The sequence below is a fragment of the Phragmites australis genome, chromosome 5, assembly GCF_958298935.1.
Source record: "Phragmites australis chromosome 5, lpPhrAust1.1, whole genome shotgun sequence".
NCBI classification, from domain to species: Eukaryota; Viridiplantae; Streptophyta; class Magnoliopsida; order Poales; family Poaceae; genus Phragmites; species Phragmites australis.
In genome coordinates, this window is record NC_084925.1 from 30,151,170 (window position 1) to 30,205,499 (window position 54,330).

The following is a 54,330-nucleotide window of genomic DNA, read 5'->3' on the forward strand; positions in this document are numbered from 1 at the left end:
CCCTTTCTCTGAACATATATCTGCACAATAGCTTTACTAATAAAGCTGGGTAAAATGACTTGTTTTAGGAAATCAGTCACTCGCAAAACTGAAAAATAGATGTTACAAATGTACTATAGAAGCTCACATATTTGCAATCTGCATGATAAAACAATTGAAATGCTCCTTTGCACTGCATGTTGCCAGACAACATTTATGTTGCACAGTACTTTTGTGTTTGTGGAACTGGCTTTATGTACAAATTACTTCCTCTGCTTATTTGATCTTTTGCTTGTGTGGAAGAGAGGTTGGGCAGAACACATAAATGTTGCTAGCTACGAATGCCAGCATTGACGCTCTTTCTTTTTCTGCTACAACAAAGCGTCTTACAGAAGGCTACAAAAATTTGTCATTATCCGATAACTGAAGCCTGTAAGTATAGATGCTTGTTATATCCATGTGCTATTTGTTATTTTGGATCCTATATGACACTTATGTATCTATTTTTATCAAGCTGGTGAAATTCCATCTACACTGCTATGTAAAGATGAAAGTTTAGCAATTTCACTTTACTAGCGAGGAGTATTTGTGTTAATCGTTGCCACCTGATCAATTTTAGCTGCTATGTATCCATTTTTAGCTCGGATGCCCTCAAGTAGGTCACAATACGAGAAATCAAGTTGAAATGTGACTTTATTTATTTGTGATGAGGAATTGATATTGGTATTGATTTGGCTTGATGATCTTCGTTTTTTGCTTAAGATTTGATGTGTTAATTTTGGTGAGCCCGGAACTTCCAGTCTGAAACTGGAACTTCCGGTGAATATATGAACTTCTGGTGAATATATGACGTTCAGAATTTTTGTATCACTGGAGCTTTCGATGTCCAGTTTTGGTTGTATGAACCCGGAACTTCTGGCTTGGACCCAGAACTCCCGAGTTCCCAGGAAAACCAAAATCGAGAGGCCCTGTACTGATGGAACCCAGAACTTCTGGTACTGTCTGGATTAAACCCGGAACTTTCGAGTAACAGAACTTTCAGGTTTGAAATGGAGAGTACCCTGGATGAAGTCTGTTTGTCCCGTGTTCATGATTCTTCTTAGGAATATGATTTCAACTGAGAATTTTGATTTTAGACTAACTAGAGTTGGAGTTGAAAAAATGTATTTACTTATCTTATGATGTGTAGGTAATGGATGCAACTTAGCGGCCAAAGGTGGGATGATTGGGGCAAGCGGGGTGCCTGGTGTCGGACGATCAAGGAGGCCGGGCAAAGTTAAGGGTGATTCTAGTTGTACACGTGAAGTCAAGTGAAAAGGATACCGATGGAGACGACGTGTTGACAAAGTCAAGCAAAAAAGATACCGATACAAATGACAAAGTGGCCTGAGGGATCAGGAATGGGAGAGACTTGCTGACGATCAAGATCGCAAGACAGGGTACATGTGTCAATATCAGGATGCTTGCTTGAGGTCAAGCAAGTGGCAATGAGTCAAGCTTTGAGAATCGTGCAAGGGGTTTCACGGTTTGGCCTCAAAACCGTGGGAATGATGGAAGTGCACGTGGCATCATCGTAAAGCTTACATCGAGATAAAGCTAAGTCATGAAGGCGCCACGATCGTTCGATAGATTGAGGAGAAAGTAGACCAAAATACACTCGATGATAGGTAGAAGTGTATTACAAGAGAGGGTTATTTTGGAAATAAGTTAGAAAACTTAGAGGTCAAGGAACCCAGACTATAAATAGAGGGGTAGAGCTATGTGGGAGAAGAGAACCAGCTACTTGAGCCTCCTAAAGCCATTCATATGAGAGCTTTGTGCTAGGGTTTTAGATGAGAGAAGGAGAAGTGCTTAGACTATGTATTAGGTTAGAACTTTGTAAGAGAAAATCTTTGTAATCCGCTTAAAATAGAGCTGACCTCTGATACCAATGAAATTTATGTTTACTCTTATGCTTGAATTCACCTTCTTCTAGTTTCCCTCTATTGATTCCCTTGCGAGTTTGCAAGTTTTTCGTCTTTCCGTTGCGATTTTCGTTTTGTGCTTAAGCTGAAATTTCTCACCTTCTTGGAGTGATTCTTCTCATTGCTAGAGGCATAAAATTCGTGTATAAATATACACAATTAGATGTTGAATTTTCTTACCTTTTATCTATCAACTTGGATACTATCTTCACCCGGTGTTTATCCTTTTGATATTTGGGTGTCCTTCTCGAGATCCAAGCCTTGTGTGGGGATAAGTCAAGTATTGGTATGATATGGAACCTAGTGTTCGGTTCTAATTATGAGACTCACCATTGATTGGATTTTCATGTTTGGATTTTGAATTTTCGAATTGTAGTTCTAATTCAACTCGAAACTTCCAGTTCAACCTGGAACTTCCGGATTCAACTTGAAACTTTTGAGTTCTTCTATTTCTGATGTGGTTTTTGTGTCTTGCATTGTACTTTGTAGTGATCCATTCTTAAGTTGCGTTGGGTGACAAAACAGGAGAAAGTCATCTATTTTGAAAGAAATTATTGAGGCGTCTATTCACCCCCCCCCCCTCTAATCACCGTTCTCGGTCCTACACAATGAGAGCGTCAAGAGGCAATTCTGGGAAGGCCTAGATGATATGGTTAATATTGTGTCTATTAACAAGAAGCTCTTCATATCTATCACCTTCTTTAGAAAGAGGCAATCCTATTTAGAGACCTTTTATACTGGCCACCACTCTAGCTAGATTGATTTTGTCCTTGCAAGAAGAAAGGATATACATGCTTACTTGGATTGTAAGGTGATACCTGGAGAGTGTGTTGTCCCTTAACATAAGCTTGTGGTGACTAACTTATGCTTCAGCATACATATTCGACGAGATAAGCGTGCCAAAATTGCAAGAACAAAGTGGTGGAATCTCAAAGGAGGTGCAACACAAAGTTTTAAGGAGAGGGTTATTAACGAGGGATTTTGGAAGGAAGGAGAGAATGCAAACAACATGTGAATGAAGATAGTAGTTTGCATTAGGAAGATGGCTTCAGAGGTGTTTGAGGTGACCAAAGGAAGCATGTGCGAAGCTAATGACACTTGGTGGTGTAACGAGGATGTTCAGAAGGCTATAAAAGAGAAGAAAGAATATTTCAAATTCTTACACCTTTATAGGAGTGCGGGCAACATAGAGAAGTACAAAGTGGCGAAGAAGATCGCAAAGCGAGCTATGAGCAAAGCAAGGGGCCAGGCTTATGATGACCTTTATTAGTGGCTAGGCACAAGGGGAGGATAAAAGGACAACTATAAGATGGCTAAGATCCATGAAAGAAAGATGACGTCAACCCAGTCAAATGCATCAAGGATGGGACCCGTCGACTTTGGGTGAGAGATGATGAGATCAAGACTAGATAGCGAGAATACTTCAACGAACTATTCAATGGGGAGAATGAGAGCTCCACCATTGAGTTAGACAAATCTTTTGATGATACCAAAAGATGATTTGTACAAAGGATTCAGGAAGATGCGATCAAGGAAGCTTTAAAAGGATGAAAGGAGGCAAGGCGATAGGCCCTAATAATATCCCTATTTAGGTGTGGAGATGCCTTTGAGACATAGCTATTGCTTGGCTAACTAAGCTCTTCAACCTCATTTTTTAGTCAAACAAGATGTCTGAAGAATGGAGGAGAAATATATTAGTACCAATCTTCAAGAATAAAGGATATATTCAAAGTTGTACTAATTACCATAAAATTAAGTTGATAAATCGTACAATGAAGCTATGGGAGAGAGTAATTGAGCATTGCGTGAAGAATGACATGCATTACCAAAAACCAATTTGGTTTCGTGCTTGGGAGGTTGACCATGGAAGTGATTTTTTTTATAAGGTAACGTATGGAGAGATATAGGGAACAAAAAAGGATTTGCACATGGTATTTATTGACTTGGAGAAGGCTTACAATAAAAACCAAGAAATGTCATGTGGTGGGCTTTGAAGAAACATAAAGTCCCAACAAAGTATATTACCCTCATCAAGAATATGTACAATAACGTTGTGATAAGTGTTCGGACAAGTGAATATGTCATTAATGACTTTTTGCTTAAAATATGTCTGCATCAAGGGTCAGCTTTAAGCCCTTATTTATTTGCTTTGGTGATGGATGATGTCACGAGAAACATACAGGGAGATATCCCTTTGTGTATGCTCTTTCTTGACGATGTGGTGCTAGTTGACGAGAGTAGGATAGGGGCTAATAGAAAATTAGAGTTGTGGATATATATAATTTAGAATCGAATGGCTTAAAACTTAGTAGGACCAAAATCAAGTATATGAGCTGCGATTTCGTTGCTACTAGGCATGAGGAAGAAGATATTAGTCTTGGTGGAGAGGTGGTTGCCAAGAAAGAATCTTTTGATACTTGGGATTGATGCTACAACGGGATGGTGATGTCAATGAAGAGGTTAGTTATAGAATCAAAGTTGGATAAATGAAATGGCACCAAGCTTCTGTCATCGTCTGTGACAAGAGGGTGCCATAAAAGCTGAAAGGTAAGTTCTATATGACGGTGATTCGACCTATGATGTTGGATGGCACCAACTAAAAGGTGACATGCCCAGCAGTTAAGTGTAGTAGAGATGCATGTGTTGCGATCACTACTACAGAAAACGTCATCACTGTCAGTTTAAAAATGATATCACTGCCTTTTTTGAACCAGCAATGAGTAAGTGACAATGATACTCGGTATTATCACTGTTAGTTTTGGAACCGGTAGTAAAAGAATTATCACTGCTGGTTGGTGTTATGAATTGACAGTGATAATCGGTCCTAGATCTGACATTTCTGGGATCAAATTTTTTTTTGCAGTAGACGAACGAACCCTCGTGGCCCTTTGTGGCTTTTCTAACTTATGAAGACCCGTGCGTGGTTCATGTGGTCGCTCTCATCCGAACCATGCAAATTACGCGCCCGTGCATTTTCTGATATTCGAACCGGTGACCTCCCCCTCGCGTGAAGCTTCCTAACCATCTCACCTCATATTCTTACTTGATAAATATGTTGAAATTTGTTCTTTTGACCTTTCCTACTCGAATGTTTGGATGATTATTTAAGCATCAACTTTAAATAAAAAAATTATCAACTACGGAGTTATATATCTCGTTGAGTTCTACAATGTTCATATAAATTTTGTCTCCATCCGACTCTATATGAAAAAATTTGTGTCCAATCCATGCAGTGTCCAGTAAAATAGCTATAACTTTTGCATATGGAGTCTGATTTTGACGTTCGGCCTCTAATTTCAAAGCTAAAGAGGAGGCGTATCTAAAAAAATATATTAGTGTTTACACCTGTACCTTTCTTGACCTCCAAAAAGGCTCAGAAGATCCTCAACAGGACCTCTGAAGTTTTTGGTCGAAAAATTAACTTCTCTAATTTGTCTGAATTTTTTTTGAGATATAGTGCTCCATCTGAAAGTTAGTGCTGCTCAGACGTTTCACCAATCGGAGATGCCAAACTCACGATAAAAATCTTTGAAGCTATAGTTTTCAACTGTGTAGCCTTTTCAATTATTCCTACTAGTATTACACCAAATCTAACGATTTACTTTATGGTCCACTACGTTGTTTTACTTTGAAAGTCTTTAGATGATTATTTAGGCATATATATTGCTTCAAATAAAAAATTTATCAACTATAAAATTATATATCTCGTCGAGAGCTATAACTTTTAGACAAAGTTTGTTTCCATCCAAATCCGTATGAAAAAGTTATGAATTTTTGAAGATATGTTGTATTTAATAATGAACCGGCAGTGATAATACCTCCATTATCACTTCCGGTTCATGTTTAGAATCGATAGTGATAAAGTGCCGGTTTTTTTATTGAACCAGTAGTGATACTTGCTTATAACTGCTGGTTTTTGCCAAATGGGCTATTACTGCCGGTTTTTGGTAAGAACCGGCAGTGAAAAGAGGGAAATGATGATATTTTCTATGGTAGTGGATGGATTTGTGGCCATATAAGAAAAGATTGGATCCGAAATAATAATATATGTGATATGGTAGTGGTATCACCAATTGAAGAAAAACTTGTCCAATATTGATTGAGATTGTTGGATATATTCAAAGGAGGCCTCTAGAGTCATCCATACATAGCGGGATACAAGGTGCGCTGATAATGTGAAGAGAGATAGAGATCGACCAAACCTAACATGCGAGGACTCTGTAAAGAGATATTTGAAGGAATAGAATATCTCCAAAAAATTATCAATGGATAGAATCATAACTTATACATCATAACTTATACATCAGTCTTCTTGTACTATTATTCTTTCTCTTTTAGTATTACTTAGTACTTTTTATTATTGTTTTATCATCATTCTTTTAGTTGGATCTTGTGGGTTTTATTTCTAGTCTATCCAACTTGCTTAGGCATGTATTTCCTTTCCACTTAATCTTTTTTATGAGATGTTGTGGCGTACATATTTTGTTTCACTCCTTGGCAATTGAGAAAAGCTTGCCTCTACTCCCTGCAGAAGTTGAGAATGCTATAATTGATCTTTGGCACGAAAATGACAGCACCTAGTAATGCTACTATGCATTAAAATGGCAGAATATTCACAATGACATATGAATGGTTTCAATCTAGCAACAACAACTAAGCAACGGTACCATATCTTCAATCTGAATTTCAATTTCATTTTTGCCAACATTTGTGAACCTGAAACCACCTGGACAATCTCAAATTCGACATGCACAATTCATCAAACTGAAAACACTCGCCAACATTGTCAATGCACATAAAATTCTGATACTTGTATATTGTCAGAATTTTGTAGCCTGATACTAATCAGATTCTTACTTCACAAAATATACAACAAGCGGTTTTTGATTTCTATTCAGTCCTCCTGGGCTCGCCTGGGGATAGGACCTGTACTCTGGATCTTCAGGCGTTGTAGCTCCTGTGCACGACCTGGAGGCACTGGACACCCCTTTTTCCGAGGAAGAAGTTTGGGCTTCATCTGAAAATTGGGGATGCTCTTGGGTCGGATGGATTAATAGGTCGTTTTTATCGTAGGGCCCATTATTAAGGATGAACTCATGGAAGCTCTGTCAGCTTTGCACAGTGGTGATTGGAGGAAATTGGGGATGCTGAACACAACCTTCCTCACGCTTTTGCCTAAACAGCCCGATGTCATTCGAGTTTGGGACTACCGACCCATCAACCTGATCCACAGCTTTGCAAAATTGGTTGTTAAGATTTTGGCTAATTGTCTTGCACCGAGGTTGCCGTCATTAGTCTCAAGAAATCAAAGTGCCTTTGTTCGGGGTCGTTGGATACAAGATAATTTCATAGTGGTGCAACAGATAACCCATTTCCTCTATCATCAGAAGGATCCACGGATCTTATTAAAATTTGATATATCAAAGGCTTTTGACTCGGTGAGGTGATCCTTCCTTCTAGAATTCCGAACTCATTTGGGGTTTGGGTTTCATTGGCAGAATATTCTATGTGGCATGTTGTCACCGCTTCTACTCGTGCACTCTTGAATGGAGAATCGGGTGACATGATCATGCATTTGCATGGGCTGATGAAAATAGACTCCTTTTCACCGATGTTGTTTATTCTAGTGATGGATGCTCTTAATGCACTTATCAATTGTGCAAGTGATGAAGGCTTGTTACATCCTCTGTCATAGCGGCTGCTGAATCATAGGGTATCTCTCAACGTCATGATGTGGTACTGTTTTTTAGGCCAGTTGAGACGGAGCTGAATTTGATCAAGGCTGTCCTGGATTTTTTGGGTGAAGTTTTGGGTCTAAGGCCTTCTCCAACGGAGATCGGAAAATACAGCCCGCATCACTGTGCTTGTACTTTTGCCGTTCTATGCTCCCGTTTCCCACTCCAACAGAAACTTCAAAGCTGATTTGCCGCTCGCTATAGGGAAGCAGGATCCAGCTTCTAGCGGCAAAGTTGCAGTTGGATATAGGAGCCCCTATCCCTGTGCCGTACGTATGCGTGTGGGTCCGAGAGGAGGAGGAGAGTAATGAAATGTAGGAAATAGGGTGACTGTTGGAGATGAAAAATATAGGGGATGTTGTAATAGTGTTATGTGATGCTGTAATAGTATTATAGGGGATGGATTTTTAGAGTTTATGTTAGAGATGGTCTAAAGACCAACATTAGCGAATGCTCTTTCTCTCCAATCAGGTGCCAGGACAGTGAGCTAGCTGTGGTACATGACACTATGCCATGCACCATGAAGGAGTTCCCGTGGACTTATCTTGGGCTCATTTGTCTTCGAGAAAACCAACTAAAGTGTAGCTGTTACCACTCATAGACAAGTTGACAGACAAGTTACCGGGGTGAAAAGCAGCTCTCATGCACCCAACAGGTTGGTCGATTCTCGTCTGTGTTGTTTTAACTGCAAGCCCCATCTATCAACTGATAGCAATGGATATCCTTAGATGGGCAATCAAAGCGATCTACAAGATTCATCGAGCCTTCCTGTGGAAGGGCAAGGCCAACGCTAATGGTGGACATTGTGCTATAGCTTGGAGCAAGGTGTGTCGACCGATTGAGTTAGGCGGTTTGGGCATTCACAACTTGGAGGTGTTGTCTTGGTCGCTTCGTTTGCGATGGTTGTGGTTACAAAAGGCTGACCGGGACAAGACTTGGGCTTCCTTTGGACTGCAGGTTAGTGACAATGCCAAGGCAATGTTTTCGATCTCGATCATCTCTACAGTCAGGGATGGACGACACGCGTTATTTAGGTCTGATCACTGGTTGCATGGTCACGCATTGGTGGATCTCGCTCCCAATTTAGTGGCAGCAGTCAGCAAACGTGCCGTGACGAAGTGCACGGTGGCGGACGCCTTTACAGATAGAAGGTGGATCAAATACATCAAAGGGTTCTCACCATTCAGGCCATAGTTGAATATTTACATGTGTGGGATTTATTGGATCATCATGTTTTAAAAGATGGAGTGCAGGACGCCCACACCTGGGTACACACAGCTACATGACAATACTCTTCTCAATCAGCGTACAAGAAGTTCTTCCTGGGCAGCGTTGGATTTGAGTCATGGAAGAGATTGTAGAAGTCGTGGGCGTTGCTATGGTGCAAGTTCTTCATGTGGTTGGCTGCTCAAAATCATTGTTAGACGGCTTATCGTTTGGCCAAGCGGGGATTGCCGCACCCGGCAAAGTGCCTGCTTTGTGATCAGGAGGATGAGACCATCCAACACTTGCTGTTCTCCTGTGTTTTCTCCTGTCAGGTTTGGTTTTCCATCCTCAACCGGGTTGGGCTACCACATTTGACTCCTTAGCTACAGGATGCCTCATTTTGCAAGTGGTGGTGGCAGGCGGAATTGCTGGTGCAGAAGGAGCGCCGAGGAGGATTTAATTCCCTAGTATTCTTGGTGGCTTGGTTCATATGGAAATATCGGAATGGTTGTGTATTTGGGGGAGCAACTCCAAATATGCAATGGCTGGAGCGTGATGTCTGGGATCAATGAGGCGTCCCTATGGAGTGCAACGGGCGCGAAGGGCTTGTCGGCCTTGCTCATGTAGTGTGTTTGTTGTCAGTCGATTCACAGTCAAGGGTACGCTTTGTTGTAGTCTGCTTTGGACCCGATGATCCTTTATTTTTTTCTTTTTCTTTTTTTGGTTTCTTGGGGCCTCGGCTCTGTGTTGTTGACCTCTTTTTTTCTTTTTTAATATAATACCGTGCAACTCTCATACTAGTTCCAGCAAAAAATACGAACAAACAGTTATCCCGACAAAAGAAAATTCATAATTAGCAGGCTCATTAGATTTGAAGCATCATTTCCATCCATTCCACCATGTTAAGTACAAGTGCTACGTCATTCTGTACACTACAGGTTGCACACACGTTAATCGATAACTGAAATTGAGCCTAGCTTAGTTGGTGAGAGGTATTATTATACATCCTTATCATCTAGGTTTGAGTCATTTTCAACTTAAATTTGATTGTCTATTTCTTCTTAATGCAATATCACCAAACTCCTCCTAGGTTGATCGAAAAATTTTACTTGTCGTAATTGTCAACTACGAGAAAACCATCAATGATCAACACATATGCATCTCCAACGAGCACACGGATTTCACTGTTTACTAGTTAGTTCTTCACGGCCAAATGTTTCTTAAACTGAAAAATTCAACACGCATGATATACAAGGATTCGGTGACATATTGCCCTCCTGCGCTGCTGCCCATAGCTATCACTGCATTCAATTCCTTCTGCCCAAGGCCCTTGTGGCTCCAGCATCCAATATTCCTACCTTCTTTTTCTACCGTTGCATCTTTTATTGACTGGACAGCATTACTATAGAACATCATATATGTAACATTTTATTAATATCGGTTCAACACGAACCACTACTATAGGTGCATTAGTGTCGGTTTTCAAAGTCCTGCGCGTGAACAACGACTGAGAAGGTAAGAACCAGCACTGATAGTCACTATCAGTGCCTGTTCCACATACCAACCGGTACGGATAGTCACTATCAGTGTCGGTTCCACATACCGATCGGCACTGATACTGATACAGTATAAAAGCATACCTTCTTCCCCAGCTCGACCAAAAAAGAGCCACTCGAGCCCAAGCAAACAGTGCCGCCTACCATTTTTCTTGCCATCTTGTGGTTGGAGGAAAGATTTTTGCGTTGAGGATTCTAGATTTGGAGGAGTTAACTACTCTAAGGTTAGTGAGATGGTCTATATTTTATTTTTAGATATATTTATTTGGTAGATTGATCTAGGATTGATGGTTGGTATTTGTTCTATGGTTATGGATTTTGAGATCTAATTGAGATCTAATTTAGAAAAAGTTTGCAACTTTGTCATTCTTAGATGTATAGAGATCGATGATCTACATTTATTCTTAGTTGGATTTAGTTGCTAGATTACTCTAGATTTGAATTTAGGTGGTTATTCTTTAGTGTTAATTTTTAGAATAAGCAAGAGCATAATTTTATCATTGTAGATGATTTAAGGAGTAGATTAAAGTCACATGTAAATAGATGTGGGTGGGTAGATTAAAATCTAGGGACAATTCACTACTGAAAAAAGTCATTAGTGATGAGTGATAATCGGCATTAGTGATGAGCTCTGTACCCGACACTCTTATCGTGTCACGATCCGTCACTATTGAATGAACATTAGTAACAGGTTGTAATCTTGACCCGTCACTAATGACCGGTGAACATTTTTCATATTTTTTGGACAAAAAAAGTCAAAAAAAAGGTCACCCGAACCATCCCATACGCCTCACAATCCATGTTTTTTCATATTATTTCCAAGTTTGCGTTACATGAGAATCGAACCTGCGAGCTCCTCCTCGTGTGTAGCCACCTACGACCTCTATTATCACATAGTTGCGATAGAAATCGGATATTTTATCCTTTTAAACTTCTTTGCTGAAGGTTATTAGTGACGTGTAAGAACCATGACCCATCACTAATGACTAATTTTGTCAATTTTTGATGAGAGTTATAATTTGATAGGTGACCCGGAGTGCAATCGGTAAAATAAGCACAACTTTTACATACGGACTCCAATTTTGACATTTTTTTACTCTACGGACATCTAAAAAAGCTAAATCCGTTTCTCCCCTATTGTGTTGGGTTTGGAGAATTTTTCTAGGCCAAAATTGGCTTGGAAGATTGAGTTCTCATCCCAGGAAGTTTCTGCACTATTTTCGGAACATGTATTTATGTACATAGCTGTCACACCTTACATCAAATTTGAGCAGAAATGTACAATAGTTCCTATTCTAGTACTGCTGAGATGAGGAAAAAAAATAAGAGAATTATAAAATAAAAATAAAAAATATTTGTGAATACTGTCATTAGTAATTGGAGTTAGTCATTAATGACGAATTATAAGTTGATCCGTCACTAATGACTGGTATAGGACGACCCGTCACTAATGAGTGGATCATTAGTAACAGGTCAAATTGTGATCCGTCACTAATGGCTGACCTAGGACGATCTGTCACTGATGACCTTATCATTAGTGACGGATCACAACTTAACCTGTCACTAATTACTGACCTAGGACGACCCGTCACTGATGACCTTATCATTAGTGACGGGTCATAACTTGACTCGCCACTAATGGCTGACCTATGACGACCAATCACTGATGACCTAGTCATTAGTGACGGGTCACAACTTGATCCGTCACTATTATCATCACTGACGGGTCATGTTACGATACGTCACTAATGACCAGTTATTAGTGACGGGTCTATATATGGTCCCGATCAGAACGGATATTGGTAACTCGTCCTTATTAGATTCGTCACTAATAGGATATTAGTGATATATGTTGAGCAGTCGTCATTAATGTGGTGTCTCCTTTGCTGATTTTTTTTCGTAGTGATTGCAAATTTGCACTATTTGAACTGTTACTGTGATTAAAAAATTACAAAAATACCATTAGAACTGTCATTTGAGTAGTATCCTTGCAAAAAAATAAAAAAAATCTAGGAGGTATTTGCAAATGCCCTAAAATCTAGATCCAATTTTCTAGTATGTGGATTGCGTATATTTTTAAAGTCTTGAATTTAAATAATAATTCAGTGAATTTCCTCTGATCATTAATCAACCTAGTGAATTTAACACATTTGATATAATACTGTGTTGTAGGGATGACATGTCCACCAACGAGTCGCAATCGGACACGGTGGCCTTTGGAAGGTGGGTCCCCTAACTCGGCCCAAGTATCAGAAGGAGATGTGCCTCAAATAGGGACCAATCAAGATGCGAGGTAATTTAATAAATTTGTTCTAGATTTTGAAATGTTTAATGATTATAAGGTGAATTAGTTTAATTATAATGATTTGCAGATGGGCAGATCATGGATGTACAAGGATCGAGGGGGCCAAAGTTTGTTGTTGGCGTTGAGGCTTTTTTAGGGCTGCAACGTCGTACAAGAAGACAAAAAGGAAGCATGTCGAGCACTATATATGATGTCCGTGTATCGACTACAAGAACAAGAAGCAATTTTCAAACATAGAGCAAATCCATGCACACTTGATTTGCAGGGGTTTCAAGGCTGGCTATACCTATTGGACTGAGCACGGTGAACTTAAAGATATTAGGTATGAAGGGCAACCAACAGTCAAAGAAGACAGAGGTAATTATATGACAGCTAACGAAGACTTTGATATGTCAGCATTTAAAGATACTTTTATCGAGAACAATGGATGGAGCACTTTTGTTGGCAACAATGAAGATGACATAGAATAAATGTTGCGTGATGGGGAGGGGGACTCTAAAACACCAGTTTACCTAAACTGTAAAGATGAGCACAACAAGTTGCATGTGGTGCTAACATTGATGCAAATGAAGGCTGGTAATGATTGGGCTGATAAAGGTTTCAATGAATTGTTAGAATTCTTAAGGGAATTGCTTCCAGAGGTGAACATGTTTCTCGAAAACACTTACCATGCCATGCAGGTTGTTTGCCTGTTGGGATTGGAAGTAGAAAAAATACATTCAGGTAGAAACGACTACATGTTATTTCGCGGCGTGGATACAGACTTGGAAGCGTGTCGCATTTGCAATGTACCGCGGTACAAGCGCAACGTTGATGATATCGGGAGTGACGGCATGGGGGTGAAGAGAAAGAAGAAAAGACCCTCTGTTAAGGTGGTTTGGTATTTTCCTATAATCCCCATTTGAAGCGATTATTTGCTAACAGAGCGAATGTCGAGTTGATGCGATAGCACGCTAAACAGCGCAAGGAAGATGGAATGCTTGGACACCCTGCTGATGGCATGCAATGGAGGAGATTCGATTCAAAATCCAAGGAATTCAGAGATGAAGTGAGGAATATAAGGTTCGGGTTTGCGGATGGGATGAATTCTTTTTGCAACACGAGAAGTACTCATAGCACTTGGCCCTTAACTCTCTGTATCCACAACCTTCCACCTTAGATGTGCATGAAGCGGAAGTACCTTATGATGCCTCTGTTGATTAGTGGGTTGAATCAACCAGACCATGAGATCGATGTGTACCTGAAACAATTGGTTGAGGATCTTCTTGCACTATGGAAAGATGGTGTATGGGTATGGGATGAGTACAGACGTGAGAATTTCACCCTGCGCGCAATGCTGTTCATAACGATCTTAGATTAGCCTGCTCTTGGTAACCTATCAAGGCAGACTATAAAGAGGTACAATGGATATGTTCAGTGTTTGGAGGAAACAGGGGGTGGTGGCTAACAAACAATTGGAAAACGATCTTCATGGGTCACCGTAGGTTTCTCCATCTAGATCACCTATACCGTAAGAATAAAAGAGCTTTTGACGGAATAGTGGAGCATCATCAAGCTCCAAAGATTCACACTGGAGAATAAATATTTAAGATGATAAAGACACTTAGAGTTGTACTTGGAAAGGGGCCAAGCAGTAAATAAAATCCAACTGGACAACATGCTCCTATGTGAAAAAATATCAATATTTCAGTTGTTGCTTTATTGGAAGTATCTTATGATTCGACACGCAATCGACGTCATGAACGTGGAGAAGAATGTGTTTGATAGCTTGATTAATACCTTACTAGACATATCTAGCAAAACAAAAGATACATTAAATACACGGCTAGACTTGGAAGAAATGAATCTCAGGAAGGACCTGCATTACATACAATTAGACAATAGAAAAAAGAAACTTTCCACAACTTGCTACACTATGAGCAAGGAAGAGAAGATCCGCCTGTGTGGTTGCTTGCGTGATGTTAAAGTTCCGACTGATTACTTCTCCAATATCAGAAGCTTGGTAAACATGAAAGATAAGAAGTTAGTTGGCATGAAGTCTCATGATTGTCACGTGATGATGACGCAAATATTTCCAATTACAATTAAAGGTATTCTGCCGGATAAGGTCCGAGATCCAATCACAAAGCTATGTTCATTCTTCAATGTAATTTCATAGAAGATTATTGATCTGAACAAACTGGCAAACCTGCAGGAAGACATGGTTCATATTATATGTCAGTTTGAGACTATTTTCCCTCTGACATTCTTTTGATATAATGCCCCCATCTAATTGTTCATATTGTGAGTGAGATAAAGAGCCTTGACCCCGTGTTTCTGCATTAGATTTATCTTTTCAAAAGGTTCATAGGGGTCTAAAGAAGTATGTTTATAACTGAGGTCGTCTGGAAGGTTGCATTGCCCAAGTGTGGAGTATGAAGGAGGTTATTAAATTTTGCATTAACTTCATAAAATTGTACGCAATTGGTATGTCTATATCTTGCTATGAGGAGAGGCTAAAGGGGAAAGGGACGATAGGTCATACTTCAATCCATATTAAAGATCGTATTTCATCCACTCAAGCACACTTCGCAGTTCTGCAACAGTCACTTGTAGTGAGCCCGTATGTCAATATGCGCGTGAGCATGCTACGCTCCACAAATCCAATGAAGTCAGATGATTGGATCGCAAGAGAGCACAAACATAATTTTAGTAATTGGTTACATCAACACATGATGGGTAAGGATACCGATGATGCTCTATTGGAATTGCTGGCTAATGGTCCATCAATTACGATTCATATATTCCAAGCATACGAGATTAACGGCCATGATTTCCTCAACAGTTTTTAGCATCTGATGCAATTCAGCCATGCTTTTCTCTATGCTATTCATATGAAAGTTCAAAATGAATGGCTCGAAGCTCACAGGGAGCGACCGAAAAATCACATCAGTAGTCAACTCTGGGCTAAGGGGAAAACCAAGCTTTTTTAGGCTTTTAATGTAACCAATCATCTTGATTACATGAGGACTGACTGGGCTACCTTTTGCTAACCTGCACACAAATAAGGACTTTGAGGTGCTGTACCTCTCAGCCCTAGCTTGGTTCTAAAATGTGCCACAGAGTCCCACAATCATATTGTAAGCATCTATATTCTCATATTGCTTCTGAAGCTTAGAGTTCATTATGGCAAGTATAAGACAACTAACATCAAGTACATCATTGGTGTGCTTCTTATAAGCCCGCTACGGCTATGGCACCCTCTTCTGGTTCAAGAGGATAGAGAACCTCTAGAACGTATTCTTTTTTCTCTTGCTTGAGAACAATTCTCAGATTACGATACTAATCAATAAAGTTTGTTTCAGAAAGCTTTTCTTTTTTAAGAATCTATTGCAAATTAATATTGGAAGCGTTACTAGGAGTAGGTGCCATGATCTACAACAGAAAATAAACATGCAAATTCAGCACTAAATTTATGTGAATCTTCTATTAAACAATTTAACAAAATATATATTTTACAACTGTTTTCCATCTAACGACATATAGTATTCCAAGATCCATATTCATCTAAGCTCTAATGAGTTTTGGCATTACTGCTAAAAACCTAGTGATGTAGATAAGCAACAACTTGCTAATCACATCGATCCCTATATGACTCTTATTTGTTAGGTGCATTGAATGCCCCGGCGCCCAACGTCATGTCTCAAATCCCAAAACCGTTTGATATGCTTGTTAAGTAAACTAACACTATGCTACAGATGTCCGACATCCATCCCATTTAATAAGATAGTTGAAGGTACCCTACTTTGGTAGACCTACCACACAACAATCAAATTTTAATACGTATAACTATTGGAAGGACATCAATTACTCTTAATTTTTTTAGAAAAACTATTCTATTATAATAATCATATCCACCACATATAAAACATGAAAGAATAGTATGACATGAATATAAAAAGTATCACAGATAATCATATTAACTATGAAATAGTATGGTATTCCCATGGTGATTTCCATCGCCAAGCTTCTTATCCTTATAGCCATCATACTCGAAGGTTCTATGATCATATACTAAGCTACTACACCTAATATCTAGCAATGAATTACATGATAATATTAAGCATCAGATGTTAACATGCAGACCGTTATACAATAAATGATACTCTTAGACTGCAATTAACCATGACATACAGGCCATGAAATTACATACATGCATCGCATACATAATAAGATCATACCAATCACATCATTCTCTACAAAAACAAGTTGAGCATATAATCAAATTCTAATATCATGATGTAAACATGTTATTATAGCAATTCATGTCGGAAATATGACTGGTAAGATGAGGAAAAAAAAAATTTATGGATGCTGAAATTTATCTTTTTTTCTATTTCTCATTATACAAGTAATTGTTTGCATTAAAATTTTTCCGAGCACTATATTATAGCATACTCTACACCACAATTTTGTTTCAAAAATTTTCATGACACATTATATCGTGTTTTGAATTTTGGGAGCATTAGAATGATGTATATTTATTTTTTAAATAGGCAACTGGTTTAAAAATACTCTCAAAATTCAAAATACTGTCTAAATAGTCATAAAAAATAATTAAAAAACCGTTATGATGTAGAGGATGCTATAATATAGTGCTCTAAATTTTTTAACTGAAACAAATACTTGTACAATGAGAAAAAAAACAAATTTCAGCATCCCTAAACTTTGTCTCTTTTTTCTCATCTTACATGCATATTTTTGTCTGAAATTTTTTAAGAGCTAGACGATGATATCCTCTACCATAATTCTTTTTATAAATTTTCATATCTAATTCAATAGAATTTTGAATTTTGAAAGTATTGAAACATTGTATTTAGTTTTTTTATACATGTTGCCCTTTCAACGGGCAAAATGAGTATAGAGTTGAAAAATTTCAAAACGAATGTATATATTTACAATTTTCAGATTTTTAAAATATAAAAAATAGTTGGAGAGGGTTTAGAGATTCTGGATGCATATATTTGCAATTTTTGGTTCAAAATGGATGTATATATTTGCACCTTTCAAATTTAAAAAATATAAAAAATTGAGGAGGGAGTAGTAAGGAGTTTCTGGTTATTGATGATAATTGGGTATGGTGGATATGGGTAGTGCTTACCTATATCCGTACCTGTCAGTTTTTGTTTCGCTCATGGGTATACCTATAAATGTCGACGGGCGAAGAGAGGGGACAAAACCCATTGCCCACTGGTATACCCATTTACCCATTGGCGACAAGTGGACTAGGTGGCGGTGCGGTAGGGGGTGGGGAGGGGCTGGGTGGCGGTGGCGGCGCGGGGCAGGGAGAGGCAGGGCTGGGTGGTGCCGATGCTCAGACGACGGCTCATGGCCCGACGGTCGGTGGGGCTGGGTGCCTGGCGGAGCGATTTGAGGCAGGGAGGTGTGACGCCCGACGAAGCGGCTCGGGACAGGGAGATGCAGTGCCCAGCGGAGCAGCTCAGGGCAGCGAGGTGCGGTGCACGGTGGAGCAGCTTGGGGCGGGGAGGTGCAAAGCCTGATAGAGTGGGGAGGGAGCGCGGGGATCTCGAACGATGAAGGGATGACAGACGGGCGAAGGGGCGAGGTCGCTTAGGTGTAGGGTGATGAGTGTGAAATGGTGGTGGTAGGTATTAGGTGGATGGAGATTAGGATTAGGGTTGAACGATTCATGGCCCACTGTTATGTATATATACACATATACAGGTAAGCGGGTGCTACGGGTATAGATAAACCTTATCTATATCCGTACTCGTATACCCGTCGGTAGCAATTCAAGCTCACGAACATGTCCATAAGTATCAAATAAGGAACAAATCTGATCCTATTAGAATATTTACCGGTGTATAAAGAGGTGAAATTGTGATATTTAATTTTGGCCTTTTACTCTGGGTTGCGGACTTGCGGGCCCGTGGCTCATACCGAGGACCATGAAATACTACCGAGTAATACTGACATGTTGGGCCCACATGTCAGCACTAATTACCTCTTAGGCCCGCTTGCTTGTTCTCCCCATCTCTCTCCCCACCGTTGCCCGCCGCTGCCTGCTGCCGTGCTATACCCGCCGCCTTGGCATACTCGGCCGCCGCTGCGGTGGTCTGTTCACTTCCCACCGTGTGGTCCGCCTTGAAGTTGTCCAAACCGCCGCTGTGGTCTGTTCCCTTCCATCGTGTGGTCCGCCTTGGAGTCGTCCCCGTCGTTGAATCCAGATCGGCCTGATCTCAAACCCTCCCCGCCGAACTCGCCTGACGAGGCTTCGCGGGATCGTTTCTTGTTGTCCACCTTCCTCCTTCTACTGGACTGGTGTGGAGTGTAGATCCATCCAAGTTAGGTCGATTGAGCTCTTCTTTTATTGGTAAGTGAGCCCTATGTTGCTTAGATTCAACTCATTTATTTGCAGTGAGAAATCAAATCCAAATCTTTGAAGCTAATATCCATCCAGGTTTCTAGGGATTTGCTTGGAAAGTTGAAATTGCCTGCAAGGTTCTTCTGTGATTGCAGGGAGGAGAGGGTTTCTTTAACCTCGCAGCCATGTTGGAGAAGATTGGGCTGCCGCCGAGGCCGTCCATGCGAGGGGCCGCCTGGGTAGTCGATGCATCCCACTGCCAGGGTTGTTCTGTTCAATTCTCCTTGTTCACTAGGAAGGTAATCTCTTGGTTTTGCCTTGCAGCGATGGTTTTCTTTCATCGACTGGATGCCATCAGCCTGCTGCCAACTCCCAGTTTCTGTTTCATTAATGGGAACCACAAAAAACCTTTCTTGCAATTATGATATTAAGCATAATCCACTCCTTTCCACAATCTTGTAGAGTAGCATGGCTTGGGTTGAAAATCTACCGACGGCGCTTCAGTTTATTAACTCTTGTCCACCTCACATGTGTTTCATGTGCATCCCTTACTAATGCTGCTTGCTTTAAATAGCTCTCAAGTCACCTCTACCTGCGAAACACACATGGTGTTAACCAGAAAGCCAGTCTATCAAATAATTTTGTTGATCTATGCAACCATCGGCTAGCTTTTACTGACCTTGATGTTCTTGGTCTCATCACGGACAACCTTTTCACCCTAGTTGGATCATGACCTTGCCCCCACTAGTCTTTATTCTCATGCTTTATATTCATCCCTTGGCAGCTTGCCACGCATACACCGCAGTTTGACTGGAGCTCTACTGACTTCAAACTCAAGCTCTGTACTCATAATTCCAAATCCGCTTTGTCTACGAATAAGGAAGCTATAAGTAATGCAATTATGAATCTCATGGAGAGTTCGATCCTGGCTCAGGATGAACGCTGGCGGCATGCTTAACACATGCAAGTCGAACGGGAAGTGGTGTTTCTAGTGGCGAACGGGTGAGTAACACGTAAGAACCCGCCCTTGGGTCGGGAACAACAACTGAAAACGGTTGCTAATACCCCGTAGGCTGAGGAGCAAAATGAGAAATCTGCCCAAGGAGGGGCTCGCGTCTGATTAGTTAGTTGGTGAGGCAATAGCTTACCAAGGCGATGATTGCTTTGCTCCGAATTTGTTAGCCATACTGATATTTAACATCTTGGTCAGAATCTGGAGCAGAGGTCCTATTACTATAAATCATACTAATACTACTGCATGTCGATCTGTATAATCAATAGGAAAAAACAGAGTTGGAGACCATAAGCATATCGCAATCTATTTAGAAAGATTTTTCTCTGCTAAGGACATGTTTAGGCTAGTTTAAGTTTGTTCTTGTCTTATAACCTGATTATTGAGCATTTAGTATATTTAACTGTAACTAGCTAATTTATTCTGTTATTCAGATACTACTGAAAAAAAAATTGGGCATCTTACCTTATGAGCCCTGTAATTAGCTACCTTCCATTAACTTTAGCTTCTCTGAAGGAGCATAATAAAACAAGTCTTGAAGTAAGCCTGTTTTTTTTATTTTTTTTTTAAATTATGATAGTGAGTTAGGTCCAACATGCCCTTAATGTTTACCCTAAACTAGTTAGTACCACATATTTTTATCATTCTGGTCATATATTTTGTTTTTCATTATCTATTTTTTTTCTGTTACTCTATTGAGCATTATGGCTTATATTTATGGATCTGTAATTTCATTGTATGGCACATGTCTACATCATTCAAAACGAGTGTGATTTAATTTCTCAACTGATGTTGCCATATTGGAGGCATTATGGTAGTGTTTCACTCATGTTCCTGATGTTGTGTCATTTCCTGCTTGTAATCATGTCCTATCTTGAAATTTTGGAATTTGAATATATCGGATATAAAGATGTCTCACTTTTTTTGTTTCAATAAATTAAATTGTTGCATTCATCATTCCCATGGTGTTTCTAAATCTCCCATTGATGAAAATGTGAAGTTTCTTGCATTTTTATGGTCTCAGTACTTCCTCAATTGTGTTATCTTTTGTGCGTTTAATATGTAGCACCATTGCCAAAGATGTGGAGGCTTGTTCTGCAGCAGCTGCACCCAGCAGAGGATGGTTTTACGTGGACAGGGTGACTCACCAGTTCGAATTTGTGATCCTTGTAAAAAGCTTGAGGAAGCAGCACGCTTTGAGTTGAGATATGGACACAAAAATAGAGCTGGGAAAGGTTAATTTCTTTGCTTATTCTTTCAATCAATTATGTGTTTCAGTGAAGGGATTTTAAATTTGGTTACTACTTGATACTGCTGTGATATATCTAAAGTAATATGTTTATGGAAAACCATAATATATTTTAAAGTGCTCAAGGCATGGTTGATTAAAAATCTGGTTGTCAATACAGAATCCATTGAAGATGCAATTTACATTTGAATTTTGCAACCTTCCTATTATTGAACACATTTGGCACTTGTGCACAATTTTTGAGCTGCAGGGGTGTATTCTTGCAAAATACTTTTTGTGCTTTTGGTCCTTCTTGGTAGTTATTAGTAAAGAATTAAACACTTCGACTGTATTTGTTCAGTATATTGGAAATTATATTGTTCTGTAATTCAGCTTCTTGTTTGGTACAGCTTGTAATTTCAATGTGCCTACTGCCTAACCAGCTGCAGTCATTTAGCTGTGGTCTTTATTCAGAAATAGTTTTACTTTCTGCAGATTTACATATTTAAAGTAGTTACCTATTCTATAGTTTCTCTTTCATTGTGCAATGTTGTGCCTATTTGTTATATTCAATGAGCAAATTTGCAAATATCTCTGGGAGCAAATATCCATAGTGAAAGTACACAAATAAGAAAAGTGGGTTATGCATGCATAAGACTCGAATACGATGAATGGTGTGCACAATTTAATGCAAAATTTCTTGTTTGTGCTTCAAATCTGCAAACAAGGTTAACCTTTTTGTTTCCAAATATAGTATGCGGTTGTCATCCTTGATTATTCTTTTTTTGCAAGAAATACTTTACTTAAAAAAATCCTTTCTACACTGTTTTCACAGCCAATACAAAAGCAGCTTCTAAACCAGAAGATGAAATTCTAAGTGAAATCCTTGGAGATGATGGAGCACAGACCCAGTTTTCTCGCAAGGAATCTCTGGATTCTGAGCTTCCTGGGAGAACCGTGAGCACTGCCAGTGCCTCCAGTTCTAGTTCCAGAAGAACTTCTGCTACTTTCAGCATGGATGGAAATGGAGATGAAAGTCTTTCTACTGAAGCACACAATTATGAACTCAACAACGCGTCCATTTTTACCCCAGATGAGCTGCGTCAACAAGCAGTAGAGGAGAAGAAAAGGTACAAAGCCTTGAAATCAGAAGGTAAACCTGAGGAAGCACTGAGGGCATTCAAGCATGGTAAAGAACTTGAGAGGCAAGCTGCGGCACTGGAATTAGAATTGAGAAAGAGTAGGAGAATGGCTACCAAAGCTCCTAATGTAACTGCTGTGGTTAGTTCCCAGACGACAGATAGTTCCGATGAGGTTGAAATAAAAAAGGTTTTAACTGGTAAAAGAGTTAAGAAAGAAAAGAATGATCTTGCCTCTGAGCTCAGAGAACTAGGTTGGTCAGATGCAGATCTTCGTGATGAAACAAAGGCAGCCCCTATGAGTGTGGAAGGAGAGCTATCACAGCTTCTTAGAGAGGTGGCACCTAGATCAGTGGAGGTCAAGAAAACCGGTGGTATCGATAAATCTCAGGTTAATGCTCTAAAGAGACAAGCCCTATTGCTGAAACGAGAAGGTAGACTTAGCGAAGCAAAGGAAGAGCTGAAGAAGGCTAAAATTTTGGAAAAACAACTAGAAGAACAAGAGATTTTGGGCGAAGCAGAAGAGTCTGATGACGATTTAGCTGCAATTATTCAGAACATGGACGATGATAACCATGAAGATATACTGTTGGACAATCCAAGAATCCCTGCTTTAAACTTTGAACAAATTCTGGGTGCATCTGACGATCATGCCATTGATGGTAACTTTGATGTTACAGATGATGACTTGGATGACCCAGATATGGCTGCTGCCCTAAAATCATTTGGCTGGAGTGAAGAGGATGACAAACAATTGGAAAACCATGGATCTGTTTCTTCTTCGAATCAAGAAGCACTGAATGAGAAAGTGCTTGCTCTGAAAAGAGAGACTGTCGCAAACAGAAGGTCTGGTAATGTTGCAGAAGCCATGTCATTGCTTAAAAAGGCAAAGCTACTTGAGATGGATCTGGAGACTGAAGATGTCACTATTGCAGAGATGAATGCCCGACCTGTATCAGCACCGAAAAGTAAGCTAGCAATTCAGAGAGAACTATTGGCTCTGAAGAAGAAGGCGCTAGCCTTGAGAAGGGAAGGGAAGGTGCATGAGGCCGAGGAAGAGTTGAAGAAAGGCAGCGTTCTTGAGAAGCAACTTGCAGAGCTTGAGAATTCTTCGAAACCTGTAACCAAGGAAACTATGAGCATAGGTTCAACGCCCCCATACAAGGTTGAACCCCCAAGTCTCGATCTTGCTGATGAAGGATATGAAGCAGAGGTCACGGACAATGACATGCACGATCCAGCATTGTTATCTGTGCTGAAAAATATGGGGTGGGAAGATGTTGATACAGATTCTGTGAAAAGAAGTGACACAGCAATTTCACATGTTGCCCAGAAGTCATCGAAAACTAAGGGTCAAATTCAGAAGGAATTGCTTGGTATAAAAAGGAAGGCTCTTGCATTCAGACGGGAAGGGAAAAACAAGGAAGCTGAGGAGGAACTGGAGAAGGCGAGGGTCTTGGAGCAGCAACTGGCAGAAATTGAAGAATCAGGTAACTTGGTTGCTAACCAACAAGTCGTTAGTACTGCTGGACATCAGATTAGGGAAAATAAACCTAATGTCCAGCATGTCCCTAGTGTTGATACTAGTTTACTCCCATCATCAGTAATCAATACAATGAAGGGGGATGTTTTGTTGCCGGTGCATGCAGATGAACCTGGTATATCGATGGGTACACTAAGTAGTTCTCCCAGCAAACCGCAGACTGAGACAATTGTTTCTAAACAAGGTCATGCAGGAAAAAGAAGTAGTGATGGAACACCCTCAGCCTTGTCGCGGTCAGCTTTTACTGATACCTTGAGAACTGAAAAGGTATCACATTCACCTTCCGATGTACTTGATCATAAAGAAGCTCAGAAGGAACATGGAGATGATACTCTCAAAGATGAGATTTTACTTCATAAGAGAAAAGCAGTTGCCTTTAAGAGAGAAGGGAAGATGGCAGAAGCTAGAGAAGAGTTGAAACTGGCAAAACTCTTAGAAAAGCGTCTTGAAGGTGCTCAACAGAACAGTGTGGATGGTGGAGATGATTCAACTACGTCTGTTGTGCAACAGAGCAACTTGATCCAACAACCTGCTAGTGCCAACAAACAGACGGACGCCTTGACCTCTGCCCCTTCACAAACAAACAAGTCAATTCAACCTCCGAAAGTAATGTCTAGCCGAGACCGTCTCAAAATCCAACGTGAATCCCTCGCTCACAAACGCAATGCACTTAAGTTACGAAGAGAAGGAAGGACTGCAGAAGCAGATGCAGAATTTGAATTGGCCAAGGCACTGGAGAGCCAACTGGAAGATTCAGATAACCAAGGTTCAAGCTCAGGAGGCAAGTCGAGTGAACCAAATGACGCTGTCGTGGAGGATCTTTTTGATCCTCAAATCATGTCCGCCCTAAAATCCATTGGTTGGAGTGACGCTGACTTGTCCACACAATCTTCTAATGCGCAACCTCCAAAGAAAGCGGAACCAAAGCAAGCTTCCGTAGCTACAAGCAAGCCTCAGAGTGAGAAAAGTCAGCTGGAAGAACAGATCAAGGGTGAGAAACTGAAGGCGCTCAACTTGAAGCGAGAAGGGAAGCAGACAGACGCCCTAGAGGCCCTTCGCTCGGCAAAGCGACTAGAGAAGAAGTTGGCATCGCTGAGCTAATGACTGTCCCAGATTGCTTGTGTGCTTCATGTGTAAAATGTTAGTTTGGGTTCAAGTCTGTGATGCCCCAGTTAGAAGCTATTGAGAGGCTTATATCTTGTGAGCCATGAGCACACAACTTTAAGGCCCTTTTGTTTGTGTGTATAAATAAAAGCATATTATTAATGGGCGACGATTCTTTTAACGAATAATTGTCTACAATCATATAATATTCCAAAATGACTCCTGTTTCCATGTAACAAATTGTACTCTTGTGGTATTTGAATCAATTTACTTGTCATTGTTGTCTGACCTTTCTTTCTTTCTTTGGGACGAAAGTGGTCTGATCTTTCTTGGCTCTGTATAATGCTCTTTACAAATGGTCGTGCAAAATTCCAAAAATCTTGACACTCAGTGTTATGGTCGCTCATTGATTGGTGGGTACGAGAATTTCAGTGGGACGAGAAAAGGAATTTGAGAGGCTGACTCCCACTACTTTAAACCCACGGGGAGGGAGGCGGAAATTGGATGGGAATTGTATTGTTTGTGAAAGATGGATGCATCTTCATTATACATTGCGACTTTTGTTATAATTTTCCACTTTAAAACCTACACACCAAACGGTGAATAAAAATTCCCTCTTAAACTCTCTTTGTTAATTCTCATCATAAGCAAATAAGGAATTGATATTAAAAGACAACTCTGTTAATTCTCATCACAAGAATGATTTGAGACTAAAAGACAACTCCGTTGAAATCGAGATACCGCCGGTGGCCACTACATCTACCAGTTGTAGTCTGGTTTCGGTGTGTATGCTCACTCGGGGGGTTTTAATCCCTAGCTGCTTTCAGGATGAGTCTCAGGCTAGACTTAGGGTACACATATACATATATTAAGTAAGATATGTGTGCTCGCACGTTGAGGATCTACCCCTCTGATTTATCTTTAATGTAGGTTAGGATATGTATATGTATATGTGTGTAGGGTTTGAATAAGATATGTATAGGCTATATACGTCTCTGTAGTACTTTAAAAAAAATAGTTCTGTTAATTTTTTTTCTAATACTATTTACATATTTCTCATGCTTTTCTATATTTTATACATGAAGACGCACACTAATCACGTACACCAGACTCATACCACAATATATACACACATTCAAGCTCAAACACACATTAAAAGAAAATAAGAAACTCAGAGATCTCTAATACGTAAAAACATATAGAAAAGTATATATATCCTACGTAGCCTAGTCTAGGTTTGACCAAAACACGAATGATCACCTACTTCATTCGAAGCTCGAACGAGTTCTTCACTCACTGGCGACTTACCAAACTGCTACGGCTCGTTCTCCCCGTTCCAATTGGTTGCGAACTCAGCTCAGCCAGCCCATGGGCTGAGCGAGACCGTGTGCTACGGCCCACGGGCCCATTGAAACCCGCGACCCGCCTCGCCACGCGCCCGGCACGTGACTCTCTTGTTAGCCGACGCGACCGCGTCCCACCCCCTCCCACCCGCCGACCGCCGAAACCGACCGAGCCAACGCGAGGCGGCGGCGGCGGCGGCGGCGGCGATGCACGCGGCGGTCGCCTATCGCTGCGCGGCCGCGCAGCGCTGCGCCGAAGCTTGCAGCCCATGGCCTTCGCTCACGCGGGATGCGTCCCTCCTCCCCGGCCGCGTCCGCCTCTTCTCCGGTGAGCCACTATTCTAAACCCCCGAGCCCCCCAAGGTTTTATTCTACAGTTGCAGCCTCGGTTGATTCGCGTCGCCGTGTTGTGCTGGAGTAGGCGACACGGCGGCGGCGGCGGCGCCCCTCCGCGTCGGTTCCCTGTTCCAGTTCCGGACCTTCGGCGGCGGCGGTTTAGCGCACCTCGAGTCCCAGGATTGGGAGGCGCCGCGGCTGTCGCGCGCGCTCCAGCGAATCCTTTCCGATCACCAGGTGCGGTCGTTTACACTTTATTCTCCAAACAAAATCAAATAATAAAACCGTTTACGCTTTTGATTGCTGTGATGGGAGTCGGAATTGATCGCTTTTCAAATTTGGAGTGGTATACTTATTATTGGACTGACGCCCAAATGGAGCACTGCGTTTGTGAGGTGGCAAACTGACAATGCAATTGAAAACCCTTTGGATGTTCTGTGGTAACGTAGATTAGATTGATGCTCCAATTCGAGGCTTCGGTAGTTTGCATTGTTGCTCGCTGGCTTAGGTGATCCTTTTGCCTGCCACCTGTATATTAGTTCGTCGATCACAATCAATACTATTTCGTCGATCACAGTCAACACGACCGGCTTACATAGTTGCATCTGAAGTGAACATAATTTCTGCCCACTGTGAGGAACTGAGGTTTGGCACGATGTTTAATCTGGGGCACAGTGGGCACAAACTTCATGCTTTGGTGTATTGCATTTGAAAAACATAGTGGGAGCATTTCATCACTGGAGCACATTCTTTTTCTGAATGTGTGCTTTTTGCTTTACGAAACTGTTGTGTTTCTGTTTCCACTTCCATTGTTTGTGGTGCAGCTATTGACTCTGCGTTTTTTTTCTCTGATTGTGAAATTTGTCTCTGCAGAAAATGGCTTGTACGGACCTACTGAAATCTGCTGTACTTTCAACCATGCTGATACTCGCCCTGCCTCCTGAGGCATCAGCGGAGACGTGCCAACCAGCAAATTCTTTTGCCAATATGCCCATTTTTGTTGCTGTGGCTCTAATAGGAGCAGCTGTTGGCGGTAAGACTTTCAAACCTAGATGCTTGCTGCATGTAAAGTTGATGAAGAGGGATGATTTGTAGTGTGCTAATTTTCTTTTCCTCTGCGGTTTTACATGTAAAGGATTGTTAGCGCGACAAAGAAAAGAGGAATTAAAGCGGCTGAATAATCAACTTCGCCAGATTAACATGGCACTTAGAAGACAGGCACAGATTGAGTCGTTTGCTCCTGGCCTTACTTATGCACCAGTTGGGAGAACCACAGAAAGTGATGTTATTGTTGATCCAAGGAAGCAGCAATTGACCATAAACCTGAGAAATGGGAAGAAATACCTGAGGAATCAAGATCTTGATAAGGCAGTGCTGGAGTTCAGGACAGCTCTGGAGCTTGCCGAGAGCATTGGAGACCATTTTGAGGAGAAGAAAGCTGCACGAGGACTAGGTTCATTTCTTCTTGATAATGATCATTATATATGTTTTCTTCCTGATAACGACCATTATAGATGTTATTGTTTGCACAGTGGTAATAATAAGTACAGAAAGAGATATTTTACCCTCCACTGTGCCAAAATCGTCTTTTAATACTTTCCCAGTGCATTTGCTAAAAAAAAAATTCCTAGTGCTGGTATAGTATAACTGCCCAGTTAGGCCACATAATCACTAAAATGAATTTGAACGATTGACTTCCAGCCTTTGGGTCCCCAATTAGGTGCCAACCATTAGCTGAATGATGAATGGAAGAATTTAAGGATTTATGAAAAGCAAGTGAAATGTATGATGTTGTTCAACCTATGTTGCATTTCTTCCATATTGTAGTTGCTCCTGCAAGAGATGCATTTGTTCATCCTTATTTGAATATTTTCTTTAGTTGTAGGCAAAACTTTATTTTTGCAAACATTCTAGGGGAACATTTGTCAAGTAAAGATCTTGAAGATGTTGCCCTAATTTTCCCAATTGATGGAGATTCTGCGGTTAGCTGCATACTGAAACACCTGAATGTATGCTTGTTCTATAACTTAGGATATTTGTGTATCTGACTAATTAATGAAGCAATTTCCATTGTGAACTAGACATTTAGTTTATAGCTGTTTTACGTGTTATCCAGAGACAGCTTGTTTCAACCTTATATCTGATGCAAAAAAAAAAAAAACCACGAGTGTTAAGCTTCAAACACTTGCATATGCAAACACAAAGCGATTACATGGCTTTGTACGCTGTTTACTACGCAGTGACCCTGTGACCTTGTAATTTTCTCATCCGATATTCTGCTTTCGGTTAGGTGCATCGCTACAACGGTTGGGAAAATACAGAGAAGCAATGAGGCACTACTCTAAAGTTCTGGAGCTATCCAAGGAGACGGGCGAGGACTCTAGCTGCACCGAGGCCTATGGCGCCATAGCCGACTGCTACGCCGAGCTTGGCGATCTGGAGCGAGCAGCGAAGGTGTATGACAAGTACATATCGAGGCTGCAGCCTGGCGATTAATTAATAAGCGCTCGCGATAAGTCCCTTCCTGTTGGTTTAATTTACTCGGCGGAAGTCGTCATTCTTGGTCCTTCTAACTTTATTGAATCACTCTGAGAGCGCTTTTGGTCATGTATATAAACGTCGTCAAATGCGATGTGATTCCTGAAGCTTTTGAGTGACTGGACTGCCCATATTTCCTTCAAAGCTTTGGCTTTTCGGTGAGCTTGGGGTTAGTTCATCATTAAAATGAACATTTTGTAGCCGTATAGCCCCTGGATCAGACTTGCATCCCCCGTTGCATTGCATGGTTGTTTACCTCGCAGATGATCGTGTCCCGAGCACTGGCACGTCATGATTCATGGCCATGCACGATCGTTGTACCGTAGCGTAATTAACTAATCAATGCCATCCCAACAGTTTTATTGGTCGATCGATCAATGCCATTCTGTATTGCCTTCGTGTTTATTAACATGTCTCTTCCTCCTCTCTTTACTAGCACATTTTATACGAATGTGAATTCAATAATATTATAATAAGGACAATAGGTTTTATAGGAAATAATTGAAAACAAAAAATTGATAATATATCCTTATAACTTCTCAACTTAAGATAATAAAAACATACACATCTTCACAGAAAAAGGAAAGAACATAAAAGCATTCTATATCTAATTATTATAGAAGATATATTAATTCTACTTATTGGATATAGATGAAAATAAATAATGATTTCTAAATTGATTAATTGTATGTTTCTAAATTGATTAGAGGTTGGTAAACAATTATTTATGTATGCCAACAGAATTAATTATTTTCATACGTGAATAGGCAGGAAGACAGAACACGGTCAGGCAAGGAGGTGTTGGATGGGATGCCTAGCACCAAACGCATATGTGACTTTATAGTTTAGATACTAATTTAAACGCCAGGAAGCGCATGCGAGTCTGTCCTGGATTGGAGCATCGCTCGGCTCTCTGCCTCTCTGACACCAGGGGATCAAGAGATGACGCTATGCTTGAAGAAGGAAAGGAGGTTTAGGTCCCGTTTAGTAGAGCACTAGCTTTTAAATTTATATTAGATTTTAATATTTTAGACTAAAATAAAGTGGTTTAAATCTATTTTAATCTAAAATAAAAATAAAATAATTCATCTAAATATTTTTGGTGTAACTCCATCTCCGCTCCATGAATTAATAAAATTAGAAATACCAGGTTCAAGAATTATTTGGCGCATTGACGAAGGGCTGTACCAACACACCGCTGAAGCTAAAGATGGCCAACTGGGCCGTGCCTACTGGGCCGACCCGAGACATGGCATTGTAGGCATAGCTCAGGCACGACAAGACTTGAGGGTAGGTGGGCCAGGTCGGCATGGCACGACTAGCCGGGCCATGCCTAGGCTAACGCCTCGGCACGGCGGGTCGACATGATATGACATGATTTAGACGCGTCGGCACAGGCATGGTCCAGCACGGGCACGACTTGCCTTGCTCGGCCCCTTGCTAGTTGCCCCGTCCCGTCACTGGCGGGCCCACCCCCGGCCGCCCCGCCCTACTGCCCCATCCGTGAAAGTGCATCTAGGCCCCTTTGTGGGTTTTGGCTAATTGATGACAAACGATTAAGGGACTAATGAGTTTATCGAGATTATGAACAAGTTTTAGTCCTATTGAAAAGGTTAAAAGAAGTTGGCGTCCCTCAAAAGAAAAGAGAAGCGGCATGTAGAGACTCAATAGGATTTAATTAATTTTACTTTTAAATTTAAGTTTAAGAATGTCGTACTATCAAGAGGGATGCATTTTGATAGTCTTGATGGTGTCTCAGTGCTCAAAGTATCCTTTTAGAACCAAAAAAATAAGAGACACAGTCACCTACGGACACCGAGAAAAAAGGACAGAGTTGTCTGAACCTGGAGTCTCCGGGTTAGCCCGGATACTCCGGATTCTGTTAGTATCCCGGAATCTCCGAGTGAGACTCCAAGAGAGAGTCTCTGTTTGGCATAGGTGTTAAAGCCGGAGTCTCCGGGTTAGCCCAGATACTCCAGATTCTGTTAGTGTCTCGGAATCTTCGAGTGAGACTCCGAGAGAGAGTCTCTGTTTGGCATAAGTGTTAAAGCCGGAGTCTCTGGGTCCTGATGCTTCGAGACCCTTCGGGCAGACTCTGGACTGAGATGTCGACTGTATTCACAAGTGTTACCCGGAGTCTCTAGGTGAATCCAGATACTCCGGGTTAGTATAATTGTCCTGTAACGGCTAGTTTCTGACAGAGTTATGTGCGTGTGTTTTGTGCTACCTTGAGTCTCCAGGTGAACCCAAATACTCCAGGTCTATTCGAAAAATACTGTACAGCTAGTTTTTAGGGAAAGGGTATAAATACCTCTTCACCCCCTCCATTCAATGCTACTGAACTACTCGTGAACAAACACATCAAAAACATTCAATAGCCCTCCTAAACCCCTCTAGTGGTTTGATTCTTGCAAGATTTGAGAGTTAGGGTTTAGGGAGTGAAATCTAGAGCTAGAGAGCAAAAATCCAATCTTTGAGCATTTGAGTTCTTCGCCAAGCTTTGATTTGCATTCTTTACTCTTGGAACTTCGTGCTCCTAGACAGCAAGGCGTCACCCGTAGAGCACCCAATCTTTGTGGAGTGCCACGGAAAGTTTGTATCATCTTTGATTTGAGTAAGAACCCTAGCTCGATCTTTGTGGTCGCTTGGGTGAGGATAGGGTTGAAAGAGATCTGGCTCTTTGTGAGCTCCTTAACAGAGATGTAGGCACTTCTTTGTGAGATGGTCAAACTTCGGGAACAAATCCTTATCTCCATTACTTTCTTGCATTTTACTTGTTCTAGTTGTTATTTGGGGATTTGCCCAAATCTTATTGCTTGTGAGTATTTGGGTGTAGGTCGTTGTTGAAAAGGGGCATATACATCTTATAGAGCCTGTGGTAACTCGTAGACCAAACTAAACTTACTTAGATTTACTTTGATTTCGAGTTCCTGTGTAGTCCGGATAATCCGGGTGAACTTGGATACTCCAGAACCCGGAGTATCCGGATTGAGCCGGAGTATCCGGGTACTGTCTGATCCGCTGCGAAGTTTTATTTTTCAGAAACGACTATTCACCCCCCCTCTAATCGACATCAAGTACTTTCAGTCCGACCGCCATGCCGTCCCACCTCGCCGCCTCCCGCCCCGCCTCGCTGTCATGCTGCCCCGCCCCCAGCCTCGCCGTCGTGCCTCCCCACCCTGGGCCTCCCTGCCTCGCCACCGTGCTGCCCCGCCCCGTCGGCCTCCCCCGCCCTTGCGCCACCGCTCCACCGTGCCCATCGGGCCATCGAGCCGACCGTACCGTAACAGTGTTCGAGCGGGGCCAGCATGACACGATAGCAGATGGGCCGTGCCATGGACCGATGATAGCACACGGCCGGCACGGCTTGTTACAGTAACCGAGCCAATCGGACCATGTCGAATTGGACCCGTGCTGGACCAGCCCAAGTGGATACTTTGGCCATCTCGCTGAAGGGACCTTTTTTCTTCTTTGACCAAAATTGTAGCCAGTAGCATTATTGAAACGGGTGACCGGTGACGGATAGGCTCAAGACTTGAGAGCCCCGCGCGCGTCACTTGACCCAGCTGCACGCACTACTCAGCTAGATAGCGCGCCGATCGACACATGCATATGCATGCAGCACACAACGACAAGCGAACGTACGTGATCCTCCCCATCTGCCGCCCGCCGCATGGGAACAAGCGAGCGCGCACGTCCGCGCCTCAATCTCCTCATCTGTTTCCGGCTCGATCGAACGTGCTTATCTGCGCCGTGCTGCACGATATAAATAGCATGCACCTGAACCTGCAGCTCATCGCCTCAGATCAGAGACCACTCCTCTTCAGTAGATCGATCGACCATGGCGTCCAAGGCTCTCTTCCTGCTCGCCCTCCTCGCGTCCGCCGCCGTGCTCGCGACCGCCGCAGAGCAAACCCGTGCGTCATATCTTCTGTAACGCTGAATTGTTATATATAATACAGTATATCTACGTTCATGCATGCATGCACGTACGGGGAGCGACCGATCATGCATGTACTTGCGCGCAGATGACAACAAGGAGACCAACAACGCCGGCGTGAACGACCACGGCGAAGGCGGCGGCCATGGCAGCGGCGGAGGCGGATACTGCAGGCACGGCTGCTGCCGCCGCGGATACCACGGAGGCTGCCAGCAGTGCTGCAGGACCCCCGACGAGGTCCCGGAGGTGAAGAACTAGGGCCGGCCGGAGCTCCGGCGCCGCTCGCTGCCTAGCTGGAATGTTCTGAAACTTCTGAATAATCAGAACGTGTAACTAGTTAGCTAGGTAGCATCCTTACAAGTGAATAAATGTATAGTACATGCAAGTATGTATGTACGAATAAACGCATGTGTAGACGTAGGACGTGCGTCTCTCGTTGCTGGTTCGAAATAATAGCAATTGGATGTTTTCCCAGCCAGTTTTAGGTCGTCAAGAAAACCGATACAATTATTGTCATGACAATTATTTTCCTGTTGGTTTTCGTCCCATCAGAATAGCATCTAATTATCTTGGCTGCTCCGAAAAGGGACAGAATAGTACGAAAGCTACAAAAAAAATTTAATATTGGCAAACCTATGTAAACAAAGACGATCAATTGGATGAGTGACTTATTAAGGATAGCAAGTTTTAAGTAAACTTAAAACTAGCGAACCAAGTATACTCATCTCCTACACATAACACGAACATGTGAAAGAATACAATGTTAGGTTCAGCTGTCTGTTGTTACTCCAGTTCACACGGTCCTAGTCTTCAGATTGTACCTAGCCTTTAGCTGGTAGCTTAGTGCCCGTTGTAGCTGTTAGCTTGTGAGCACGATCACCTTGCATGGCCGGTAACATCTTCCTTCTTTCCAGGATCTTGAACTGTTATATGGTGTACGCATAAATACAGTGGACCGGTACCCAGTTGAGTGCACGGGTTGCAATTCTTCTTCCTCCTCTGCATTTCACTTTACATGGCATCAGAGCCACCTCTTTCACCCACCATGTCCAACAACTCGTCAATCTTGTCAGGCTCCACCAACACCATGTCGAGTCTCACTACCGGTATGCTTGTGACTCCATCGTTTGGTCATCTGATCAATGTGAAGCTGAGTCAGGACAACTTTCTCCTCTGGAAAGCCCAAATGATGGTATACCTTAGAAGCCAACAATTGTCGAGCTATGTCGACGGCTCCATCAGTGCATCAGACAAGATGGTCACCACTACCACCGATGTTGGCGCTGCGCACATCTCCAACCCAGCGTACTTAATTATGGAATCCTCTCGATGAGCACGATTCCGTACATAGCCCTTGAGAATGTCCATGTACCGCTCAAACGCATATATCTGATGTAAGAATACATGACCTAGTGCAATTATTTCATTCACAATGTGAATCAAGAGGTGTACCATGACATTGAAAAAGGATAGAGGGAAGCACATCTCAGGTTGGCACAGAGTCTCTGTCAACTAACTATGTAGAGCACATAGTTTTCTAGCATATATCACTTTCTATGCAATTACGTTGAAGAAGTGACACAACTGCGTGATGACCACCTTTATGTATCCTAACTTGATACCCCTGATTGCAATATGGAGCATCTGCGTCATTATCACATGACAATCGTGAGACTTCATACCGATTAGCTTTAAGTCTTTCATTGAGACTAGTTTCTTGATGTTGGATGAGTAACTAGTCGGTACTCTCACCCCACGTAAGCAATTGCACAATATCTTTTTCTCCTTAGGTGTCAGAGAGTAGCCACCTAGGGGAAGGTAATGTTTCCCATTTGGTCTGTCTTTAGGGTGTAGCTCTGGCCTGATTTTAAAATGTACCAAGTCTTTACGTGATTTGATTCCATCCTTTGTCTTGCTCGGTATATCCAGTAAGAGACCAAGGATGCTATCACCCACATTCTTCTCAACATGCATGACATCAATACTGTGGAGAACATCCAAGTCTTTCCATAGGGCAAATACTTAAAGAAAACTGGCATCTTTTTTCATAGCATGCCGGTCGGAGTCTCACTTTTCTTCCTCTTTTCACCATTCGGTGGCTTCCCAAAAACAACCTTGATGTTCTTGACAATTTCAAACACTAGTATCCCGTTACGAGGTTTTGGACCAGTACCTTGTTCACTCGTATTGTCAAAATGTTTTTTTATCTTGCGGTATTTTTGAATTTTGAGTAAGAACCACCGATGTCGCGTGTACACTGTCTTCTGCGATTACAAAAGGTACACAAACACGGTGTAGAGGATTTGTTCCTAACAATATGTCAAGAAAATAACGGGTCTACCCTTGTGAATAAGAGATTGAACATGAAGCAAGGCACATGTGATGTATACAAGTTCGGGCCCCGGTTGGAGTAATACCCTACGTCCTGTGTGGATGATTATGTATATGTATTCACTCGAGTACAGGCAATGTGGCTGACCTATTATAAGAAGTAAATAGAATCTAGTTTAACTTAGGGCTAAAGTCGATAAGTTCCTTCTATGTCAAGGTCTTGATGCTTGCCTTGAGTAGCCGGGAAAAAGAGTCCACCCTGGGGGATCTAGGTCCCTGCCTTATTTAGGAGTGATGTATCGCTTCCTATCCATCCATAGTCGATATGGAGTCCTTCTTGTCATCCAAGTAGATAAATCTGTTATGGATACTAGTCTTCTTGAGTTGGTTAAGCAATTGAGACCTTCTTAGTATACACCTTCTAGATTCCGGGAGTATTAGGTACCAAAGATTCGGTTTCATAATATCTGGAGCTGTCAAGTATGCACACGTCATACCCCATCCCTATATGGTATACTCCTTATGCGTATATACCCTATAGTTAGATATTCGACAGTAGCCCCCTAACTCTACTCAATAGGGAGGATTTGTGCAAGCGCCAACTCGAGTACCGCCAAGTCCAGGCCTGGTCAAGTAAAGCAGATCGAACTTACAATCGAAAGAATCAAATAAGAAGAGGCTATGTTCCGAGTATCGAGTGGAAACACTTTTGGGTCAAGCGCCCTGTTGTTATCCGTACTCGAGACTCGATAAGGGCCAGTAATATCGACTTCTCGACATCCATCTCTGAGTAGACTTAAAAAAACATTTGAAATTTGAAACAAAGGGTATAGGAGCATTTAATGCTTGTAGAATACATATGAGCCTACAGAGATTCACACATCGTCACCATGCCACTTTTCACGCTGATCGAAGCGCCATATTTTTTATCCGATGCGGAAACAATTTTCAAGTCTCATCTTGAAGCAAGGCCTATTTAATTATCTGAGGGGAGAACTTCACCATCATTGTCTTATCCTTGTTGCCTCCTCTGTAGTCTTTCCCTTTGAATTCATCCACCATTGTTCGCCTTCCACACAAAAGACTTCATCTTTCACATTGGATATTATTGCAAAAATTGTCGATTGGGTGACTTTGCCTTTGGGGGGTGCTCAATACTATCTCCAACAAACTGCAGCATCTAGAAGATTTCACCTTCTTTCATTGTGTCTACTCCTCATGGTGCGAAATGCATAGGACGGTGGAATTTGCTCCTTGGATCCTGAAAGGACCATTCGTGCATGAGGATGGATTGGTGGAGGTCCATCGCCTGGGAAGTGAAGTAGTTTTCGACCTTCGTTTTTGAGGTTTAGTCAGTGACAACTGGGAGATGATTGGGGCCTCGAATAGGCTCTTGATTGTCATTGAGTGAGGGTGTCAGATCAAAGATAGATCAGTTAACCCAGTGATTGGATGGTTCTGTAAGCTCCTATTGCTTTCCTATGATGTGTTCTAGGTGAACCTAGAGGGGTTTGCAATACGCAAGGATGAGAAATTATTCATCATCATTGTTCTAAGGATGCCATGATTTCATCTTTAGATGACGAAGGGAGTACGCATTTATCTTATCAACAGACCACCACAGTGGTTTTAAATCTCTAGTGGTAAGTTTTAGTGGTGTATTTTGGATAAACTGGATGGAGTGGCTTCAGAGGATCCATTGGGAGTTGTGGAGACATTGGAACAATTGATGCCCGAGTTTGAGATCTGGCAACCTAGTCTGAATGGTTCTTGATTGCTCCTGGTCGATTCTCATCTGTTTACCTGAAGGTTGGTGAGCAAATTGATGATCCAACCAAGAACAATGTATTGATGCCGATTTCTCTCCACGCATTCGGTGATGATATTTTGGAGCCACTAGAATGGGATGTTGTTCCTTGGGTGCAAGAAAGATCAATTCTGTTCGGCATGACCTCCGAAGTTGTACCATCAGTACCCAAAGTTACCAACCCTGGTCGAATTCTTAGCTTTCGCAGAGTGAACTCAACTTTTGACTGGAACGATTATGACGTGCTTGAAGTTTCCTATCATGATGATGCTTCCAGTACCATAAAATCGCTTAAGGAGAATTTCAAATGGCATTCTTGTAAATGGATAGCACTAAAACTTTCTCCTTAGTCGAGTAGTAGGCTTTTTGGCATGCCTTTGTCTGATGATTGCAATGACACATTGCTGATATTTTGCCCATCTAACATGCTATTGTCACTATTTCCTTATCGATGAAATAGAGTTAGCATGAATAAATGCAATCTTGATCCGTAGGCATGTAGACCACCTTTAAGACATATAGATCGAATATTCATTGATATCTGAAAACTCAACTAGACAGCTTGTTAGATGAATGGCTCTCGAGTAACCACTCGAGACAACCGTAATAATAAGGGAAAGACTTAGTATAAAACTATAAACAGAACAAATGATAGCCTTTTGCAAACTTTCACTAACTTGCGTGTTTAACCAGCGTTCAAACATGAGCTCGACAAAAGACACACAACATGTGATCGACTAGAACTTTAGAACCTTCTTTAGCTATTAAGCAGAAGATGTCTGACAATCTCTTATACCGTTATGCCTTATTAGGTATAGTTGCACGTCATCAACTCGGCATATGCCTCTACTGGCTCTTATCCAAAGCAGTCGATGCAAAGCCAAATAAACTTTTACAAAAAATATATGCAAAATATATGAAAAGTATGGTATTATTATGTAGCCCCTGACTCTATGGCCGAGGAGAAGATTACTCAATCTAAGAGTAGAAAAAAGGACATACCTGTACAATTGAAGATATGTGCTGATATAGCTCTCGACTATCTACTCAATGACGGAATTGAGTGAAGAGTAAAGCCATAACATCGAAAGTATGCGATGTAGCCCCCGACTCTCTGCTTGATATGATAATCAAGACAGAGAGTAGAGCATATGCATCAAAATATACCTAATTTTTCCCATGTCTCTTCGCTCAATGACTGAATTCGAGTAAGAATGGAGCATAAGTATTCACACAATGTGGCTTCTGGCTCTCCGAATGGTTCGATAACAGAGACAAAGAGTGAAGCAAAAGCAGCGAATTGAAATTATATGATGTAGCCCCCAGCTCTCTACTCGATGAATGAATCGAGTGGAGAGTAGAGCATAAGCATAAAAAAACGTGCGATGTAGCCCTCAGCTTTCTGGTCGATGTGATAATCAAGAGAGAAAAAAGAGCGTAAGCATCAACACATTACTCTCGACCACACGCTCAAGAGCGCTAGCCCCCAAGCTCATGGCTACGACTATTCCATGGTCATCAAGTAAAGTCGAACAGGGGGTAGGTGAGCATTAAAAACCGACTCCCTCTCGTGCTCGTTTTCACCATAACCCTTGATTTGACACATCACCACGAATATGTGCTCCTCTTTACAGAGATTAGATAGGTCATAATACCACAGCGACACCTCAACTTTTGGCAGACATGCTGCGTGACCTAAGCAGCCTCATTATAGCGCCTAGCGATATCAGATCTTGATGGCTACAGGTGTACAGTGCAACCCATTCCCGTTGCTATAAATAGAAGGGACTCGAAGCCATTTGTTTTTCACCTCATCTTACTCCTTTCTCCCTATACGCCAAGTAGAACTTGTAGAGCTTGAAGAATAGTCTCTACTCCACCATCGTCTCCCAAGCCCGATCCAGAAAGTGAAGAGATAGGATCTCTCACCCCAAGGCCCCTCACCACGGTTCCTTCGGGAATGATCATTGTTTCTTCCGATGAGGAGGAATTGATCAAGAGGCCTAAGAGGAGAACCAACAAAACATTCGTTGGAGGTCGCCGACCCTTTACTTCCACCTCTGGTGTCTCCTTGATGTCGACGCAGTGGAACGATTGACATGCGAGTCGGCGGCATGAGTTGTGTAGGAGGGAGATGAATATGGTAGTGATATGGATGAAATCATCGACCAGGTCACCGACGAGGTCTTTGGTGATGAGGTTCTTGATCCTATTGTGGTAGAGAGAGTACGATTGTCTTCTTCGTTGAAAACCGCCAGATCACCTTCACATCCTGCAAAGGACCACTTGGTATCGTCAGTGGCAGTCAATAGCTCCGACAGGGTCTTCACCTCGACCGCTCTCCCTGGCCCTTACATTGGCTGACGTCTAATTCCGAGGGTGATTAGCTACCGTCCGTGGGATGAGTATAGACAGTTCTTCGACTCATTCAAGGGGAAGTAGAAACTACACTGTTTGCAAGAGCTATGCGAATACTTTCTATTAACTTTGCACTAACCACACAAGTTAGATGAAAAAAGAAAAAATATGTAATCAAGTAGTTGGTAGAATCGAATGTAATTAACTTACTTGTAATTTACCTTTTTTTAAGAATGAAATTTTCGGAGTTGGTCGATATTCCATGAGTGCTTGAGTATCTCACCGTTTGGAGTAGATAATTGTATCGATCCTGGTCGAGTAACTTTGACTACTATGTAGGGTCATTCCCACTTAGGTGATAACATATGGCATTGGGCCTCTTTCTGCACCTTTCGCAGGATAAGATCCTCAGCGGTGAGTTTCCTGGGCTGGATTTTCTGACTATAGTATCTACGTAACACTTGTTGTTACTTAGCTGCTCGAATAGATGCTCGATCGCAATACCCCTCGAGTAAATTGATGTTGTCCGCTCATAAATGCTCTTGCCCCCTCCTCCGAGTAACTTTACTCTCGCGGTGATCCGAACTGCAACTCAGTCGGGAGCACTGCCTCTGCTCCATAAACTAAGAAGAACAGAGTTTTCGGTGGCCATGTTAGTCAAAGTACGAATGGCCTATAATACCGAGGAAAGTTCTTTCACCCAGCGTTTCAAGTAAGCCTTTAGCCTATTTGTGGACCCGAGTTTTGATGCCCTGCAAGACTATACCATTAGCACGTTCAAGTTGACCATTACTTTATGGGTGAGCTACTGAGGTGAAACACGTTTTGATGCCAAATTACCGTTATCCGTAATTATCCGATGTGGAATACCAAATCGAATAATCATGCTCCTCATGAACATCTTAGCCACTTTTGCGGTTATCTTTCCCACGGGTTCGGCCTCGATCCACTTAGTGAACGTGTTAATAGCCACGAATAGGAATTTATAACCACCTTGGACCCTTGGGAATCATCCCAGGATATCTAAGCCCTAGACAGTGAAAGATCAAGAAAGAGGAATTGTTTGTAGAGCTTCGACTTGTTGAGTGATATGCCTTCTAAAAAATTGGTAGCTCTCGCACTTTTTGACAAGCTTGGAAGCATCCTGGAGGACAGTTGGCCAATAGAATCCTTAGCGGAAAGTTTTTTCGACCAAGGTGCGGCAAGATACATGATTACCACACTGTCTCTATGGATATCGAGCAATATTTTATTACCTTCTTCCTGCGTGAAGCACTTCATCAAAATTCTGTTACTCCCCTTCCAATAGAGCTTTCCGTTTAACAAAGCGTAGAGCTTGAACTTACGAGCAATTTTCTCTGCAGACGTATCATCATCAGGGATGTATCGACCTTCGAGTTAGGCTTGGTACAGAGTCATCCAAGTTGGTTCGCATTCGAGTAGTGCAGCATCCGTGTCAACAGGTTCTGCCTCGCTGACTGGACTAGACTACTGGTCGAGTTGGGCAACATCCGTTCGCCAAACTGTCGAGATAGATGGTTTCAGGAGTTCCTCAACGAAGGCTCCTACGAGTATTGGAGCTCGGGAAGAAGCGATTCTAGCAAGTTCATCCACACCAAAGCTGTTACTCCTCCTGATGTGCGTTACTTCTAGCCCTTCGAACTTCTCCTCGATATTTCACACCTTGCTCAAGTAAGCCACCATATTGTCGTTCGAGCACTGGTATTCCTTTTGAACTTGGTTTATGACTAGCTGTGTGTCCCCTTTCATGAGAAGTCACCTAATTCCAAGTGATGCAACTATGCGAAGCCCATTTACCAGTCCTTCGTATTGTGCAACATTGTTCAAAACTTTAAAATCTAATTGAAAAATGTACCTAAGTGCATCACCCATTGAAGATTTGAGCACAATACCAGCCCCGAAGCTCTGAAGCGTGAGCGACCTATCGAAGAAAAGCATCCAGTGGTCCTCGACCACACTTGGCCTTGTTTCTTCAACGGTTGTTCATTCGGTGGTGAATTCTACTAGTATCCCTGACTTCACGCTTATGCGTTATGTATATCCAACGTCGAATTCATTGAGCTCAATTGCCTATTGTGCAATTCTTCCGGTTGCCTCCCTATTCAGTTTGACATCCTTCAGCGGGCACGTTGTTACGACAGTGATCCTGTGCGCTTGAAAATAGTATCGTAGCTTTCGGGAAGACATCAAAACTACATATAGCAACTTTTGCACTTGCGGGTATCGTAGCTTAGCATCGTGTAGGACTTCGCTCACATAGTAAATAGGTTTCTGGACCTTGGCCTTTTTCTCCAGGCACTCCCGTTCGACCACCAGGACCATGCTTACCACTATAGGGGTAGCTGCAATGTACAAAAAGAGCTCCTCTTATTCGTTAGGCGGTGTAAGAATTAACAGAGACAATAAATACCTTTTTAAGTCTTGAAAGGCGTGCTTCGCTTCTTCCATCCTCTCAAACCGGTCATGCTTCTTCAACAACTTGAAGAAAGGCATCCCTCACTCACCCATCCTGAAAATAAATCGACTAAGAGCTGCAATGCATCCTGTTAATTTTTTAACCTCCTTCAGTATTTGAGGTGACCGCATCTGGTTGAGAGCCTCGATTTTGCGTGGATTGACCTCAATGCCTCAACTCGACACCAGGAAGCCGAGAAGCTTGTCGGACGGGACACTGAACGTGCACTTCTCCGTATTGAGCATCAAAAGATACTTCATGAGGTTGTCGAATGTCTCCTTGAGATCGTCAATCAAAGCATCCCCGGTTCTCGACTTGACTACAATATCATCGACATATGCTTCCATATTGCACCCAATTTGGGCCTGTTGATAGTTTTGAATACACTTTTGATAAGTAGCACCAGCGTTCTTTAAACCGAAGGGCATCTTTACATAGCAAAATACAACAAAAGGAGTAGAAAAAGTAGTTTTCTCCTCATCATCTATTCCCATGCTAATTTGGTGATACCCCGAATAGGCATCTAGAAAACATAGCAATGTACAACCCGCCGTAGAGTCGATGATTTGGTCGATGTGTGGAAGAGAAAAAGATCTTTTGGATGGGCTTTGTTGAGGTCGGTGAAGTCGATGCACATTCTCCATCTACCATTAGCTTTCTTGACGAGGACGGATTTGCGAGCCATGTAGGGTGACAAACTTCTCGAATAAAGCCCGCCTTAAGGAGTTTACTGATCTCCTCCTAGATAGCTTGCTTCCTATCCTCCACAAATCTTTGTTCCTTCTACACCACAGGTTTGGAGTTCGGCTGAACAGCTAGTCGATGCTAGTTCACTTCCCTAGGGACTCAAGGCATATCGAACGGTTGCCACACGAACACATCTTGGTTTACCCGGAGGAAAGTATTGAGCTTGAATTCCTATTTAGGGTCAAGGTTAGCCTCAACCTTAACCATCTTGGCCAGTTCAGACGGGTCGAGGGGCATCGCCTTGATGACACCATCAGTCATCCCTAGCGTCGTCGTTAGTCTCACCCTTAGCAACATTGTTAGACTTGGAGGTGTTATCAAGACGTACAAGCTTGGAATTCTTGATCTCAATGGTGGCTTGATGTTTCTAATGCTTGGAATTCATGCCTTTAGAAGTGGTTACCGCTCGACTGAAGTGTTCGACCATGTCCAGGCTCTTCTTGTCACATTTGACCACCGCACGTTGATCTCCCATGACAGTTATGACTCCTTTGGGACCCGGGATCTTGAGTGTTTGGTAATCATAGTGCACCACAGCCATAAATTTGTGCAGCATTGGGTGGCCTAGGATCACGTTGTAAGTCGTCTCGAAGTTTGCAACATCGAAGGTAAGCTTCTATGTGTGGAAGTTGTCGGGTGTGCCAAAAGTAACTAGCAACTTGATCTGGCCCAGGGGCATGGTTGATGAGTTGGGGGTTATACCATGAAAAGGCTTGACTCCTCCCTTAAGATCTGATCTCTGAACTCCCATCTTGTCTAGGGTCTTGGCGAAGATTAGGTTAAACGAACTACCCCCATCGACCAAAGTTTAGGCGACTTTGATGTTGAAGATAGTCAGTTGGACCACAATCGGGTATCAACTAGGGTGTGGAGCTGCAGCTGCATTGTCAACTTAATTGAAGGTGATCGGAACCTCTGACCACTTGAGGTATCGAATAGGCCCAATTAGAGCCGAATTGACCTCTCGTTCGACTGTCTTGTACTACCTTTTAGATTCATACGCGGTAGATCCTCCGAAGATGTGTGCTAGACTTTGGTCAGCCTCGTGGAATTAGGGCTCATCACTGTTAACATTCGACTTGGCATGTTTGTTGTTATGCTAAGCAACAACGGCCTTAAGCTTTTTTGTCGACCTTCTTTCTGATAATATGGCATTTGTCAAAGTCGTGTTGGCTGGTCCAATGGACGGGACACCACTTTCCACCACCTTGACTCAGGAATTTGTTGTCCCCAGTGTTGCGCAACTTGCTCCTATCTACCGCAGCTATGGTCGTATCTGGACCTTTGCGCTTGTCGCCGGGTTTGTTCTTCTTCCTCTCGTTCTTCAAGGACTTGGACTTGTCCTTGCTAGATGGAGGATTTTTCGTGTGTACCTAGGCTTTCGCTCACTTTGCACACTTGTCGACCAACTTGAAGAGCTCTTTGACTGTGTGAATCTTCCGAGTAACCATCTTCCTGAACAAATCCGTGTCTCGGATGCCTCGCTTGAAGGCGATGATGAATGACTCGTCGGAGATGTCTGAGATCATATTACGCCTATCGTTGAACTGACGAATGAAATCTCGGAGTGATTCATCCACACCTTGGTTTAGTTGATGGAGATCATTCTCCATTCTTGGTAGCTCGAATGTGCCTTGAAAGTTGGCAATGAACTGAGCCTTCAATTTGGTCCATGATAGGATCGAGTTAGGGGGTAGGTTCAACAACCAGGACCTAGCAGGTCTATCGAGCACCATCAGTAAATAATTATTGTCGTCGCTCGCTACTCGAACAATCATAGTATAGATCTGTAACCACTTGTTGGGGTTGATCCTTCCATCATACTTCTGTATTGGGCCTGCCTTGAACGAAAGCTTGTGTACAAAAGCTTCGTAGTCTCCATCGAATTCTTTAGGAGGAGGTGGAGGAGGACTATCGCACTTATTCCTTCAAGCAGGTGAGTCACGTTGACCATCTCGTCCTTGAGATCTACAATCGTAATGATGGTGGTCATCCTCGCGGCGCTCCTCACGGCAGTTGTCTATCACTATACGTAGATCATGCCGATTGTGGGGAATGCGATTTCTCAGGTCTCTCTGGTTCCTACGCCTATAGATAGGGTAGTTGCAGTTGGGCCCACAAACTGATGCTCGGGTTTGATCACCTGAGCTTCCTGCCTGGGATCCCTCGACTTGGGAATACTTGCATCCGTGGCTCCTCGAGCCGACATTTTGTCGATTGGGGCTTCTAGAGTTGTTAGAATTGTTCGCTCAAGTAGCTTGGATCTGGGCCGCATCGAGTAGGGTCCCGACCTAGTTAACCATAGGGGTTAAAGGATTTACTGGATCCAACTCTAGAAGAGATCTCAGAATCAGATGGGCTCCCTGGATATTAGCATCCAGAGTGCTGAAAACATCGCTACCCAAACTTGGCTATGGTCACGACGATGCTACTCCGCGGTTGCTGTTATGAAGGAGCTCATCCCTGAATGTTTGAGCCGCTGGCGGTGGAGGTGTGCCCACCACGGAAGTCGTCGTTGAAGACCAGGAGATATCTTACCTTCTGCGGTCCGTCGATGGAGAGTTGTGTCAAGGACATGTAAGGCTCCGACTGCTGATGTCTCTAGTAGCATATCGCCAGCAACATTGGTACCATGAGAGGTGGCTACCACTGCTGGATCCTCGGCTTCGTGCCATTGTTCACCATGGTATTTGGATCTACCGTCACTGGGTGAGCAGGTGGGACACTAGCTCTCCTGGCCATAAATATGAATCGACACCACCCTCATCGTTGTTCTAGCTGGCGGCAGAGTCATCGTCACCACCCTCATCGCTATTGGTGTCCATACACTGGAGAACATTAGACTCCCTGGGATCCCACTCGAGATGTCCCACCTCGTGGTATGCGTCCAATGGTTTGGACTCAATAATACTGGTGTGAATCAGTTCGCCTTGATGATCCCAGCGGAAGATCATAGTTCTAAATGTGATCTTCGATCTAGCTAGGGGCGATTCTTGGGTGATCGTTGTTGGCCTGAAGTGGTCGTAGAAGCCGTTGTCGAAGAATCCTGTGCCAATGTGCACTCGAGACATAGTCGATCCTAAAAAGCAGAAGACCCTTACCTGACGTGCTAATTGTTGAGGATTTGTTCCTGATAATGTGTCCGAAAAATAACAGGGTTACCTTCGTGACTCAGAGATCGAACATGAAGCGAGGCACACACGATGTATATAGGTTTGGGCCCTCGGGTGGAGTAATACCCTACGTCCTTGTGTGGATGATTATGTACATGTTTTCACTTGAGTACAGGCAATGTGGCTGACCTATTACAAGGAGTAGATCGGATCTAGTCTAACCTAGAGCTAAAGTCGTTGAGTTCCTTCTGTATCAAGGTCTTGATGCTTGCCTTGAGTAGCCAAAAAAAGAGCCTCCCTTGGGAGATCTGGGTTCCCGCCTTATATAGTGGTGATGTACTGTCTCCAATCCATCTGTAGTCGATAGGGATTCCTTCTTGTCGTCCAAGTAGATAAATTTGTTATAGATACTAGTCTTCTCGAGTTGGATAAGCAATCGAGACCTTCTTAGTACACACCTTTTAGATTCCGGGAGTATCAAGTACCACAGATTCGGTTCTGTAATATCTGGAGTTGTCGAGTATGCACATGGCATAGCTTGTCCCTATATGGTATACTCCTTATACATAAACACCCCATAGTTAGATATTAGACTCACGGTTTTATCCAAGCATACTACATATCCTTGCTTCATTTTAACCTGTCCTGGTAGGCAAAAAAGGGCGGGATAATCACTGATGGTAACAAAAATCTTGGCTTTTAGTGTGAAGTACTATCGTCGGAGCTCATCTCACACCCGGACCCCATCGTTCCACAGTTTTGCCATATCTTCCATCAATAGTTCCAGAAACACATCTATATCATTGCCAGGTTGTTTCGATCCTTGGATAATAATGGACAACATTAGGTACTTCTGCTTCATACATAGCCATGGAGGATGGTTGTAGATGGCCAGGACCACTGGTCAAGTGCTATGTGAGGTGCTCATATCACCAAGAGGATTCATTTCATTGGTATGCAACGCGAACCTTACATTCCTTAGTTCTTTAGCAAAATCTGGATACATGACATCGAACTTTCTCAATTAGCTAGCATTAGTAGGGTGTCAAAGCTTAGTTCCATCCTTCTTGTGCTTATTAAAATGTCAACGCATTATTTCAGAGTCCCTAGGGTTCGAGTACAAACGCTGCAAGCAGGAGATCACTCACTAGCAGGTACCACGTCACCATGGCAGGACTTCTCTTCTTCTTCATGTTGGAAGAAGTGTCTTCTTCATCATGACCAACAGTACTCTTCTTCTTCTTCTTCGCGTTAGTGGAAGCATCTTTGTCCTCACAATCATCATTCCTCTTGTACCAACTCGCATTGCACACTGGCATCTATCCAAGTCTTCGTACTCTTTATGGTAGAGGATATAGTGGTTCAGACATGCGTGTATTTTTTGCACATCTAATGACAACGGACAGATAAGCTTCTTTGCTTGATATGTGGTGGTAGGCAAGGAGTTAGGCTTCAGAAATATGCTTGCTAAGAGACTCAACAAATCCAAGAAACTCTTATCGAACCATCCATTGCTGGTCTTCAACCTTACAAGTTCAAGCACCGAATGCAACACCATAAACACCTTTTCACAACCCTTCGATTCCTCATACAGATGTTCTTGGATGCCTTCTGTAATATCTCAAAATTATCTAAACCTCTCATATCCCTTAAAACATGTGGTTCTTCATGGCATAACATTTCCTCCAGATCGAAATCATCATCATCTTCTATCATAACATCAGTGTTGCCTTTAACTTTCTCATCATCACCATCCACTTGATCAGCAACAATGTTGTCGTTTAGTTCGCATGAACATTTTTTGTCGTGTTTGGACTAACATGTGTATTCCTCGAAGATCAAATGTGATTTGATTATGCTAGATGTGTCCCACAATTTCTGGTTCTCGCAGTCAGAGCATGGATAGTGTATTTCCTTTATCTTCTTAGTCAAAGCGTCCTTCTCCGAGGCTTCAATAAAAGTAGAGAGCCCTTTGATATATATTTCTCCCTGTCTTGGCGCATCGTACATCCATATTCTATCCATCTTTAACTTCAACCACAAAATTAGATACATAAATTAATTAATAAGAAAATCATATAAAAAAATTTAAAATGGGAAATTTTGAGATTGTTATGATTATAATATGTCTACGCAATTCAATATACATTGATGCAAATTTTTAAAATATAATGCTAGAATCATGTGAATCTACACAATTGAATCAACATTAGCTACAAATTTTAGCTAATTCAAGGATCAAAATGGCTAGAACCATGAGCATCTTTAGATCGCATCTAAACCCTAATTAAGCCTTAAATCTAAATCTATACTTCAAAAAGATACTAGTTAGGGATGAGATACTCTTACCTTAGATGGCAAATCAAAAACAAAACATCCCCTTTGTTTTCAAATCTCGCCGCTGCCTTTGAGCTGCACTGTTTGGACATAGTGGGCTCGGTCTAAATAGAGCTCCCCACAGACATGTACTAATTATGGGGAGATTATCACAGATGAATCGTATAAGGAACCGTCTCTACAAATTAGTTTCTCCAGACGATTTGTTATATAAATTGCCTCTGAAAATAGCTTTATTATCACATGCGGTTTATATAAGAACCACCTCTAAAAATAATTTTTTTATAGAGGTGGTTCTTATATGAACTACGTTTGTAAATTAGTTTTCACATGCTGCCCGAAACTACACGGAACCATTCTACTATATAGACAGTTTATTATATAAACCGTATATAAAAAAATACTTTGAAAATTAGTTTTGCAGTAGTGTGTCGTTCCAGTGAGCGCATGCTAGTTGATATATGCTACCGTGCATCCTTGTATGGTGCCCTACGGAACTTTATGCTACTTTCTTTTTCTTTTCACGGAGTCTATTATATATTACACCAATTTTCGAGGGCCGCATACAAGTACAACGCAAGTTGCGTTTCGATGGGCTATCTGCATGCGTGCATGCCCATGCAATCTGCATATACCTGTTTAATTTCCTGCCGCGTAACTACTCCTAATTGATAGAGAGAGAAGCTTATCCAGAGACGAGACGAGACGAGACGAGCCGAGGGAGATTTGACTACTAATCTTATAAGTCCATGAAGCAGCATGCACACTGTCAACTCATTCAATGAGGCCGTCATTTAATTCAGAAGGCAGGTCAGAGGTCAGGTCATCTCCAAACAGCCGTTTCATGGGGCCCACGTAAGACGAGGAGGCCCGGCCCGGCCCAGATCTGAATCAGGGCCGTCTCGTGAGGCACAAATCCAAGCTAGGCTGGGATAGATATCCATAGATTTACGCTAGTGTAACTTAATTAACTAATTAGTAATTTTAATTTAGTTAAAATAATTAGTTAATTGATTAAGTTGAATTAAAAATAGATCCACTGACTAGGCCCGGCGAGATGAGAATTATCTTGTGCTAAGCATGCATGACTCGCATGCTGATCACCATCTGTCATCAGCATCAGCATCCTACTAATTCTGACCCTCTCAAAACCAGCCATCAGACATTCTTCTCTCCATCCCCATCCGGCTCGGCTAGCTCCATCCGGTCCTGCATCCATGCATGTTATATTCTCCACCGCGAGCACGATTTATTTGAACATTTCTACGGTCAGATCGAGATCATGCAGCAGCAGCAGCAGCTTGCGCTACTTGCATGCACGAAGCCGATCGAAGGTGTCAATGCCATTGTCATCCATCTCCCAACTTCTAACGCTTTCGTCATTAATGATATGCATGTACCTGTACCTGCATGCATACATGGGGCCGCCGGCCCTAGCACGCCGACGACCTTTGCTCGGTCGAAGCCGGCCTCCAGCAGCTAGCGGCTAGCTAGCCCCCCGGCCCCTTGCTTTGCCTATAAATACGCTCGGTTTGCATGCATAGCTTCGCATCACAGTCGCAGTTGATCTCGACAATTGCAAAGAGCTAGCTTCAAGAATGGCGTCCAAGGCGCTCCTCGTGTTCGCTCTCCTGCTCGCTGCCGCGTTCCTCGTCGCCTCAGCTAACGAGCAAACCCGTGAGTTCATGCACTACATAACTAGGTTATATATATATAGCTTTCATTTCAAGAAGGAAGCAGATCAAGAATACGTACTAATTATTATATATGCATACGTGTTTCGATCGTGCAGAGGAGAAGGAAGAGAACAAGGCCGACGCGCAGTACTACCGCGGCGGTGGCTACCCAGGCGGCGGCTGGCGCGGCGGGGGTGGTTACCCCGGCGGCGGCTACCCCGGCGGCGGCTGGCGCGGCAGGGGCGGCTACCCTGGCGGCGGCCGTGGCGGGTACTGCCGGTGGGGGTGCTGTGGCCGCGGGTACTACGGCGGCTGCCGATGCTGCGCGCGCCCCGCCGAGATCCCCGAGCCCATGTACCGCCCGGAGTTCGTCGAGGTCCACAACTGAGTAGCTACGTAGCATGTACGCGGGTCCGTACGGCTTTTACGTAGTCGGTAAAAGTTTGGTTTGAAAAATAAAGGTGCATGCCTGCATCTATGTGTGTACGTATGTATACGTATGTCGCAGTGTGATTTATTGTCGTCATCCTCTTGTGTACTTGGGATCATCGATCAGTGTACGTGGTTGATGTATAATGTAGTCTGCCATTATGCATGTCATGGAATTAATAAAGGACATTGAAACATATAAATAGCTTGTTTCTATATCTTTTTTAGCACTGTTTCTATATATTTTTATGATACATAGACATCGGGAAAAAAATCAATTTTGTACTTTGTAGCAGTAGTTAACAACTTACTCCCTCCGATTTTAAATATATGACATTTAAAACTTTAGCCATCAGTAGCTTCTAAAATATTTATTTTGAAAATCTAAAAATATAATATTATAAAAGTATTTTTCAAGATAAATCTATCTGTGTGATTTTTACATTTCTAAAGTAAATATTTTAAAGGCTATTGATGGTTAAAATTTTAAAAGTATGACTAGATTTTGATCAAAACGTCATATATTTAAAACAAGAGGGAGTAATTGCTACTATATACATATTCTTTTCGAATTATTAATCTCTCCAGTCAGAAAGACATAACGTTTAGAACAAGGTTTCGCTTAAACTTTTAAAACTTTAACTAACAATAACTTTTAAATATTTATTTGAAAACAAGAAAGTCATTAATTGTATAGATTTGTCTTGGAAAATACTTTCATAATATATAAAAAATTATTAAATTTTATAGATATATTTTAGTAAAAATAGTGATCAATGATGCATATGGGAGACGGTGTCGTTATCCCAAACATAAAATATTTGTGATTGGTGGTATCTAGCTGCAACAGTTTTTTCTTCCTCCATACTCTGACTCAAGGACAAAGTTACTGCAACTATCATGTAATTTATATTTATCTCCATATGGTGATAATTAAACTATCCTTCTCTCTTTTTATGATTTGCTTAGATATTTAATACAAAGGACTCTATCTCTCTCTTTTTTTTAAAGCCATAAAAATGATTATTTATATATAGATTCCCACCCATGATCAATTCTCACATGAACTGCTAAGGATCCAGAATGTGGCGAAGCGTGCCAGAGATTTGAGAGGGCACCATTGCTCAGATAAAAGTGCTAGAGATTAGAATGTATTTAACATATACGTAGAGAAATTAACCATTTCTTCGAGCTTAAAATTATCATTTTTAAACATCTAAGTAATTAGATTAACCATTTTGGAGACAAAGGTGGCCATGATCCATCTTGGCCCTATAGAAGCTCTGCCACCTCTAGAGCTACGCTTGGATATAATACGGATATGCACAGAATGCTCAGAAATACATGTACGTGCATGTTTCCACCTTCTAGTCCGGGAGAACAGAAATCAATGAAACGCTCTCGACGAGGATACGGAACAGACTTGAAACAAACACGCATTGAGAGAGAGCAAGAGGATGTAAAGTTACATTCATTTATTTGTGTATATATACTCTCTGCACATAACATGCATAGAAGTACAATATAATCAAGTACGATCAGCAAGTCTGTAATCTTCACAAATTATTGGTTGTTGGTGAAAAAAATATCTTCCATGAATAAAATGTGGTGATACGTTAACTCACTTGAGTGGTTCAAGCTTAGAGAAATAGAGGAGAGGAAGTGATTGCCTATAATGATCACAAAATTTGTTGCCGCTGGCACCGTAAGCCTAAGGTCAGTACTTATACTACCTTTCAGAATATAAGGGTACAAGCAAGCCCCTACGGGATAGAGATACAAGCTACCACTATACAACTGGGACATAGGGCTAGTATGGTCAAACATTGCGCAGGCCTGAGGCCAAACTATCAGCCTCTCTGATGACATCACATAACTGTGGCAGTAATCATGGCGACAAGTGGTCACAGTGCTTTGTCGGTCGCCGACTACGACGCCGGTCTAGTCTGGCATGTCAGGTCAGCCCCCGATGGTCACATCGTGGCAGAGACCACGTGGCCAGTGGGCCCTTGCCCCCTAGGCTTCGGGGGTCTACATCCCCAAAGTCTTAGATCTCCGCGGCGACTCCGGAGCTTGGGGCCTTCGAAGGGGTTCTAAGCCTGATGACCTTCAAACTTATTCTAGCAGAGCCAAGGGCATCAGGGGTCTCTGATGAAGACCCCCAACAACAACCCCTCGCGAGGGTAGCTAGCTTCACGGATGGCCCTGCAGTCTTTGGAACAGGGCCTTCGGTGATCCTTAGCTCCATTATCGAGGGGCCCACGGTCCTCTGGTTGTTTTGAGTTGTTTTAAGTGCCGGTCCAACGGTCGAGCCAAATGCTTGATGTCACCTGCAATAGAGGGCATTAATTGCAACATGTGGTTAGTGATGCAATCATATATTGCCAGTCAGTAGTGGGACACGCGGCGTCTTGGCATTGGAGGGTTGTGGAAAGCGATTCAATTTCCTGTGATCGTGGGCGAAGGGACGAAGTGTGCTTACGCGCCCTGAGGAGGCAACGACTCCTCCACTATTGCAGAACCCTCTATCACTACCGGCTCTAAAACTCCCTTCACTACCAGTTTTGGAGCCGTCAGTGGGTAATGGACAGTGATAATCCTTGACTGTCACTACCGGCGCAGAGTACCGACAATGAAAAATATTTTTACTATCGGCTGAAGGCTCTAGCCGTAAGTGATGTCTATGAATCACCGCTGACTAGAGCCTTCAGCCAACAGTGTTTTGCCTCTCCGACCTCCCTCCCATCTCCTCCTTGTCCTCCCTCTCTCTCCTCGATCTATCCGTCTCTCTCCCTCTCAATACATGTATACAATGAGACATATATTTAATATGAATCAATAATAAAGGTATATTTATTAATACATAGTAATTCATGTCATACAATGAAGGTGTTGGGCATCGACAAACACACATATATACATAATAGTTCTCACACGTCACCCCCCCCCCCCCCCGAAAAGGTGGTCGAGTTGAGCCAGTCCAATATTCCTCTACCTCTCCCGTGATGAGGACCACGTCTCTGCACGGATGGCTGATGGCGTCTGTATGTCTGGAGATGCCAGGGGGCTGATGGTGGTGGAGAGGATGACCCGACCACGCCTGATAGATCGCAGCGTCGCCTATACTCCAAGCTCATCGGCGTGTCAAAGACGTTGAAGTCGGACACCTGAATGCCACTACGGTTTGAGCCTTCGACCCCCTCTGCAGTGCACTGACGGGCCACCCTCCGTAGCGCACTGACAAGCAATTTCCTGCTAAGACAGAAATAGAGACTGAACAACAGGATTCAAGCAAGTAATGACAGAACAAAAATGATGAATCAACTTCCTTACCAGAATCTAATATGCTAATTAATCTCTGAACTTATAGCAGCACACCATCCAGGGATCAAATTATAATAGATAGCTCACTGCAGAGACAACACAAAAAATATGTCTCTGTATAAAAGTAAAGACCAACAAGAACCATCAACAAGTCTCACTAGGGGCTACAACAAATATCAGATAACTAGATAATCACATGTCTAAACTATTGTACTCAGTAAATTACCCAGTCTCAATGTATCAATTCATCATCGAGCAAAGGGAATATGTACCAGTACTATCCAGAACAGAAGAGGGAATATAGTCACAAGCATCATTTGAACACACAAAAGTACCGAGACAGCATCTGTTCTTATCATTTGAACACACAAAAGGACCGAGGCAGCATATCTGTTCTTATCATTTGAACACACGAAAGGACCACAAGCAGCATCTGTTCT

The 54,330-nt window shown here is 42.3% G+C and overlaps 4 protein-coding genes across 8 annotated transcripts; all 4 read left to right on the forward strand.

The window, feature by feature from the left end:
• The first annotated feature begins 18,740 nt into the window (after positions 1-18,740).
• Positions 18,741-25,423, forward strand: LOC133919185 (uncharacterized). 5 transcript variants are annotated; one of them, XM_062363494.1, is made up of 5 exons: positions 18,741-19,118; positions 19,265-19,408; positions 21,188-21,356; positions 22,185-23,978; positions 24,138-25,423. In XM_062363494.1, the coding sequence occupies exons 2-5, from the start codon at positions 19,295-19,297 to the stop codon at positions 25,130-25,132; spliced, it is 3,072 nt and encodes a 1,023-aa protein (XP_062219478.1). In that variant the 5' UTR covers positions 18,741-19,118; positions 19,265-19,294; the 3' UTR covers positions 25,133-25,423. The 5 variants fall into 5 exon arrangements, with proteins under 5 accessions (XP_062219478.1, XP_062219476.1, XP_062219477.1 ...); XM_062363492.1 differs by having other exon boundaries at positions 19,206-19,408; positions 22,185-25,423; XM_062363493.1 differs by having other exon boundaries at positions 19,247-19,408; positions 22,185-25,423.
• A 1,180-nt stretch (positions 25,424-26,603) lies between these two features.
• On the forward strand, positions 26,604-29,558 carry LOC133919187 (protein FLUORESCENT IN BLUE LIGHT, chloroplastic-like). Its single transcript, XM_062363495.1, has 5 exons — positions 26,604-26,806; positions 26,900-27,051; positions 27,688-27,847; positions 27,950-28,267; positions 29,105-29,558. The coding sequence occupies exons 1-5, from the start codon at positions 26,686-26,688 to the stop codon at positions 29,308-29,310; spliced, it is 957 nt and encodes a 318-aa protein (XP_062219479.1). The 5' UTR covers positions 26,604-26,685; the 3' UTR covers positions 29,311-29,558.
• Positions 29,559-33,193: 3,635 nt separating this feature from the next.
• On the forward strand, positions 33,194-33,550 carry LOC133917950 (glycine-rich cell wall structural protein-like). The gene is made up of 2 exons (XM_062361756.1): positions 33,194-33,269; positions 33,381-33,550. The coding sequence occupies exons 1-2, from the start codon at positions 33,194-33,196 to the stop codon at positions 33,548-33,550; spliced, it is 246 nt and encodes an 81-aa protein (XP_062217740.1).
• A 16,478-nt stretch (positions 33,551-50,028) lies between these two features.
• Positions 50,029-50,675, forward strand: LOC133917569 (glycine-rich cell wall structural protein-like). The gene is made up of 2 exons (XM_062361450.1): positions 50,029-50,138; positions 50,254-50,675. Exons 1-2 carry the CDS (start codon positions 50,060-50,062, stop codon positions 50,523-50,525), a joined length of 351 nt encoding a protein of 116 aa, XP_062217434.1. The 5' UTR covers positions 50,029-50,059; the 3' UTR covers positions 50,526-50,675.
• Positions 50,676-54,330: the final 3,655 nt, after the last annotated feature.

Coding starts and splice junctions, on each gene's coding strand:
- LOC133919185 (XM_062363492.1), top strand. CDS start 19,295: ATGTTGGAGAAGATTGGGCTGCCGCCGAGGCCGTCCATGCGAGGGGCC. Junction 19,409..21,187: donor TCTCCTTGTTCACTAGGAAG/GTAATCTCTTGG, acceptor TTTAATATGTAG/CACCATTGCCAAAGATGTGG. Junction 21,357..22,184: donor CAAAAATAGAGCTGGGAAAG/GTTAATTTCTTT, acceptor CTGTTTTCACAG/CCAATACAAAAGCAGCTTCT.
- LOC133919187 (XM_062363495.1), top strand. CDS start 26,686: ATGCACGCGGCGGTCGCCTATCGCTGCGCGGCCGCGCAGCGCTGCGCC. Junction 26,807..26,899: donor CCGCGTCCGCCTCTTCTCCG/GTGAGCCACTAT, acceptor GTGCTGGAGTAG/GCGACACGGCGGCGGCGGCG. Junction 28,268..29,104: donor GAAAGCTGCACGAGGACTAG/GTTCATTTCTTC, acceptor GCTTTCGGTTAG/GTGCATCGCTACAACGGTTG.
- LOC133917950 (XM_062361756.1), top strand. CDS start 33,194: ATGGCGTCCAAGGCTCTCTTCCTGCTCGCCCTCCTCGCGTCCGCCGCC. Junction 33,270..33,380: donor GACCGCCGCAGAGCAAACCC/GTGCGTCATATC, acceptor ACTTGCGCGCAG/ATGACAACAAGGAGACCAAC.
- LOC133917569 (XM_062361450.1), top strand. CDS start 50,060: ATGGCGTCCAAGGCGCTCCTCGTGTTCGCTCTCCTGCTCGCTGCCGCG. Junction 50,139..50,253: donor CTCAGCTAACGAGCAAACCC/GTGAGTTCATGC, acceptor TCGATCGTGCAG/AGGAGAAGGAAGAGAACAAG.